Source organism: Peromyscus maniculatus, chromosome 18 (assembly GCF_049852395.1).
Source record: "Peromyscus maniculatus bairdii isolate BWxNUB_F1_BW_parent chromosome 18, HU_Pman_BW_mat_3.1, whole genome shotgun sequence".
Lineage (NCBI taxonomy): Eukaryota > Metazoa > Chordata > Mammalia > Rodentia > Cricetidae > Peromyscus > Peromyscus maniculatus.
Window position 1 is genome coordinate 54,539,264 of NC_134869.1, and position 72,089 is coordinate 54,611,352.

A 72,089-nucleotide genomic window follows, 5' to 3' on the forward strand; every position below is an offset into this window, starting at 1 on the left:
CCACGTGGAATTGTTGTTGTGGGGCCCCATCTTCTTCCTGGAGACATCAGTTGATGTTAGGACTGGCCGTGATTTCCTGCAAAAAACTGATAAGAGACTTGAACACAAAGACATATATATATGCAGCTAATTGAAGCCTTTTTTCTTTTTAGTATTAGTTAGTACTCTATATGACCATTCATATCTTAACAAAGTTTAAAATGTATATATATATATATTAATCTTGTAAATTTTGATATAAAATTCATACTTTAAGAAAAGTTTAAAGAATCATAATAGAATCAAAGAGTTGAGATTAGTAATAGAATAGTCCCTTAATTTGGCTTTTCTCCTGTCCCATAACAGAAGATGGCTCTTTTCTTCTGGAATGATACAGGGAGTTTGCATTTTCCTTTTAACAACATGCTTGAGTTTAAAGAAGGAGAGAGCCATTCTCCAACTCCAAAGTCAGATTTAAATTTTAATTGAACTGGGACTATTAGAAGACCAATAGTGTTAAATCTTTAAAGAAAAACAGAAACAAACATTTAGGAAGACATGAAATTTTTAGATGATATACCATACGCCATTTCACTCTGTTTCTTGGGATAGATGATTTGTCCCTTTTTTTCAGTTGTCTCATTTGTCCAGTGTTCTTCAAATTCCTTAACCTTCATTCTCCTAAAAGACCAAAACAAAAACCTTTCCTCAAGGTTTTTTGGGGATGTTCCTTTTTGGCAAGTTATTATCTGATTAAATGAAAAGGCATGTGTTACTGGTATAAGTTAGTTTAAATTGGATGTTCATGTTAGTTGATGAACTATCACCTCCTCTAATTAAGAGGTTTCTCTTGTTCAAATCGAACCTTTATCAATTTTGATGGTACCCACTGCTGTGGGATGTTAATGTATGTCCTGTGGGAGCCCTTCTTGGGTTCCTTGTGGCATTACCCAGCAGGTTTGCATAGAGGATGATTAGGACCATGGGCCTGAGTGCAGGTGTCTGAGATGGTCTGCACTTGGCTGTACTGGGGGATGGTCTGTATGTCAAGTTGCTCTGATTGGTCAATAAATAAAACCTGATTGGTCGTGGCTAGGCAGGAAGTATAGGCGGGACTAACAGAGGAGAAATAAAAGAACAGGAAGGCAGAAGGAGGCTGCCAGCCACTGCCAGGACAAGCAGCATGTGAAGATGCTAGTAAGCCACGAGCCACATGGCAAGGTATAGATTTGTAGAAATGCGTTACTTTAAGATATAAGAACAGTTAACAAGAAGCCTGCCACGGCCATACAGTTTGTAAGCAATATAAGTCTCTGTGTTTACTTGGTTGGGTCTGAGCGGCTGTGGGACTGGCGGGTGACAGAGATTTGTCCTGACTGTGGGCAAGGCTGGAAAACTCTAGCTACAACCCACAGCTTATCTTCTCCTGTAGAAACGAAAGCAAAACCTAGTCCCCAATGTAACATATATCCTGGTTTCCATTCTGAGGTTAGCACATTCTTAAAGTAAATAGGCTGATTTAATTCTGTAGTCTTTTCTATTATCCAGTGTCTCTCTGCAGCTGTTGTTCCTTTCTCATTGGCACTGAGAAAATTCAAAGTTAATAGAGCATTATGTAGTCTATTTCTGGGGGGTTTTGTTACCCCTTTCTGTTTATTTAGCACATCCTTTAGAGTTCTGTTTGATCTTTCTATAACTTCTTAACCTGTAGGATTATGTGGTATACCTGTAATATGATTTATATTATATTAAGCAAAGAAAAACTGTTTCATTTTAACAGAGACATATGATGGAGCATTGTCAGTTTTAATTTGTGCAGATATACCCATGATGGCCATAACTTCTAGCAAATGAGTGATTACGGAATCAGCTTTTTCAGAACTCAAAGCAATTGCCCATTGAAATCCTGAATAAGTATCAATGGTGTGGTGTACATATTTCAGTTTTCCAAATTATGCAAAGTGAAACACGTCTATCTGCCATATTTCATTCCTCTGAGTACCCTTTGGGTTACATCCTGCTGGTAATGGTGTTTGTTTGTAGAAGGAACAAGTAGGACATTTCTTTACTATTTCTTTGGCTTGTTGCCAGGTTATGGAAAACTCCTTTTTTAAACCTTTACTATTGACATGATGTTTTTTATGAAATTCTGAGGCCTCCAGCACATTTCCTATCAATAATTTATCAATCTCATCATTGCCTTGTGCTAGAGGGCCTGGCAGACCAGTATGGGATCGAATGTGAGTTATATATAAAGGATGACTCCTTTTCCTGATTGTATCTTGTAATTGAATAAATAATGAAGTTAATTCTGAAGCATCAGGGATAAATTCTGCAAGTCTCAATATGTAGTACTACTCTTTCAGCATACTGAGAGTCAGTTACTATGTTGAGAGGTTCTGAAAAATCCATTAATACCAACAGAATAGCATACAATTCTGATTTTTGAACTGAATTATAAGGACTTTGAACCACTTTACTTAAATTTTCTGATTTGTAACCTGCCTTCCCTTGTTTGTTGGCATCTGTATAAAAAGTTTGAACTCCAGATATGGTTTTTTTCCTGAACAATTCGAGGCAAGATCCAATCAGCTCTCTTTATAAGATCAATTCTATCGCTTTTGGGATATTTGCTGTTAATTTCTCCCAAAAAATTACTGCAAGCTCTTTGCCAAGGTTCACTTTCTGTCCATAATTTTTCAATGTCCTCCTTAGTTAAAGGTACGGCAATTTCTGCTGGGTCTATTCCTGCTAATTGACGAAGTCTCAATTTTCCTTTCCAAATCAAGTCAGAGATTTTTTCCACATATGTTTTTAATTTTTTATTTGGTTTATTTGGTAAAAATATCCATTCCAATATAATATCTTCCCTCTGCATTAATATTCCAGTAGGAGGACGCCTAGAAGGTAAAATAACCAAAATGCAATCCAGCTTTGGATCAATACGATCCATGTGTCCTTCATGCACTTTCTTTTCTACCAAGGCCAATTCTTTCTCAGCTTCAGGTGATAATTCTCTTGGACTATTTAAGTCCTTGTCACCTTCCAAGGTTTTGAACAAATTATTCAGTTCACCATCTTTTACCCCAACAATAGTTCTTAGATGAGAAATGTTTCCAAATAATCTTTGAAAGTCATTAAGAGTCTGTAGTCGATCTCTCCCTTTGGGGTCTAATTTTTTGTAGCTCTATTTTATATCCTAAATAATTAATAGAATCTCCTCTTTGTATCTTTTCAGGAGCAATTTATAATCCCCAGCAAGGCAAAATTTTCTTTACTTCTTCAAACATTATTTCTAAAGTATCTGCATTTGAGTCAGCTAATAAAATATCATCCATATAATGATAAATTATAGATTTGGGAAATTTTTTACGTACCACTTCCAATGGCTGTTGTACAAAATATTGGCACAGAGTTGGGCTATTCAACATTCCCTGTGGGAGGACCCTCTATTGAAATCTTTTAACCGGTTGAGAATTATTATAAGTAGGCACTGTGAAAGCAAATCTTTGTCTTTTTCTTGTAAGGGTATTGAAAAGAAACAGTCTTTTAAATCAATAATTATGAGAGGCCATCCCTTTGGTAACAGAGTAGGCAAAGGAATTCCAGATTGTAGAGAGCCCATTGGCTGAATTACTTTGTTAATTGCTCTAAGGTCTGTTACCATTCTCCATTTACCACATTTCTTTTTAATAACAAATACAGGAGAATTCCAAGGGCTGGTTGATTCTTCAATATACTGAGCATTTAACTGTTCTTCTACCAGCTCTTATAAAGCCTGGAGTTAAAGGCCATTGCTGAACCCATACAGGCTTGTCTGTTCTGTGAGGCAGATACATATCACACACAGCAACCACATGTCCAAATCTGATTATATGAACTGTGGAGAAATCAAACTGAAGGACACTCTGCAATGCCACACCACATTCTTCAAAAACGTCAATGTCGATGTCATGAAAAGTGGAAAAAGATAAAAGAACAATTCTGGACTTAAAAAGACAAGAGTAATGAAAACTGCATGTAATACACGATCCTGAATATAATTAGGAAAGTAAAATTTTTGTGCATGTGGGTGTGGTATATTCATATGAACGATGTTTGTGGGATAGTGCTTGCCCGTGTGTGTGTGTGGATAGGACTTAATGTTGAGATGCCTACCTCAGTTGCTTCTCTGACTTCTTTTCTTTTCTTTTCTTTTCTCTGGTGAGAGCTTGCCATCTGGATTACGATGACTATGGTGTTAAGTCTGAAGATCTGCCTGTCTCCACCCTCAACCAGCAGGACTGCAGGCATGAAGTGTCCCACGCAATTTTACTAGGGGGCTGGAGATCTAAACTCCAGTCTGCATGCTTGTCCAGCAAACACTTTTTTAGTCATTGAACCATGTTCCTAGCCTAGAAAGTAAAAGTTAATTAAGTCTGCAAGTTAGAATTAGATGGCAATATGGCATTATTTTGAAAATTCCTGATTTTTCTTAATTACAGTTCAGCTATGAAATAGCTATGAAAGCCACTATCCTTGTTTTAAGCTGAATGGTAAAGGGACATAATATCTACAGTCCATTCTCAAAAAGTTCAGCAAAAAAGTTTGATGAAGCAAGGTATTAATAATCATAATTACAATGGCAGGCATAGAGCTACAACCTCCATAAGTCTGAAATGCTTTCAAAATAACTGGATATTTCTACCAAATTCAGATCCTGAGGCAAGGCAGTGAGTTCCCTACATCTAGCCTGGCATCATGTAATCTCAGGGTTGATTCCTTCCCACTGGCAGTGAATTAGTGGTAATTTCCCCCAAATCTATGCAGCATTTTCTGTCTTAGAATGTGCTCTCCCTTAGCAGTCTTTTGTCTAGGCAGTCTTTTTGTGCTGCCTCGCCTTTGAAATCCTGTTCAACCTTGAGGATCCTTAATTAAATATGAGCAATTTAAGAAAAAAAATCCCTTTATTTGTTCACTTCGCTGCAAATATGTCCCCTCCAGTTATTCAAATCAGATAAACACACTTGTCCACACACTGCAGGAAAGGTTCTGCTCTGGTTTAAGCCAACCTGGGAAGACCTATGTAATTGTGCTCTTGGAAATGGGGGACGGCTGCCACCTGCTGGTCTACAACAGTACATCAGTCTGACCATTTCTGGACTCAAATTTGTAGAAGGGAAAAATCTGATAAAAAAAATTTTTTTCATTTAGTTCATCTGTTGAACACAATAACCGTTTAAGAGATTGTTTTAATGAGAGTTAATGAAAGTCATTTTCAAGTAGTAGTCACAGTTGATATTACTATTATAAGCAGATGAAGAAATGAAATCTGGAGGGAAAGCAGAATGAGGCATGAAGAGCTGGCTCTTGTTCCTCACCCCTTCTCTGAACACACATCAGAAGAAACAAGTGTGAGCTACAGGAAATTAGAGTATGTAGGTGTAGAAGGCTTTAAGGTGTTTAGATCACACACACATACCCATCCTTTCATGACTTTGCTCTTCAAAGACCCCCAGGGCAAGGTGCAGGGGCCAGAGGCTGGACATGTGTTTGGGCAGGACAAGTGCATAAGGAGGGGAAGTCACTTTTTTTTAAACCACTTATGCGGCTTTATAATTCAGTTTCACTTTCTCCCGCTGATGAGTCACTTCCTTCAAGGTTCTGTCCCTGCCCCTGAGGCCATCTCTCTTCTTTCTGTGCTCTCTTTCTCAAAGCCTGACAAAGAGAGCCAGGTCTCCTGCCTTGACCCCTGTAAGGAGCTCCTGCAGACATCTTCTGATCAGAAATCAGCTGTTGTCTCATTTCCTCTGAGGAACTGGTGCAGAAGATGGCATTCTATTACACTCCTCTCTTTCCTTACATTTTTTTCTGTCCCCTCATCCACTGTGTTCTGCCATCCTTGGAGGGGTAATGCAGATGTCCTGTTTCTGGCTGGGCATTCAACGGTTACTTATTCTTATCACTTTGACAGTTGTGAGTTTCTGCATTAACTGCTGCCCATTGAAGAAGGAAACTGCTCTAATCAGAATATTTTGAAATCTTAATCTCCAAGGTGATGGTATTAAAAGACAAGACATTTAGGAAATGATTAGTTCATGAGGATAGAATCTTTTTGAATAAAATTAATACCCTTGTAAAACAAACTCCAGAGAGCTAGCTCTCTCTGGCTACCACATGAAGACAGAATAGACAGCTGCACATGAACCAGGCAGCATCCCCTCACGCAGAATGTACCCTCAGTTTGAGCATGGATATCCAGCCTTCACAACTGATGAGAAATAAATTCCTTTTGCTTATAAACCACCCACCTTATTTTTGTTATAACAGTCTGTAGTATGACACTATTTCTAGTGAGACATGAACAAACACTTGCTCATCTCAGATAGGGAACCGAGGACAGACCAGAGTAAGGGCACCATCAAAGTTCAACATGGTGAGCCAGTGAGTTTTCTTGGGGTTACTTTCATGAATATTGGTAAGGGATTACTTAGGGAAACGGAAATGACTCAAAGATGGCTACATCCACCAAGACCTGACCCCAGAGTGGGAGAAGCTCATGGAAGTTGGAAACCTGGAGCACACTGCACAGCCTGCAAGCAGCTAGACAGATCTGAATGTTGTTTTCCAGGCGGCTTTCCTGGTCTTGCCTCTTCCAGGCAGCTAGGTTAGTCTCAGGGTGTCTCTCAACAGGCCTTACTGGTTAATAAATTTGGGGATAAAGGGGACTGGTGAATCCAGTCAGTTCCAGGGACTTCTTGAAGCCTTTGAATGGTTTACTTCCTGAGTTTTAATGAGCTTCCCTCCAGGAAGGAATGTTTCACTGGGCTCTAGAACATTCCAGTCTTAAGAAGCTTCCCTCCAAGAACAAAGATTTTATCTCAGAGTAAATTGCCACACAATATAGCCCAAATTGATAAGGAAAGATTCAACTCTAAAGCTTCATGCTAGTTACTCTTTGACCTCAGAATGGCCTGTTTTTCTTTCTCCCTCACCTCCTTTACTATGAGTGGTTACTTTGTACCATGTATGTGGTAAGAAAGCAACCCTTCTAGAAGCCTTTTTCTTCTAGGTAAAGAGATCAAATTTGAAACTATTCAAGTCCATGGATTTCTCCAAATAGAGATTTTTTTTTTTTATAAACTTTCAGGGTAACTAGCTCCCATTGTATTCAATCCCGAAATGGTCTTTCTCTACTGCACTTCCACTTTCATCTCATCCTAGGGCCTTGGGCTTGATATCAAACACCATTTGAATTCACTTGGGAGGCCGGGCGGTGGTAGCGCACGCTTTTCATCCCAGCACTTGAGAGGCAGAGGCAGGCAGATCTCTTTGAGTTCAAGGCCAGCCTGGTCTACAGAGTGAGATCCAGGACAGGCACCAAAACTGCACAGAGAAAACTTGTCTCGAAAAACCAAAAAAAAAAAAAAAAGATTCACTTGGAATCTCCATAAGCCCCAATGCTTCTGAGCTAAAGGGACTTGGACAGAAGAGGATGGTCCACGAGCCATCAGCCAATCAAACAGTGCATGTGAGTACTGCCAAAGACACAAATGCCAGCATGTAATCCAGAGAAGACAGAAGCAGGGGACAGCTTTCCCAAACTAACACCCTCAATCATACCTCAAAAACAAACAAACAAAAACAAAACAAAACAAAAAGACAAAGCAAGGTTGGTGAGGTGACTGGATGAGTACAGCACTGTGCACAGGCTCGAACACCTGAGTTTGACTCCCAGATCCTACAAGGTGGCAGGAGAGAACCTAAGAATTATTTTCTGACACATACCCTGAGGCATACACACACACACATACAGAGAGAGAGAGAGAGAGAGAGAGAGAGAGAGAGAGAGAGAGAGAGAGAGAGAGAGAGAACAAGAAATAAACACAGGCAGTCATTCAGAAAAATAGAATGCTCCATCTATCTTGAACATACACATTTCAAATCTGTTTATGAAAATCTCCAAGAAGTTAAGCTTTAAAGAAAAAAATCTTGACCTTTTAAAATCTTGTATTTCCCCAATTTATCTGATCATAGTATAGTATAATATTTAAGAGATAATGCTTCTCTTTCAGATGCTTGTGCCCATGGATGTGTGCTTACACATATACATAGGCACTTGGAAGGTAGCCAGTATCACAGCATTAGTGGACTTACCATCCAGATTTCTGAAAGAATATCTTGTGACTGATTGCTCTTCAGCTGGACTTGGATTCATCTAGACAGAGGAAAAAAACTTCCCTGCACTGAGAGAAGGGATTCAGAAGGGACAGCTAGAAGACTGAAAGAGTCCCACTTCTCAAGATCTTTCACTCCCAGAACACAGAGGTAAAGGAAGCAGTGCTTTGAAAGACACATTTCTCATTACAAGAAACCCCTGATGAGCTGCCACTGTTTCCTCCTTGCTACCCACAGTGCTACAGCCCAGGCTGGCCTAGGAGTCACTGTGCAGTGCTTGGCAATCCTTGTGTTTCTGCCTCTGAAGTGCTAAGATTAGAATCAGGAACCCCATATCTGGCTGTCCTCCTACTTTGATCCTTTGATACTGTAGGACCAAATCATTAAACATCTCACATGAGCAGTTTAAAGAAAAAGATTCTTACACAAAGTAGCTTTTTTCATATTATAGGAGCCCAGCTCTGAATGGAGCAGATGTCATGCATCTGGGCCTGAGCAGAGGGCCCCAGCTGCTAAGGCAGAGCAGGGTTCTGTGCAGCAGTTTCTGTATCATGGGGCAGCCTCTCTGGGCAGCTGTCCTGGCTGTGTCCCAGGTCTGGGCAACCTTCCAAATGAGCCTTAGCTCTTTAGCTTTAGACTTGTGCCTAGCCCCACCCATCTGTCTGATGGGCACACCAGAGCTCAGAAATGATTTGAACATTGCAAGTCTACAGATAGTATTCAAAAGTGATGTATATTTGGCTTAAATGGACAAGAGTCTTTAATACATTTTTGTCACATTTGTAATATTTTTACCAAATATCTTAATAGCTTCATTCTTCATAACAAACCACATGTTAGGTATTAAACAATGAAAAAAATAATTGGTGTAGATGCTATAGATTTTAAAGCCAAGAGAATCTTAGTGGATTATATCTTTTTGTTAGAAGAAAGCACTGACAACCAATAAAATCAAGAAATTGGCATGTACTCATATTGAAATCAGATGGCTCTTAATTCTATAAAGAATAAAGAAAGCCACTTTGGAACGACAAATTAGCCATAACACATGGCATCAAACCCTTGAAGAACACACACAAGTGATACATACTTTATTGTTTCAGTTAGCATAAGAAAAAATAAATAAAAATATTTTTAAAACGCTGATATCTTAAATGGCATCAATTTCATAAATGTCAAGTGGCTACATTTTCATGAACTGTGTGAAAAACATTATCAGTGAATGTGGTGTTAAATATAATCAGAGGATAAAGGCAGGGCAGATGAAAGATGGGGGCTGGATATTAGAGAAAGCAGAGGCCTAATGAGCCAGAAGACAAACACAGAGAAACACTGTAAAAAGCACAGTCTTCATCTTCGTGTTTTAGCAATTGCTTGTAGAAGGAGAAAACATTTTTTCTTTAAAAAAAAAAAGTTCAAGTAGTCATTTTCTTTTTTATTAATCAATATCTCTAGAAATTGTTTGTGAAAAGGCTTTTTTAATGGGATACAGTTGAATAAATTGAAAACATTTTATTTTAGAAATATTAAGAATAGCTGCAATAACTGAGCATATTCTTTGAGATGGACACAACTGAACATTCTAGATGGCTCTATCCCTCTACCTGGAAACCACTGCTTCAGGATCATCATCCACACTGTGCAGCCAGGAATACTGAGGCCTGCATATGTAACATGTCTATAGACCTGCCTGACCGAGCCACTAAGAGCTGGATTGTCACTCCAAAGGCTGATCTTCTAATAATGAAGTTATACCATCAGTGTTCACAAAATGTTGGCACTTTGGCCAGGACAATTATTTCTTATTCTGAATAATCCCATGCTTTCAATGACACCTTTGCCTTTTAGACACTAAATGCCAATATCAGTATCTTAACTCTGAGAAAGTTAAAATTTCCTCATATGGTTTTAGATTTCTAGTTGACATGGCTAGCTTCATATCCAAAACATAAAAAAAGAAAAACAGATAAGAAAATAATGAGCTGGGTGGTGGTGGCACACACCTTTAATCCCAGCACTCGGGAGGCAGAGGCAAGTAGATCTCTGTAAATTTGAGGCCAGCCTGGGCTACAGAGCGAGTTCCAAGACTGCCTCCATAGCTATGGAAAATCCTGTATTGAAAAACGAACAAAAAAAAATCTATAACTTAAAGTTTAAATTGAATTGAAGAATTTCTCAATTTTTACAGATAATTTGTAGATTAAAAAAATTGTTTATGATGAATAGGGAGTGCTGGGCTTATAATAGGTTTAATATTTACTTTTTGTGTATAGTTAACATCTATCTTGTATTGGGAAATTTGTTTGACATTTTTATCCTTGGCTATAAAAGAATGTGATAAGGTGGAGATGTAAAGAGGTAAGAGACAGAAAATACAATTATCACTTTCTTATAGCATATTTAAGAAAATAATCTGTAGGAGAGCCAGTGAGGTGGTTCAGTAAAAGAGGTGCTTGGGGCCAGGCATAATGCCCTGAGTTTGGTCCCTGGAACTCACATGCTGGAAGGAGAAAACTGACTCCTATAAATTGTCTTCTGATCTTCACACGTGAACTGTGGCATATGTGTATGCGCGCGCACACACACACACACACACACACACACACACACACACCAATCAATCAATAAATAAATGTAAAAATATTAAAATTTTACTTCCATATGACTTATTGTTCAGCAGGGCCCCAAAGGTACCCCAAACAATACAGGAATTGCCATTGTTTTTATTTACCAACTGCAACAATATGATAAGGCCCTATTCCTGAAGACACCATATACTTTAGTTGCAAGACCAGAAAACTCAATCAAATGGACCCAGAATCTCCCTGATGGCTGGCTTTCATAATTCTAGAAGGTTCTATGAAGGCTGATGGGGAAAAAAAAGCATTAATGGTCTTATCCAGCATGGACCCTGCATTATATAATATTGACCTGCCAGGCAGATGTATCCATTGGTAGAACAGTGATAAGACCATTTATGGGATTAATCAGCTGTTCTCTTGACTGGATCTGGAGTCTTCACAGAAGGAAATTCATGCATGATACTGTAAACATGGTCAAAACTCATGGCCTAGGTAAGTCATAGGCCTTATGGGAGAATTATTGATGATGCTGTTTGTCTAAATGACTAAGTTATCAAATGCTTTCTAAATATTTATAGATTGATGCTGCTCCCAACTTTGGTCAGAGAGCTTCTGAATTGGTAGTAGTTAATGCAGAGATACATTACTGTTCATAGTGCCAAGAATAATGGATTGTGAGTGCTCAGCTGTAAATGGGACAACCTCTATTCCGAAGCTCAGGGAACTTCATTAAAAGAGAAAGAATGTAAGAACCAGAGGATGGAGGGTGGTGATATGAAATACCGTCCCCTGGACTGTTACACATATGAACCCAGTACAGCAGTGATTACCCATGCAAGGTCCATAGACAAAACCAAGCCAGTTAAAAATTCCAGTATGGAGAGGGCAAGGACTCCCAGGGCCCAGCCCCTGCTGAAGAGCTACTTAGCAATTGATGACTGGTGAAGGAGAGAGGGTCACTTTTCTTCAGGAGTGTAACACTACATGGACTTAGTGATCTAAAAATAAATGATAAAAGGAGAATATTAGGTTGGAAGGTCGATGTTTTGGCATGGCCCTGTAAGGATTTGTAGGATGGGAAATGAGGGGTGGATGTGAAGGTGTGGATTTTCAAAGACTAAGGAAATAAAAGATGAAAAGAAAATCATGTTCCTAGAACTTAATTTTTTGATCAAAGACTTTAATTGGACTTTTCTCCACTGTGTTACAACTGTGGTTAAATTGTATAGATCTATTCAAGGGGGTTCTCTTATGGAGGCTTGAAATGGAATTTGGGGCCATAGTAAAAAAGAAACCCAACTCTCTACAATCCTAGTGCTTTGGAAAATTAGTGTTCTGATAAGTATTTAAAGTAAGTATAATGCTTAATTTCAATTGTCAATTTGATGAGACTTGGACTCACCTAGGAAATGAACCTCTGGGCATGCCTGTAGGGGATGATCTTGATAGGTTTTTGAGGTTGGAAGACCTGCCCACTGTGTATGGCACCATTCCCTGGACTGGGATCCTGGGCTGTACAAAAAGAAGAAAGGGAGCTGAGCACAGGCATCTGTGGCTCTCTCTCTCTTGACTGCAGATACACTGTCACCAGCTGCATCAAGCACTTCCTGTGACTTTTCCGCCATGATGGACTGATGAGTCAAAATCAGTCCTTCTTTCCTTAATTTGCTTTGATCAGTCTTTTATCATAGTGACTGGAAAGGTAACTGAGATGTTAATTAATTCCAAAAAGAAAGACTAAAATCAGAAGATGTAGGAGATATCCAGACAATGGAGAACCATCAAAGACACAAAGAAAAAGCTCAATAGGAGAGGCTGGATAGTGGTGCTACTGGGGATGAAAGTGAAAGGTAAACTATTCTAGAGTTTAGTAAGGCTCCCTGAAACGGAGAGACAGCAAACTGAAGACAGCTTCAGGGTGATAGACTTTAAAAGTACAACTCTTAAAAAAAATTTAGTCATTTCCTAGGATAAGGGAAACTGAAGTGGGTTTAAACATGATAAGCAAAGTATTAAGAAATAAACACAGGCCGGGCCTGTGATCCCAGCACTTGGGAGGAAGAGGCAGGCAGATCTCTGTGAGTTCAAGGCCAGCCTGGTCTACAGAGAGATCCAGGACAGGCACCAAAACTACACAGAGAAGCCCTGTTTCGAAAAACAAAACAAAACAAAACAAAACAAAACAAAACAAAACAAAACAAAACAAAACAAAAGAAAGAAAGAAAAAGAAAAGGAAGGAAAGAAACAAACAAACAAACAAATAAACACAGGGCCAGTGAGTAAAGGTACCTACTAAGCCTGATGACCTGACTTCAAACCCCAGGATCTATGCGGTGGAAGGAGAAGACTGACTCCTTCAAACTGTCCTCTAACCACTACATGCACGCTGTGACATGGGTATGTACAACACACACACACACACACACACACACACACACACACACACACACACTCACACACAATGCATGTATACATACACAAACACAAATAAATGCAATAAAAATTGAAAAAGAAGTTAAGACATAAACAAAAAAATTGCTTTCACTGACAGTATTTAAGAAAAAGCTTCTGGGTAATTTACCTGAATGTGAAAGTTATGAAAACCCAGTTAGGGAGAAGTCCTCCTGATTTTATGGAGAGGCAAGTCTCATTTTTAAGTTCCATTTGGCTGCAGGAGTGGATTCTAGCTACTTCTAACTGCACTGGAGGGGGCTCTCCCAGATTCCCATCCTCCCTAGGTGTGGTAAACATGACAGCAGCCCTCTCAGAGGATGAGCTCTCTGCCTGTAAGCATATGAGTAAGAGATGCTTTGTTCTCCAGTCTCCTAAGCTAGAGCAGAGGATGTGGCTGGCCAGGAGGCGGAGACAGAGCAGATGCATGTGTAGGTGTGTGTGTGTGTGAGTGTGTGTGTGTGTGTTTTCTCACATCCGCTTCCCCTTTTGAGCTGACAGTTGAATGAGAACAGAGAGAAAGTCAGTCTTCGATATGAGACTATCTCGCCATCCTCGCCTTTGCCACGACTTCTGAGAAGGGCTTAGGCCTGTTTGGAGAACCTTCTTACTTCTGGTAAGTGTTTCAGGGTGGGACTGATATACTTTTATAGATAGTAATAGAGAGAAGGGACATGGGTGAGGGGGGAAAACTTGATTCTAAGGAAAGAGATGTGTCAAGAGACAACCTTACCTTCCTGACTTTGACTCTACAGCCTCATCATTGGACCTACTGGACAAAAATACCTCACTTTTCCCTCCTGATTACCAGATGGCATTGTTCTAGGGTCATAAATCATGGTCTCATTTGATGAACTGAATTACTATTTACAAAATTTCATTTTTCTCATGAGAGTTCTTAGCATCTTGCCGAACTCACACGTGTGATCATTTCATTCTATTTCCAACTATGAAAAGTTCTGAAGGAGAAAAGTTTCCTGGTTTGATGACAGGTCCTGTTCTAGAGCCCAAATCTCTGAATTTGGGAATTCATAAATCTGTCCTGACCTTGTTCTCTGTGAACAGGATCTTTTTCTCTAGAATCTTCCGGGGAAAATGTGGAGATAAAGTGTAGTGATGTATGTGAAAGTTCCTATGTAGGACAATTTACACCATTGGACAATGGCAGGCCAGATATACTAGAGGCCCATGGTTCATATATCATGAAGACTAAATTTTTGCCCTATATCTCATCTAGATATGTTCACTTCTCAGTGATCTACATAATACTGGGTCTAGAGTCTCCAACACCCTTTGCTTCAAGGTAACCACCCATCTGTATCCTGGGGAGGGAGGAGGCATGGAAATATTATTCACACTGGGCTTTTCCCACAACCTCATGCACTGCCAAGTTCATCAGTGGATGAAAGAGTTGAAGTGGGAACTTAGGGCAGAGCCCTATCTTGATAAAAGTGTGTTGTAGAAGTGGTTTTTAAGATAATAAGCATTTGGAATCAATACTAAAGGAAATAGTTGTGACTTTGTATATCACAAATATCCTTTTTTTCTTTTTAATTAAAAAGTTTTTATTGTTATGTGGTTGGAGAGATGGCTCTGTATGGTTAAGAGTGTTTACAGCTATTGCAGAGAACCCGAGTTCAACTGCCAGCATCCCTGTTGGGCAGCTCCCAACTATGGTAACTCCAGTTCCAGGAGAATCTGATGCCCCTGACTTCTGCAGTACCCGCACTCATGTGCATGTACACAGACAGATAGACACACATCCACAATTAAAAACAATAAATCTTAACTTTCTATTACATCCATTCATTTATTCCGTGAGTCGCAAATATCCTTAATGGAAGATTCTATGCAGTTTGGGGGGAATTAGAGGTGGGAGGCTTGCAAATGGTGTGCACAAGCTTCTGATTCAGCAGATGTTCAGCTTGAGTGGTGAGAGCCACAGATCTGTATTCTCCTATGTCATGAACCATTGATGAAAAGAGGAGAGGCCAGGTTTATTGGTTGTCTGCTGCTGAGAATGTTATCATTGATAGCAAAATGAAGCTATAATAGGGGGGATAGAAACAGAGTCAACATGTGATTTCTTATTAACAAGCACCTAGGCCGTTTAGAGGCTATTTATAACCATACTAATAATGTTCTCTTAGCTCCTTTGGCCCTCTGAAAGTTAAGGTGTTTTCCTGGGATGAAACATTATATAGTGACTGTGGAGAGCCAATACAGTCCTTCTAGGTTCAAGGTCCAGGATTCAGATTCTAATAGATGATGAAGAGAAAGTTTGGTTCTTGGCCCATGTCGTGTCTCAGTGTGACTTCACTCTTAGTGGCAGCAAGGGAAAAGACACATTTCTTTCTACTTGCAGACTAATAACTATCCTGATTTCCACTTAGGGGTCAATGAAAGTGATAAACCCCCAAAACACAGCATTGTGGCCAGATCATACCCAGGCCCAGTGAGAACGGCTAAAGCACAGATTTAGGCTAAAAAGAGAATTCTGTCAAATAACTGAAGGATGAGAATAATTTGTGTATCTACTGTGCAATAAAAAAGGGGGAAGATGAGAACAGGAGTGAAATAACTTCATGACCATGAAAACAAGATATTGAATTAATGGTATCAATGCAGAGGGGTCGCTCAGTGGTCAAGAAGTCTCTTCCCTCATCCTAAACATGTCTGGATAAATCCATGTGTAATTAGCCAGAGTGAGCTGCTGTTTCTTATTCCTGATATGTTTGTAGCTTACCCAGATATTTTTTTAATGGCATCTCTCACACACCAACAGTACAGGATGACTTGCTCCAAATATATGACTTTAATATTTTCCATGGTCATTTATAAACACAAAACTTACTCACATCTGAATGTTGAAGGAAGAAGAAAAAAATGAGAGGAAAAGAACTTAGATAGTTTGCTTCCAGTATTCAGCTAAACTAGTTTGTGGAAAGAAAGGTGTGAAAAAGGAAAGGCAAAGGAGTTACATTGAGTAGCTGACATTTTCTCCTTTCATTATTTTATAAATAACACCCTATTTTTCTACTCCCTGAACAGAGATTGAAGTCCTCCCTTAGGCCATAAATGTTTCAGAATGCTCCAACACCCTAAGGGCAGATTTTGATCTGATGATCTTCCTAGTAGCACAGTGAAGAGTATAAACCAGGAAGACAGTTATCATTGATCTAGGAAGGAATATGACAGTCTGTTGCAGGTTTGGGGCATGTAGGGTTGAGGAGGATCAGCTTGGATTGAGATTAAGTTTGTCCTGTCCATAGAGAAATGCTGCCTGCTCTGGGATTTCCCCCAGCCTTCTAAATCAATAAGACTATGCCTGGCTGTGGATGCAGAAGTTCTGTTGGGCCACATCATGGAAACTCTATTTCCTTTTTCTCTTTTCTTATGCTTGATCTCACTCTCACTCCAAATTCACAGGTACTGCTTAGGGCATAAGTAACATACAAACAGAGAAGAGAAACCTTTATGGTCTGTGTCTGTGGAAGGAGGCCCAGAGCACTGAAGACTCATCCAGAACCAAGAGCGGCAGGAAGAAAGCTGTGTGAAAAAAAGAGAAGAAAGAACACATTTGGAATACAAACTTGTGAGTCCTATTTTCTATTCTTCCTTCCCTCACTCCCACCATCCCTCCATCACCTCTCCTTACCCCTCCTTATCTCTGTCTAGTTTTTTTCTACTCTAAAATGAGTGACTAAATTAGGTTTCTCTCTGATCCCTCTGAGAATTATATAAGGATAGGTACTGTTGAGCTAGAGAGACAGTTTAAAGGGTAAACGTTATGAGGATCTGAATTCAGATCCCCAGTATTCATGTAAAAAGCTAGAGGTGGTGCTGCACATCTGTTATTAATGCTGAAGTAGTAGGGACAAAAGAATCCCAAGGGCTCACTGTTGAACCAGCCTAGCAAATCAGTGTATCCCAAATTTAGTGAGAGACTATTTCAAAGAATAATAGAGGAAAAAAACAAATATGGCCCTTTGGCCTCGGTGGGTGCACATATGTGTACATGCACCTGTAAATATAACACACACACACACACACACACACACACACACACACACACACACATACACACACAATTACTAAAGGCTGAGAGATTATTTTTTCTCATGGTTCATCTCTGCCTAATGTGAGCATCGCTATTTAACATCCTGATGCTGTACATTCTAGTGTGTTCTGATGACCACTCTCTTTTCTCAATTCTGATTCTTAAAACTATTCTACTTTTAGAGACTGGCAAATAGTAAGAGAAAATTAATAACAACCTTGAATATTATTTATTACATAATACATAATTTTAGTATCAAATAACCCAAAATGTGTGGAAATTTTCTGTTTGTATATTCAAAACACTTAGATACAAAGAGGTTTAATAATTTTATCTAAGACTCAAGTGTAAGTGGACAGGTTATTATTTTAAACAGGAACACTCTGATTCTAAGGCCCAAGCTCTGCCTACATTTCCCTTTGAGTTTCTAAATAACATTCTGAAGAAAAATAAACATTGCCCATTGTTACTGGGCCTTTAAAAACATCCCCAAGTTAAGCCACATATAAGCAGAGCTGATATTTGTCAACTTCATGGTGATAGGCCCATTTGTTATATTTAAATATTAAGCTGGGTGGGGAGGAACAGGGAGGAGTAGAGGGAGGGGAAACTGTAACCAGGATATATTATATGAAAAAGATATATTTTCAATATACAAAAGAGAACAAAAGAAGGAGGAGGAGATAGAGAAGGAGAAAAGGAAAGTGAAGGAGAAGCAGCAGCAGCACATTTGGCACATAGTTAATATAACCCATCATAGGGAAATGCATCAACCACAATTTCCAGTTTTAAATAAAAATCAAACCTCCCACTTGGGGGAAAAAGTTATGTTCCCAGCAAATTGTGGTAGATACTCATTGCTCCAGACCTTCTGAAAGCAACAAAATCCATCCCAGGTGTTCCTGCTCTTTCCACAAGGTTTCCCAGACTGTTCCAAAAAATCCAGATGCTCAATAACTAGGCCTGTGCTGAACAGGGCTCTGACTATTATAAACTCTGTTAGTTCAGGCAGTGCCCTTCTACAGCTGCTGCCAAATGTTCTAATTCTACAATATCAAAGCAATGAAGAGTTTTCTCATGTAATCCTGATTTGGACCTTGTTGGAAAACTGCCTTGCAAGCCTGAGGGAGGTTTGTATGCTTCAAGATGGAATCAAGAGGGAAACCATGCAGGTAGCACAAACAGCAATACTTCTTTTGCTGCAATTATCACACAGCTGAATACAAAATGCATTGAGTTTATGCCTTTTCTCTTGTACTAGATTATAAATAGAGAGCTGAACAGCATGTAAAGTGGAGAATTTACTAAAACCATCCCTACTTTCCTTCATCCCAGATTGTATTACCTGCTGACACTTAGATGACAATAGGCTGTTTTATTATTCCACTATTCATGCAAAGACTGTACCACATAGAATTAGACCACTGTGATCTTAAATCTAAGCCCTTTAAGGTCCTAAATACCCATCAGTGAACAAGACATTCTCTCTGAGCTTCAGGTGTTAATGATTAGCTCTAAGGTGTTGGTCAGAATTCAGTAAAGTATTATATAGGACATATTTATGGATATATATATATATATATATTAGATGCTATACATAAATCAGTTATTACTAGTCCCTGCTTTGTTGATTCACCATATCAGTGCATTGTAAAACTCCAGCTGCATCTTCTAGAAAATGGACTGGCAATGTAATAGAACTGGCAAGAAATAGGCAATGTCCTCAGTTTAGCAATAATGACACTTTATCAACAGCTTTTCACTACTGCTGCAGTTATTGCATTTGATGATATTTTATTGGATGACAGACATTCACAGATCTTAAACAATCCTGTGTTAAGCCACAGATGTGATTTCATCCCCATTTCTATAAATTTTGCTTTTTCTATACCCTTCACAGAACAAAGAACATCTTCTCCTACTCTGGTTGTAGTTAGAGTTTAGACTTCGGGATAGGGTATGGAAAATAATCAAAGAAAACGATCCTGGAGAAATGTCTAGAGAAGTGGAAAGGACAATGGGCAAAGCTGGAGGGAGAAGCCTTTGGGAAAATTCAGGCAAGAAGTAATAGACCCTGTATGGCACTTTTCTTGAGTTAGTGGTAAAAATGGGAGAAAAGAGATATATAGGTGTAGCTAGCGTTCGCCTGCCTTGCCCACAGTCAGGACAAATCTTTGTCACCCACCAGTCCCACAGCTGCTCAGACCCAGCCAAGTAAACACAGAGTCTTATATTGCTTACAAACTGTATGGCCGTGGCAGGCTTCTTGCTAACTGTTCTTATAGCTTAAATTAATCCATTTCCATAAATCTATACCTTGCTACGTGGCTCATGGCTTCCTGGCGTCTTCACATGCTGCTTGTCATGGTGGTAGCTGGCAGTCTCCTTCCGCCTTCCTGTTCCCTTAATTCTTCTCTCTGTTAGTCCTGCCTATACTTCCTGCCTAGCCATTGGCCAATCGGTGTTTTATTTATTGACCAATCAGAGCAATTTGAAATACAGACCATCCCACAGCATATAGGCTGCCACCTTCTGTCTCCACATTGAACATAGTACAGTCAATGTTATAACAGAATCAGTATCAAGGAAGAGGGTAGAGCCCAGAGAAGCTTTTTGAGTAGGAAATGAAAACCTAAAGATAGGATAATTTCTTAGTTTAAGCTTTAAAATTTAATCAAATTTGAGTTTCCCTTATGCTGTATTAACTAAATCATGGAAAGATTTTTGCCTCATAGCTTCTCTTCACTACAAGGTAGTAAACATATACACAGAGGATCTGAGGCCATAGAGAAAGGCAGTTAGGTCTGTACCTCTTCTATGACATATACTAATTGAGGACAATTTCCCAGCACAAGTATGAATCTTGCTCTTCAGGAGGTACAGTGTTTGCTGAGTTATCTCCATTGAAGAGCACTACACCATGCCCTGTTGTGGGACTCAAGAGAGATCTCACAAAGGATGGTCCAATCAACACAGACACATCACATACTCTCTTCTTGAATATGACACACACACACATGCTGGTTGCTAGAGATTGATTGGAGAAATGGTGTGAATGCAAATGACAACTTATTTTTTAAGATTTTACTGATTATTATTATCATTATTATTGTGTGTATGTGTATGTTGCATGTATGGGGAGGTCAGAGAGAAACTTTCAAGGGTCAGTTTTTTCCTTCCACCTTAGATTCCAGGGATTGAACTCATGTCAAGCTTGTATAGCAGGCATTCTGATCTTATCCCTGGCCAGTGCTCTCTTCTCTGCTCCATGTTCCTTCATATTATGGGAATGCATTTTGTTTGATGACTCTTGTTGTTACTGGAATGTTATGAATAAACATTTCCATCCCCATCTCTATATTAGACAGACTCCCTCCAAAAACCTCCAAAGCTGCATCTTGCCATCTCTGTACCCATCTGTCATTTCTTTGTAGCCTGCTCACTGCTGGTGTGTTTATCTGATATCATTTGCCACTTCCTCCAAATTTCCAGAAAGAATACTTAGTTTCTTATTTTCTACCAGTACATTTTCATCTGATTACCATGAACCAAACCCTTCTATTTATTTCTGTTTCCCAGTATTGCTACTCATTCTTTTTTTTTTTTTTTTTGAGGAGCTACAAAGCCAGCTTTATTTTTTGAAGTTGAGAGGACAGAAGGACACAGCACAGGGACATGGGATGTCTAGTAGAAGCTGGTCTTTCACAACAGACCAGATTTGTTTGTTTTGTTTTTCTCAGATGATTCCAAAATAAAACTGAAAGGTTCCAGAATCTTTTCTATGGAAATTGAATCTTTCAATCAACTGACTAGGAACAGAGAAGACTGTTTTTGTTAAACCATTTCTTTGGGCAATTTCTTGATCCTTGCTTTTTTCCTGCTGTCTTGCAAAGCTCTGGAATTCACAGAGTTGAGCAGAGCACACATCTTCACCGCTGTGACACAGCTAGGCAGAGGGACCATTCACTTCAACCAGATCCACTTGTCACCCACTCGGCCTTGTACCCAGGTTTGTACTTCCGGCCTGGCAGTGCTCTGAAGCTGTTTTGGATTCGGGTACCCTGGTGAGCTCCAATCGTGATTTCTAGGAGATCGATAGGAACGGTAGTGAAATCCAGCACTTCTATCTCATCCTGAACCCGCAAGCACAGGCAGTGAAAGGAAATGTCACTCTGTTTAAGCCAAGGCCCTTTGTTGTACTTAAGGTATTCAATGTCCTCTACCACCTTGATTGAGCTTTCAGATTCCCAGGTACTGTACACCAAAACTTCACAGTGCTCACTCATCTCTGGAAGGAAGATGTGCTTGTCGGCATTCTCAATGTCCTGGAGATAGGCAGAGATGATCATCATTTCATGTGCATCTCCTTTCTTCTGGATCCGGCTCTGTGTGCCTGGCACAGGCACATCGACACAGATGACTACGTGGGGTGGCCTTCTGGATCCGGCTCTGTATGCCTGGCACAGGCACATCGACACAGATGACTACGTGGGGTGGCAGGTGCTGGGGGAGAGCGAGCCGCTTCACTTCCTTGTGGTGGTCCACACACTCCTTTCGGATGAAGCTCTGGTTGTACATTGCCTCCAGGAAAGCAAAGTCACTGAAGATGGAACGCTCCAAGACCACACCTTGTCCTGTGCTCAACAGGTGCTCCAGGGCGTCTGCGTACCCCAGGAGGCGGCTGGCGTACAGCCAGGACTGCAGGCAGTAGCTGTTGCCGTCGTTGCTTTTCGGGTCATCATAAAATTTCTCTAAGCTACAGCTGCCACTGAATTCCATGTTCAGGGGCCTTCTGTTACCTGTGGTGCTGCTCGAGTACTGTATCCCTGCTTCCGGAAAGTGCTTCATGCCTAGGCTCTCTGCGATCTCTTTTGCGAGCTTGCTTTTCCCAGAGCTTGCTTTTCCCATAGGTTCCTGTCTACCCTTATTTCTCGGCTGTAGTCATTCATTCTTTTGGATGCCTTATCAACAAGAACGTAGGCCAAATGCCCATACTTCAGCTGGCACTGCACACTGGTGTGAATCTGTTCCCTGCGCTGGGCTCTGGCCGTGAGGCTGCACGCAGACGCCGACGCTGGGACAAGTCTCAGCAGCCTCAAGGCCATAGCTCTGCCGACCCGTCCAGCTCAAGGACCTTGCTACCCATTCTTATAGTAGTTTCATTTATTACTTTGTGAACAGTTCATTATAACCCATACATGACAAAGATTAGGGAAAATTAATTTCTACTTTAAGTCCCACATCAATGAGCCACATTGGGGAAGGTTAGTTCCTTTGTATCTTCTCTCTTGAGGTGGTGTGTGTGTGTGTGTGTGTGTGTGTGTGTGTGTGTGTGTGTGTGTACATGCGCACGCGTATGTGGAAACCGGAAGTCAAGGTCAGGTATTCTCCTCCGTCAGTCTCCATCTTAAATCTTGACTGACTCTGGAATTTGCTAGACTGGCTGGCCAGCAAGAACCAGGAATCACCCTGTGCTCACTCTCAGTGTTGGCATTACAGGCATGTGGTACAGCTCTCAGCTTTTTCTTATAGGCTCAAGGATCTAACTTGGGTCCTTGTGCTTGCATGGCAAGTACTTTAGGTGTTAAGCCATCTTTCCAGCTCCTTCCATAGTTGTCTTTTAAAGCGAGTAAATGATTCCACTCCCATCCAAACTGCCAGAAAATGACTATTCTTTGCAGTGGGTGATAGAGCTCTTAGCTCCTGTCTTTCTGCTGCCTGTAATTACAGTCAGTTTTGTGAGCCTTCCTTTGGACCTCTTTAAGCATTAAGCATTCTGTTTCCATGTACACTTTCCTTTAGGTATTTGCAGTAAGTAAAAATTCTGTGTAAGGATGTACAGATGAGGGAAAAGCATTTTCGGACACATGTAAATGCTGTTCTCAATTGCAGGAACTCTCAGAGCAGAAACAGGTCTTAGAACTATCATGTCTTTGTTTCCCAACTTTCTGTCCCAAGCACATTGCTAAATCTTATTGGAAGCCTTGGAACTGAGCTCTGAGTATGTCTGTGGTGACTTGTAGGGCGCTGAGCTCCCAAGAGGCATAATCACCTAGGAAGCACTCGTTCATTTAGAGTATATGTTTAGCCAACAACATGTTTGATTCTGTTTTAGACTTTGGAAATACAGCAATGGACAATCCAGACAAGCACCTCTGACCCTGGATCTTATGTTCTAATTAGAAGAGTAATAAAACAGGAGAGAAATTAATAAAAGTATAATGTGCTTTGGTGATAATAACCAGAAAGAACAGTCAAGGGACAGGGTTAAATTAAGGCCAACTGCAGAAGCCACATCTGGCTTCCTGGAGGAAATGGGTGGAGAATGGATTGGGGGCTTTGTGGGTTGAGTGCAGCAAATACTTAGGGTGAAAAAGGAGAGGAAAAAGTATAATAAAAACCAGGGCTAAAAGAGGTAGAGAGGAACTTAGCTTATTTGAATGAGAGCTTCAAAAATGTGAGGAACATACCAGAGACATATCAAAGAAGATGCTGATACCCTTTCCCTGTCATCCCAGGTAGGCAGTCTGCTCTGAAAAGGTGCTTGAAGTGGTTCTTGGCGCTGATAGTAAGGTGCAGTGGGGCAGCCCTGTATCTCTTCCTCACTGTGTCCCTCCTCTCCTTCTGTCCTTTCTTCTTCCCCTCTTTCCTCCTCCCTCTTCCTCCCTCTCTCCTTTCCTCACTCTCTTCCATTTCCTCTCTCTCTCTCCCAACTCCCTGGACCTCCATCTTTACTTCTCCCTCCTTCTGCCCCCCCATTCTCCCCTTCCCTCATGCTTCCCTTCCCTTGCTGTCTCCTTTTAAGTTTTCCTAACCACCAAAAATGTCCTTGTGCATCAAGGATACCCTGAGATTTATGTGAGGGAATTAAAGAAATAGGCAAGTCAGTCTTTGGCATTTTCTTTTCTGGGTTGACTGGAAACAGCCGATTAAATATTTTGGAAGGCAGGACTAGGAAAACACACTTTGATTCAGGATTTGTGGAGACTTCCTTAATTTTTTTTAATTTTTCATTTTTTTATTTAAAAGTTTTTTCATTTTACATACTAACCACAGTTCTCCCTCCCTCCCCTCCTCCTTTCCCCCACCTCACCCCCAATCCACTCTTCAGAGAGGGTAAGGTCTCCCATGGGGAGTCAACAAAGTCTGGCATATCAAATTGAGACAAGACCAAGCCTCCCCCCATCCCCCGTGTCAGGGCTGAGCAAGGTGTCCCATCACAGGAATGGGCTCCAAAAAACCAGTTCTTGTACCTGGGATAAGCCCTGGTCCCTACAAACAGATCTAGCCACACAACTGTCACCCACATTCAGAGGGCCTAGTTCAATCCCATGCAGGTTCCCCAGCTGTCAGTCCAGAGTCAGTGAGCTCCCACTAGCTCGGGTCAACTGTCTCTGTGTGTTTCCCCATGATGATCTTGACCCTATGATCCCTTCTCCCTCTCTTTGATTAGACTCTGGGAGCTTGACTCAGTACTTAGCTGTGGATCTTTGTGTCTGCTTCCATCAGTCACTGGATGAAGGTTCTATGATGACAATTAGGGAAGTCATCAATCTGATTACAGAGGAAGGCCAGTTCAGGCACCCTCTCCACTATTGCTTAGAGTCTTAGCTGGGGTCATGCTTGGAGTCTTAGCTGGGGTCATCCTTGTAGGTACCTGGGAATTTCCCTAGCACCAGGTTTCTCCATAACCCCATAGTGGCTCTCTCTATCAAGATATCTCTTTCCTTGCTCTCCCTGTCTGTCTCTCCCCCAACTCGACCACCCCATTCCCTCATGCCCCCCTCCTCTCCCCACTGCACTCCCAATTTACTCAGGAGATCTTATCTACTTCCCCTTCCCTTCTTTCTGGAGGCAACTTCATCCTCTATCACCTAATGCCAGCAAGTCTCCTCTGCTGACCCTCTTTGTAGCTTTCCTTTGACCTGAGCTTAGTTAAGTGGTTGAATATTCTCTAAAAGGCAAAAAGGAGTAGAGTGCATAACAGTCTCACAATGCTAACAGCTGCCTTCCCTGGAAGACAAAACCTGGACTGGGCCTGAAGGGAAGGGCCCAAGATTAGACAGCAACAATATACATTGTCTTATATGTAGCAAGACAAAGCAACTAAAACAATTTTATTGCACTAGCAGAACATTTTATGTTTGGGATGTTCTTTTAAAACATAGCTGTTTCAGAACCCACGTCTTTGAATGTCTCAATAATGACTTTGTTTTTGAGTCTTAAAAGAAGGCTCTTGAAATTCCTGTATTTTTCTTTTTTATTTTTCCTGACTTCAGCAATTCAAAGTATAATTTTGAAGATGAAGCAATGAGTGAAGCTCCAGGGAGTGGAAGAATAAGACCTGAAAGTCTTGCTGCAAATCTACTAACTCATGGTGGAGGGCTGTGGCTGTGGCTGAGTGCACATTAGTGCTTGCCTTTCAAGCTCTGTCTGGACAGCTGAATGATTCTTCCCTTACTCTTCTCAGATTCTATGCCTAGAGGCATCATTATATATTTGGGGGGAGAAATGTCAAATGAGTTGTCACTATATGGAGTGACAATTGCTTTGACAAGCTGAGTAAGTAACTCATAGTTAACATGGAGATACAAATCCACAAAGTAGAAAGTGACCATCTGGAAGGCACGGTCGTCTATTGCGTAAGACAGTAAGTTCAGTGTCTCCTTGTTTTTATTATAGTTCTTCCTTTTTCTGGGAAAAGAATATACCAAACTGAAAACCAAACAAATCCAGAAACAAAAATAAAATGTAAATTTTAAGATTTTGTGTGAGCATGCATACATCTCTCTCTCTCTCTCTCTCTCTCTCTCTCTCTCTCTCTCTCTGTGTGTGTGTGTGTGTGTGTGTGTGTGTGTGTGTGTGTGTGTGTGTGTGTGTGTGTGTGTGTGTGTGTGAAGATCATAGGCCAATAGCAATGTCTTCTTGAATCTCTCTTCACCTTATTTTTTGAGATAGGGTTTTTCATTGAACCTGAAGTCAACTGATTTGACTAGGTTGTCTAGCTAATGAGAAAACTTCAGGGAATAACCCTTCCAGCTCTGTGCCCACAGCTAGGATTAGAGACCTACCCTTGTATTTGGCTTATATGTGGGTGCTGGAGATCTAAATTCAGGTCCTTATGCTTGTGTATCAAGCACATAACTGAATAAGGCATCTCCTCAGTCCCTCAAATATTTTAGTTGCAATGGTAGATTCTGAAAGGCAAAATTAATAAAGAGAGTAAAGAAGACAGTTCTTTTAAACAGAGTCACTCTTGAACTATAGATTGGTCTTCCTTAGCCTTCTGAGTACTAAAACTACAAGTATGAGCTAACAAGCTTGCTTTAAGGAAAATGTTTCATAATAGAGCACTGCAGCTACTATGGGAAATAGAGATACTTTAAGCCAAAAAAGTTTCCTCAGTGGCCCTTAACTCCTGCAATGTTTGAAGCTTTTAGACTCACTGACTTGAAAGACTTGATCTGGTACTTAGGTTTTTCAGAGCATTCCCTTTTTTGGTGGTAGTGGTGGATGGGTTGAAGCAGCAAATGGCTATGAATCATTTCTTTCCTGATTAGGCAGAGAGAACAGGCTCTTTGCACAGACAGAAAATGAGAGAGTCACTTTGAGAGGAGTGGATTCTGAAGAGAGGGTGAAAGACTTTCCTCATGTTTCAACTTTCAGGAAGGCATCAGTGTGGTAGAAAGGCCTGAAAGTGGTTCAGGACCATGGAAGCATCAGTGCTGAGCCCTACATCCTGGGAAAAACGAAGGGCCTGGCTACGACAGAGCCGTAACTGGCAAACCCAGGTCCTGGAAGAGGAGGCTGCAGCTGCCCTTCAGGATGCACTGGATCCGGAGCCTTCCAGCCTGGATGATGTTTTCCAGGAAGGTAAGAAGCTGCTGGGTATCACACAAATACTCACTGTGTCTTGCACAGGTCTGCAAAGGATGGAAAGTGGCCTCTGTTTAGAGTAGGACTTCACAGAGGCTCATTATGACTCCTTTCAGTGAGTGTAAGGAAGAGGTACAATATAATATGATATGTGAATTGTGTGAGGAGGAGGCAGGCATATGATTAGGAAACAGAAGTGGACACCTTTGCACCATCCTGAGAAACTTCTGTAAGAGTCGAAGGAAGAGGGTTTGTCTGTGAATTAAGTTTGTTTGTGTAACAAGACTACATACAGTCTATGCCCAGATCCAGGCTGCAACTCTGACAACTGTGTGACCTTTGAGAAGTCTCTTTGAAGATTTTCTTGCTCAATGAAGCAGTTGTACCTTTCTCACATACCTTATTATCTGATGTTCAAAGAGAAAGACCAGAGATGTAGTCAGAAACAAAAACTTTTGGACCAATAAACCCACCCTTGTTTATTTGTTAGGAAATAAAAGCATAGGGCCATCCCTCTTCTGATATTTTCTCCCTCCCTCCCCCCTCCCTCCCTTCCTTCCTTTCTTTCTTTTTTCTTTTTCTTTTTTTTATTTTTGAGAAAGGAATAATCCCTATTCCCAAACTTTGGGAAAAGAAAGCAGAAAGTGTGGTAGCCTGGACACTGGGAACTTTCCATTTTCTGAAGTAGATAGAAGAGAGGGGAGACATACCTGTCATCTTTATGCATGAGTACATCCCTTTCATATCCTCCCCTTCATGGGTAGAAAGAGTCTTGCTGTGGCTTGTGTGAGGACAACTTGCAGAGTGCCCTGAGTTATTTGAGGAGGTGTGGTTCCTTCAGTTCCCACAATCACCCAGTGTCTGCTTTTTCTAGGGAATCCAATCAATAAGATTGAGGACTGGCTGCAGGGCTGTGGGTAAGTGTTCAAAGGCAAAGATGTGGCTGGTGGATGGCTGTGATGGTCCCTGTGAACTCAGAGACAGGAAAAGAGTGAGAATCAGTTTGGTGTTCAGGCATGATGAGGAGACTCGGGTCTTGGGTCAGATGGTGATCCAGGCTATGGGTCAAATGTAACTCAGGGCTGACATGAAGTTCAGCTTGGAAGGTTGAAAATCCAGGACAGATCTGGGCTAGAGCTAAGAGTAGATGGAAATCTGAATCTTCCTAGAATCCTAGGCATGAGTGGTGGGCCCCTCCCATTGGCTTTCCCCATTCTAATTGCAGTTTTACATGGTGTGACAAAAACGGAAGAGTTAGAGGGGAACCATTCCTCCTCAGTAGCAGAACACAGGGGCTGCAAAACCATGAAGAATTCAGACTTTAAACTACATTACCTCTTTTCTTGAAAATACTTTATTAAATACCACAAAGAAGCCCACAAACATGCTTACCCTTGTTCTTGAAGGGAAATTGTTATGCTTTGAAAACATTTCCAAATTTCTCTGTTTTTTTTTTATTCTCCCTTGTATCTTTGCATTATAGTCATACACAGAGAACAACCTGAGAACTACAGGATGAGAGTCTTATATCTAGGTACTTGGCACAGACATATCTGAATGGAATGGCAAAAGTCATAAAGCTAGTGCAACTGCTTGACAAAGCAAAGCTGAGCCACATGATGGCTGCCATGCCACCTTTGGTTTTCATCTCCACCTATTGCATACTTGAGGGATTTTCAATATTTGTACAATTTGAGGATATTGGATTGATGGAAAAATTTCTTATAAATCATTTATGCCTTCTCCCAGGAATGCCGCTTCTAAGCTTCCTCAGGACAGTCCTAAACATAGTATTCCCCCTGCTTTTAGGGAGATATCCTTATCTACTTGAACCTTATGCCTTGGAGGTTGTGACAAATAAAGAAGCCAGAAGTCCCTTCATGAGGCTATGAGACATTCTTGAAACATCTGTCCCTGTACTTACACAGGAACAAGATATTCAATACAAAGTAAATTTTAAAAGGTGAAAAAGATTTGGTGGGCTAGAGGAGTTGGCCACAGTTCAGATTACAAGCCTCTTCCCATTATACACTCAGACAATTATGTGGCACATACCTCTGCCCTAGGCCGAGACATATTGATGAGCAGAGTATGGAGTGGAAAGGTGATAAAAGAATAAGATGTCAGGACCTCCCTCTCTTAGAAATATAAGCACATGCAGAATCATTATGGTGATGTATGACCAAGGAACAATAGAATGCTAGGAATAGACATATAGATAAATTCTATAAAGACATAAAATATAAATATTGCATTATGTCAGAATTTGAATAACTGCAGCACCTTTGGCCTGAGGATTTTTCTTGGACATTCTGACTACTAAGAGTTAATAATACGCTGCTTGGGATGTGGCAAAATGCCCAGTGTGGCTTGAAGATTTTGTTTTGGTCTAGTGTCCTTTAAGCAACCAAAGCTACCAGCCTGAGAACAGGCTGTCATATGCCTCCAGATTCTTAAAAAATTGGGTTATGGGGTTAATGAGTAAGAGTGATAACTCTGTTTATTAATGATGTCAAAACTTGAGGAGAGAAATGAAAATGATAACTCTGTTCTGTCACAGTTTATTAATGATGACTAAAAAATGAGCAAAAGGAAGTGAAACACATGTCCAAAACCAAAAATTATTTGATCTATGCTTTGGAACATCATAGATGTATCCCTGCTTTCTAATGCTGGGTCACAGTTGAAATGCAGGCACTTTGTATAAAATATTATGTAAAGTTACTGTCATGTTAACATATGTGTGTATACATATATAAATATGAAAGATTGATAAATTTCATATTTAGACTTTTAGATATGAGAGAGAACATGTGATGCTTGGCTTTTGTGGTTTGGGTTACCTCACTCAATATCTTTTTCAGTTCCATCCATTTGCCTGCAATTTTCATGGTGCAATTTTGTTTACAATTAAATAGTATGCCTTTGAGTTATAGTTCAAGAAAGCCATTGTGTTCATCCACAGAAGTTGGTAAGCAGCCACAAGGTGGAAGAATCTGGCATGTTGAAAATGAGTTAGGATGCTCAGAGTGTCAGAGAGGTCGTTCTTAGGCTTTTGGATGGTGTCTGAGAAGGACAGAGGAAGAAAGAATAGGAAAAGTTATAATCTTTTGTTATAACTTAGAAAAACATGTAGGCTTAGCAATGCTGCATGGCAGAAACTCTGTAAGAGAGTGCATTGTGGGTGGGATTATGGAAGTGTGAGTGCATTGCTTCATTATTCCTCCTATCCTTTAGCATGCCCTCAGGTGAATTGGAGGGGTTTTCTGGCCAAGTAATTAACAGGCTCAGATAACTAACTCTTAAGAAAGGAAACAATAGTATGCAATGTTCTAATCTTTGGGACAGATCAGAATGTCCTATCTCCACTCAAGAATAGAGGCAGAATTGAGGTTCCATTATTTTGACCAGGAAGAATTAACTTTCCTTTAATGGGCCTCAAATAAGCCTTGATGACTCTGTCTTTTGATATAGTATTTTAGATCCTAAGAAGGGGCAGTTATGTCATTTCCCTTTCTAGGGAAACAAGAGGTGGAGTTCTAAAACTGATTATGAGGAAAGGGATTATCCTTTACAGCCTCCAAAGGTAGTAATGCTTGAAATAGTACTTCAAAATAAGGTGATGAGGTAGGACAGGATGTAGGCAAAAGGGCCCAAGAATCATGAAAAAAGTTATAATGTTATCTTTTTTTCTAGTTTCAACTCCATCCTAGCATTTTTGGTTTTCATGGTGGACATGTGCCTTCAACTTTTTGTGTGTTGAAGTAGCAAGAACCAATTTTGCGTTCTGAAAGGCTCCAAACTGCGCTATTTCTTCTAGGCATGATTGTTAACTCTAGGCATCCCCCCGACCCCGATCGACTAGTGTAATTGGAATTAGACTTGACAAGTCACTGAATGCATTTGTTGTGTTTTTTATTTTAAAAGCTGTATTATTAATTAGAAAAGGTGATTTAAAAAAAAAAAAGCATGTTCTGGGGTGAGGGGTTTAGAACCTGAAAATTTTCTCATTTTTCTTCTTTTAAAAGCTATATCCAATAATTATATTATTGTGTTATTTAATATGTAAATTATGAGAAGCCAAAAGTGATTCCCAAGTGCTCTGATCCCATCTCAAAGCTCTTTCACAGATTACTTTGCTTACCTATTTCAGATGAAGGGAATTTATTTTGTTTGTCAAACTGCTGCTGCTTCTTGCTATCTGTTATGCTGATTTCCATTTGTTCTTCTGGTCAAGATAGTGAATGGGTGATAAGGCATCATTACAAAACCTAAAACTATCTAACAGGATGCAATTTCTTCTGTTTCCTGAAAGATGTGATAATCAAGCAAGAGTGTGGATGCTACAAAAGTGAAGGGATGTGGATAGATATGGTAAACTTACAAGAGCCTGAAAAAATGACATTTATACATGTTATATGAAAATTATGACATCAGAAATTGTCAAACTCTAGCTATTAGATCACTAGGGAGTGATAGAAATTATGGCATCAAAAACCTCTGTCCTCTTAACAAATTTCTCCTGTTTTGCTTCTGTATTTTTTCTTATTTTGATAAAGACTGATGAACCATTGCAAAACCAACTTCAGGCTACATAGCCATAACAACAGTAGCACATTTAGAAATACAACACATTCCAATCTCAGGCCCTCATCACTACTGCTATGAACCTGACAGTCAAGTAACCATAGCCTAATTGTCTTCAATATGAAAGCAAATTCAATAGTGCTGATTCTCACTGGAAAAATTATATGAACATCTGGAAGATATTTGAAGAAAGACATGAAAATATGATTTTTTTTTTCTTTTGGCTTTAGAGACACTGAGGAGGGACTTTCTGAAGAAGCAGGGCAATCCAACTACAATGGTGAGCTGTTCTATTTTCTTCTTGGATTCTGTGTAGCTGTGTGTGTGTGTGTGTGTGTGTGTGTGTGTGTGTGTGTGTGTGTGTGTGTGTGTGTGTGTGTGTGTTTATACACACCCACATTTATGTGTATGCTTGAGATTATGAGTATTTTTAGTTTCTTAAAAATACCATTTATTTGTTATAGATTAGTCTAGAAAGTACAAAATAAGTGCTACCTCAAAACAAATGTTCTCTAATATTAATGGATTACTTGTTAGTGGTTGCTAACAACTACTATTGGAGAAGAACCTGGTGAACTGTGTGAATTTATATTTGTGTGTCCCTGAATGTGGTCACACACCCTCATGTATTAACTACTTGGCAGGGTATTATGTACATGATTATGTATGACAAAGTACACAGATAAGTTACACAAAAATGTGTATAATTCTTAATCAAAACATGACTGTCATTGATGACATAAAGCTGAGGGAGCATATGGATATCTAGCATGTTGGTGTAAGTTATGTAAGTCCAAGGACATGTTTAGATGTTCAAGTGTGCAGTTGTGTGTGTGTGTGTGTGTGTGTGTGTGTGTGTGTGTGTGTTTATATTATGTCCTGATTTTAATTTCTGCAACTTTTCTGTGATATTTTGGTAGGGTACTCTAGCCATGGGACCAGCTTTGAAGATGACTTGAGTCTTGGAGCAGATGGTGAGTGGCACAGCTGTATGATGTTGGGATCAGTGCAAAGGATCACATGGTATGATTTAAGGGTAGAGTGGAAAGGAAACCAAATAAAGAATCAGGGTCTTCCTAGGGTTCTACCTGGAGAGAAAGAATTGTTTGGTTTTCTTGTTTTGTTTGTTTTGATATAAGATAAACACAGAAAGTATCCCAGATTTAGAAATACTTCTTCACCTGCCTATTATGATTTCTGACAGTCTTTTTATGGTGCTTGAGGAGACAGTATCAAAGCACCATAAAATCGGCTGTATATTCACTCATCTTCATGACTTCTTTTCTCTATTAGAAGCCTAAAGAACCGGAAAAGTTTGAGAGCTTCTTCCTTGTCTTCTACTTCATCTTTATATTGGGCATCAGACCCAGTGCTCCATCCAGCTAGAAAATGCTCTATCACTGAGCTATATGCTTATCCTTGAGAAGTGGTTTTAAGGGATAGATTTTGCTGCAGAGGACAAGGGTTTAAATAAAAGAAGCACTGCCTCTTACCTGATGAGATAAAAGGGTAGACTTTTAAATCTACTTTTAAAAAGGAACTACTTGTTTTAAATACTTTACATTGGATTGAATTTTTGTATATTGCATACAAATTTTGTATTGGACTCACCAAAATAGGATAAATAATGAATTTTTTTTCTGAATTTGTCAAATGTTAGTGGACTGGACATTGTCAATGTAATTCTTGACTGTATATATTGTATATAATTATTGTACTTATTGTATATAGTTTGTCTTACATTAGTTATAACCTTCTTTTACTATTTTATACAAAAAGGTAAATGTGGTTGATATATTGTGCACCCCAATAAAACTTATTTTTTGAACAGAACAGCCACTAGATTAGACTAGATTAGAGGCCAGACAGTGGTGGTACACACCTTTAATCCTATCACTTGAGAGGCAGGGATCTGTCTGGATCTCTGTGAGTTCAAGGCCACACTGGGAATAGAGCCAGACATGGTGGCACATGCCTTTAATCCCAGCACTTGAGATCTCATGTCTTTGCTTGGGAAGGACACATGCCTTTAATCCCAGGAAGTTATGACAGGAAGCAGAAAGGTATATAAGGCATAAGGACCAGGAACTAGAGGCTTTGGGACAGTTCAGCTGAGATTGCCTTCCAGGTGAAGATTCAGAGGCTTTCAGTCTGAGGATTCATGGAAACAGCTGAGGAGTTGGCAAGATGAGGTTGGCTGTGGCTTGTTCTGTTTCTCTGATCTCTCAGTATCTACCCTAATATCTGGCTCCAAGTTTTCTATTAATAAGACCTTTTAAGATTGTGTTACACTTACAAGTATCTCCAGAGATTTGTAAGAGACCAACATGATGTGCAGGAACAAGATCCTAAAGATCTCAGTGACCTCCCATGCTCAGGTCAGGCAGGCCCTTGACTAGACCTCAATTATAGATCATAAGTTCAGAATCCAGGCTAGGTGTTTGCTTGACATGTCTGGGGCACTTCTTAGTCTGTGTTAGATGATATTGAGATCCCAAACTCTATACCATTGAGCTGGCCTGCAGTAATAATAGAGGGAAAGAGTGGAGCTATTTTATGGCCTGAGAAACAACACAAGTGCTTTTCGTTTTCCAGTCTAACTTTTTACCTTTCTGTTTCTATTCAGCCACACTACTGGCCACTAATGGAAACCTCTTCTCCAGGTAAGTATGAAATTCAGACAGTTTGAATGGTGTCCTCCAGGTCACAATAAACTGGCGGAGGTACAGAATCAGAAATTTAAAGAAAAAGGCTAAAGATACATAGCAAGAGTAAGGCTTTCTAGCTAGCAAAGGAAGGCATAGTCTGTTTCTTCAACACAGAAAAATTATACTCAGTAATGGGAACTTGAGGCTAGGTACAGATTAGAAACTGGAGTTGAATGGCATCAATTTGATCTCTGCAGGAATTTTCTCCAGACACCCAGGCCTTGCCAATTACTTGATCTTGGCTGTAGTTTGGCTTCCAGCAGCATGACTGGTGGGACCAACAAAACTAGTTCAAGGTAAGTAGTAAATTTTGGAGGGTTAGGTTCATTGAGGGATGAGAAGCAGTGAAGAATGAGCTGTGGATCTGCATGATGGAGCTTTTATTCATTTTCTATGTACAATCAAAAAATATGATGATGTTTGTACCAAGAAGAGGGAGGAGTATAGAGGAATCTTCATCTCAGAGATGGGTACTGTGTAATAAACACAGGAACCTTTTTCTACTGAACCTATACTCCAGGAGGTGTAGTAACAATACAATCACAGCACCTAGATGTATAATAGGTATTCAATAAACTGTGTGTATTTGTGATCAACTTATTTGTTGATAGAAATAATACAAAGTTTTGTTCAATCCAGGCATTGACTGTATGGAACTTGCAAAGCTGAAGCAGGGTTTGTCTTAAGGGTCTCATGTATTCCAAAGAATGGACAAGATATGCATGCAAATAAATCTAAACAAGATAGAAAGTAATAAGAATTAGTGGTATACAGTAAGAGTATCAGAAATTTATGGACACAGATTTAATTTGAGACATGATACTGAGACTTAACATTTTACTTCCATGTGACTAACCCTACCTTCATGGAACTTAATTAAATGAGAATGTATAGATGTAGGATTCAGGTGTTATATTAGTCAGGGTTTTCTGGAGTAACAGAACTTAAAGAATTAATCTCTCCCTACATATAGAAAGTGTGTTTATTAGAATGACTTACAGGCTGTAGTCCAGCAATCCAATAATGGCTGTCTATGAATGAAAAGTCTAAGAACCAATTAGTTGCTCAGTCCAGGAGGCTGGATGTCTCAGCTGGTCTCTAGTATATTCTGGAGTCCCAAAGAAGTAGGCTTTAATAGCAGTGAAGGAATGAACTTGCTAGGGAGGCAAGAGCAAGCAGGCAAAGAACAAAATCTTCCTTTTTCCATATTCTTACATAGGCTTCTAGCAGAAAGCATGGCCTGGATTAGAGGTGGGTTTTCCCAGCTCAAAAAATCTGGATTAAAGGTGTGTCTTTCTACCTTAAAGAACCAGATTAGAAGTAGATAGCCCCACTTCAAATTAAGCAAAAAAAAAAAAAAATCACTCTTTCACAAGTATGCCCGTCTGTATTTGGACTTTAATTAATTCCAGATGAAATAAAGTTGAAAGCCAAGAATAGCCATCACAGGTGCCTGTATTTTTTTTAATGATTTCTTTTATTTATTTTGTTTGGTTTTGTTGTTGTTTTGTTTTGTTTTTTGAGACAGGGTTTCCCTGTGTAGTCCTGGCTGTCCTGGAACTTGCTTTGTAGACCAAGCTGGCCTTGAACTCACAGAGGCCTGCCTCTGCCTCCCAAGTTCTGGAATTAAAGGTGTGTGCCACCACCACCTGGCTATTTTTGAGATTATAATGTAATGAAATCATTTTCCTCTACCCTTTGCTTTCTACAAAGTATCCCCCCCCCCCAGATACTCTTTCTTGCTCTCTTTCAAATTCATGGCATCTTTTTTATAAATTGCTGGTGTGTGTGTGTGTGTGTGTGTGTGTGTGTGTGTGTGTGTGTGTGTGTGTTCCTAAATGCAAATGAAATCTGCTCAGTCTATATAATGTTACTTCTATGTATGTTTTCAGGGCTGACCATTTGGTATTGGTTAACCAATTAGTGTGCTCATCCCTGTGGAAGACTATTTCTCCTGTTCTCAGCATTCATTAGTTGCCTGTAATTCTTTGTGTAGGACTGAGGCCTCATGGGCTTCCCTCCATCCACTTTGGCATGTTTATTGTGATTGTTCTTGTTCAGCTTATGTTTAGCCAGTCATATTGGTGGGACTTTACGTGTGTAACTTCTGAAATTCTTGAGGACAGAGTCTCACAGAAAATTCCATGCTTCTCTGGCTCTTAAAAATTTTGTGCTCCACTCTGAACCTTTTGGGACTGGGCTCCAAAACTCTGCATTTTGATTGGTTGTGCCTGTTTCCATCTGTTGCAAAGAAAAGTTTCCTGATGAGGCATGAGGACTGCACTTATTTGTGGGTATAAAGATAAATATTTAGAATTCAGTTAGAGATTATGATGGTTTAGCAAGGTGATTCTAACACTCAGCCATGGTTGTGAGCAAAGACCAAGCAAATCCATGTCAGCAGCTCACAGATAAGGAAACCCAAAATAGTGGAGATAAAAGGAACACAGGACTGGCAACACAAGGATAGGTTCAGGGACTTCACAGTCCAGCTGCTAATTAACAAAACGGCCCCAACTGTGACTAAAAAAAAATTCTAGCATCCTTTCTGAAAAGAATGATAGTGATAGCCTGAGCCTCAAATAATCCACAAACCTTGTCTCCATTGTTGAAACAAGTTATTGAAGACAGGTGTCTAGTAGATTCAGTGTGGTGCTACAATGAGCATGTGCATGATAAGGAGAGAGGAAGTACTTAGCCTTCTGTGAAATAGCACTTCTCCAGATGAACAGGAGCCAGAAAAGGGGACGCCTTTCTAAATCAAGTATTGAATGTACCTAAGTTCAGAATGAGACTACTGTAAGATCTATGGTCTTTACACACTAACTGTTTAGTTGTCTCACACAACTTCAAAGGCAAGTGCAGTGACAGATAAACTGCAAAGCACCTAGCAAAAGCCAGATCTATGGCAGCATGCAATTAGGAACTGACAAGTTAGCAATGAAGGCAAATTTCTCTGACTCTGTATTGTTCTTCATTTTCAAGGCACTTCCATATTTATTTAAATTTGTTTTCAGCTGTATAAACAGTTCAAAGCCCTATGCTAATAGTTTTTATAAACAGATCTAGAATATATTCCCAATGCCCCAGACACAGAAATTAAGTTCAAATAGTAAAACCTAATTTCAAAGCCATAATAGATTATATAGAAATGTCCAGGAAAAAAATATTAGTCTTGATTAAATATTATTAAATATTGTCATTGTCACTGTTTTATTACAAGGAAACTCTTGTAAAAGAAAACATTTAATTGGGGGCTTGCTTACAGTTTAAGAAGTTTAGTCCATTATCATGGTGGAGAGTATGGTAACATGCATGGTGCTAGAACAATAGACAAGAGCTATATCCTGATCCACAGGCTGAGAAAAAGAGCCCAGTCCTGGCCTGGGCTTTTGAAACCTCAGTGAAATGCTTCCTCCAACAAGGCATACCTCCTGAGCCTTCTAATCCTTTCATATAGTAATACTTTCTGGTGACTGATTATTCAAATATATGAGCCTATTCATTCTTACTCAAACCAACACAGATATTATGAATTCACATATATCGCCAAGTTGTCCTGTGTACCAAAACCCCCTCTCTTTAGCATCTCAGAGATTTTGGACCAGGTACAAGAAGATGCAGAAGATGTCCTCTTCAGCCTGGGCTTTGGCCACGAGGACCACAAAGATACATCTCGTATCCCTGCAAGATTTTTCACCAACCCCTCTCAGGCCAAGGGCATTGATTTCCAGCTCTTCCTGAAATCTCAGATGCAGAGGATTGAGATGGAGGATCCCTGCCTGATGCTGGCCAGTGAGTGTTACTTCAGCTCCATTCATGCTCTTCTCCCTTACCTTCCTCTCATCTGCAACAGTGGCTCCATACCCTGCTTTTTTCTTAGTTAACTTTGTCCTTTGCTTGTTCCATTCTCATTTATATTTTTCCAAAAATGAAGCACTTTGGTGTCTGCTTTTTTTCTCTTGAAGAAACTATCTTCAGGAAACCTAGGGCCATTAATGTTTTTGCTTAGACCTTTTGTCCATCAGCAGATTCAAATCAGCACAAAATTCTTATATCTTATTTCAGATTAAAATCTCATTGTTGAGTTACTTACTGATGATAGGGAGTCTGCAAACCAAGAGAGGGGTCTCTGGGTGCCTGAAATCTAAACTGGAGGATCAACTGGTACCTCTCTCTGAAATTAGAGCTTTGGGGGGGATTTTGAATGGACATATTGAAAAATGTAATTTGCTGATGAGCTCCCAGAGTCACCATCTTCATTCCTTGTGTTCAGGCCGGTTTAAGCAGGTGCAAACGCTGGCTGTCACTGCTGATGCTTTCTTCTGTCTCTACTCCTATGTGTCTAAGACACCCGTCCAAAAGTTCACGCCGTCCAACATGTTCTGGAATTGTGACCCAACTGATGTGCCATCCATCAGGATTCTGGCTCCAGAGCCTGAACCCCACTCACCCAGAGAACGTCTACGGAAAGCAATCTCTAAAATGTGCCTGTATACAGGTTCCCGAGATCGGCTGTTACCATCTCACACTAACCCCAAAAGGAACAGTTTGGACCAAGTTGTGTGGGAAGTGATGGACAGAGTAAAAGGAGAGAAGCTAGGTCTCCAGCAAGGCTCAGGGCATGGGCAAGCACCTCAGGAAGAGTCTGTGCCCCCAGGACAAAATACAAAGCTGTTCACCTCTTCTATTCCATGTGCTTTCTGCCCTAAAGAAGAAACCCAGGGAGACATGTGCTGTGCTCATGCTCTAGCCAGGGCAGGTCCACAGTGCGACACAGACTCTGCACAGATAAGGAGAGAGCTGTGGGGTCTACAGGCCATCAAGGAGAAGCCCCATTCAGCTGAGAAGGAGAGTCCATGGGAAAGAAAGGGCAAAGCAAGAAAGAGCCTATTTCAAAGTCCTCCCTTGGACAAGAATATTAAATCACTGGATTTGTCGATCATACAGAAGAAACGAAAACAGAGCCAAGCCAGACATGAGCTACACCAATCTCTAACCCAGCAGCTTCAGGGTGCTTCTGACTTCGAGCAGGTGAGTGTCCTGGAGGTGAGAGAAAGGCAGGACATGAAAAGCTCTGTATCTTGCCCAGAAGATAAAGGAAAACAAATCCATTGTCTTGTTCTCACTGGACAAAATAAAGCACAACTTGAGAACATTCATAAACTTTTGTTAAGTATGCTAATATGGATATAGAAAAAGAAAGAGCCATAGTTTCTTAAGAGAGTTCAGTTTCTCATGAATCGTACATGCACTGATGTTTTTTAATGTTTTTCATATAAGTGAAATTGAATGTTAGCTATATACAAAGCTACACATTATTTAATGATATGTCTTTTATACACATAGGTAACCATTAAGATCTAGAAGTTCTGCTTCCAAATCTAAGAGTTTTATCCATTTAACTGTGGGTGGAGCTTTTTCCTAGCCTCACACTTGGTTCCTTTTTCTTTCTACATATACATATACATATACATATACATATACATATACATATACATATACATATACATATACATATACATATATATATAATTTGGAAACATAAAGGATTTTTCACATGCTTTTGTGAATACTGCAAACTATGTAGCTAGCACAACCCTTTCCTATACAATCAGCCATCCATTGGTAATGACATGGACCTATGGATACAAACTGATGTGGAGAGGTTCTTGCAAGAACAGACATCAAGCAAAACCAATGCAGGTCTTTGCAAACAACTTAGGGTCATTTGACAAGCAGATTTTGTGATTCTAGGTAAACAGAGTTTTCAAGAAGGGATTGTTCAGGCTTCAGGTACTGCGCCATCTATTTCTGCCTATTCTTCCCTCACCCCCCGACCATCTAAAACTTTGCATTCCTTTGATTTTGATGTACAGATGGCACTGCCATCAAGTGTCAGGATCATTTGGAAAAGCCTTCAAATCTGTGTCACACAGAAAATCTGTGATCATTTACAATAAAATCACATGCATGTTCCCACTCGTTGACTGTAGTTACATAAGTCATACCTGACTACCAGATGTCTGACACAACAAAAGAAGGATACCTCTGTAATGCACTCAGTCCTCATTCTTTTTAACTCCTTTCTATCCTGTGCCTTTCCTCGCTCCTATTGCCCATTTGTTCTGCCTCAGTTATGATGGGATCTTGTTCACAGGTACAAAACAACAGTGAAGAGGAGAACGGTCACTCACCTGGCAGAGCCAGGCACCCCTACTTCTACCATACTTGCCTTGGAGACGATTCAAGAAGTAAGTGGGCTTGTGTGTCGGGCAGTGTTTCAATATGTGGACACATCCTCTCCCTGGTGAGAATGTATGAATATCCACAGTGAAAGTTCCCACTTAGTACAATTATTTTACAAGTGTGGCACAGAATCAATGGGTGATTATTTTTTTAAATTCTGCAGATGGAACTAGAAAATACTTCTCTAGATGAGTGGTGCTCAGACTTAACATATATCACAACATTCAGAAAGGCTTGTTCAATTGCAAATAATAGGTCTTAGAACAACCTCTCTACTAGGATAACAAAGAAAATAGCATTAGGGTACACATTTTAGTTAGAGATCCTTTCACTTTGTACAGGTATGTACTCTCCAATACACCTTCTAGACCAATGTTTCTTGGTTAGCAATCTAAAATTTCAATGTTATTTTCCTAGAAACAACATTTAATGCAGTTCTCGATAGTTTTGGAATGCTCACCACTATTCTTTCTCTTTCACCTGTACTTCTAGGTTTGTATATTTGTATATATGCAATTATTTATTGAGACCTATATACAGGAGGCAAGGAGACAGCATATGTAGTTTAATTTTTAAGTTATTGATCCAGGCCTAATTAATCCCAGCACTAGGGTCCTGCGGAAGAAAGATAGCAAATTTGAGACTTACCTGAGCTAAGGTTCTGTTCCACACAGCCTGGGATGTATATTGAAGCTTTGTATCAAAAGAGAGGAGAAAGGGATTAATGATGTGTCTGATACCTTTGTCTTGAATATCTGATGGATTCTCTCTCTCTCTCTCTCTCTCTCTCTCTCTCTCTCTCTCTCTCTTTCTCTCTGTGTGTGTGTGGGGGGATTGTTTCATCTTCCAGTATCCAGCCTGACTTTATTACATGGAAATTTAACAAAAAGCTGCAATAATTTCAGGAAGTTGCATAGGATTCCCTCACATTGTTATATATAACAAACCAACCTATATTCAAAAGGATGGAAAGCAGACTCCACACTTAATGGTGTGACGAAACCATGCAGTATACAAAGACATGTGGGGTGGGAAGGTTTGAGCCATCTTTTTAAACAACCCATTACAGACAGTAAAGGGGGTGGAGGGCTGGAGAGATGGCTCAGTGGTTAAGAGCATTGGCTACTCTTCCAGAGGTCCTGAGTTCAATTCCCAGCAACTACATGGTGGCTTACAACCATCTGTAATGAGATCTGGAGCCATCTCCTGGCCTACAGGCATACATGCAGGCAGAACACTGTGTGTGTAATAAATAAATATTTTTTGTTTGTTTGTTTTTTTGTTTTTCGAGACAGGGTTTCTCTGCGTAGTTTTGCGCCTTTCCTGGAGCTCACTTGGTAGCCCAGGCTGGCCTCGAACTCACAGCGATCCGCCTGCCTCTGCCTCCCGAGTGCTGGGATTAAAGGCGTGCGCCACCACCGCCCGGCTAATAAATAAATATTTTAAAAACAACAACAACACCAGCTTTATCAAAATTCTTTATTCCTCATGTCTTAAAGATTCACCAAGAGTAAATTCTCATTCAAAGGTTATTCAAACCCAGGCATATCATACAGAATTTTGAAAGGAAGTTAAATCCTAGACTCACTGAATTAAAATAGAAAACATGTGAAGGACACTGCAGAGCCTGGTTGCCTTGCCAAACATCTACTCTAGATTACAAAGCTTTGCTCCTATGCTGTTTGTCCACCAGATGTCAGCCTCACACAAGAAAATGTCAAGATGTCCATGAATGCCAGTTCCCCTCACAAACCTGAAGCTACTCAATAAATTTCAGAATCCAAAAATATCAGAATTGTCTAGCAAAGAGATATATTTTAACTAAATGAATAGATCTTATTTCTGTCAATTTAACAAGGTTTCATTTTAGCAGGATGGTTAGGAATTCTGTATATTTTGCATCCTACATGTGTATTTTACTGTAACACATCTACAATTAGGATGCATCTTATAATTTATATCATTAGTCAAATTTTTCTTTTAATTAATGTGTGCTCACATGAAATGTCAAATAATTTTCAATCTTATTAGACACAACCAATACAATGATATGCAGTAATTTTAGAAAAAAATGTACTTAGACTCTCAAGAAAATGAAACCACAATATTTTAAATATTTCTTTCCTACAATTACCTGGGAGAATCAGAAATCTCTTCTCAGACAGTCTTTGTTTCAGTGTTGGAGTCTTTGGGTTTCTAAAGTCTTTCCCATGTCTTTTTTTTTTTTAAATAGTTTTGTTTTCATTCAACATATCTTGATTATGGTTTCTTTTCCCTCTGCTCCTTCCAGTTCCTCATCACCTCTTTTCCCATCTGGATCCACTCCCTTACTTCTTTTATTAGAAAAAAACAGGTACCTAAGAGATAATAATAACATAAAATAAAATAAAAACACATCAGAATAGGACAAAACAAATGAACAGGAGAAAAAAAGACCAAGAAAAGTCATAAGAAACAGATATAGATACAGAGACATGGTTGTTTACATGCTCAGGCATCCCATAAAAATGTAAAACCAGAAGCCATAAGATGTACACAAAGGAACTGTGGTGGGGGAGAATTTCAGAAAGAAAGATAAAATTTAAAAAAAGAAAAATTCCCAACATAACATTATGAGACAAGGAATCTCCAAACGTGCCATTGAATTTATTTTGTGTTGGCCGTCTACTGCTGCAAATGTGGTGTTCCCTTATGAGTAGTTTGTTTCCCCAGTGAGATGTTTTCAAAAGAGACATAAATTACCACTCTCGATTTGTGTCTCTCATTCTTTAAGAGATCACAAGGTGATTCAGAAACTGCTCAGTGCTGCCAAGATTGATACCTATGTGATAAGTGTGAAGGGAAAATAGGCTGAGGTATATTGAACAAACCTCACTCCTACCTCTTTAAGGGCATACGGATGGGTAGGGTGTGCTAGCAATATTCAACTGGCCACTCTATTCAGCTGAAAAATCTTCATTGTCCAGAGATGCCCAGACTTCTACAGTAACAATGCTCAGAATCTACTCCTTCCCACCAATTTACCACACAAAAACTCTAGGGACTAGAGAGAAGTGAAGGTGGGGATCTATTATCCAGCCCATAACAAGTTATATAAGATGACTAAGGGCTGGGCATGAAACATTGAATCTGTATTTAGCAATAATATACAATTAAATTTTAGATTTTTTGTTAAGTTTGTGTGTGCATATGTGCATGCATATGTGTGTGTACAAGTATGTGCATGTGTATGTGTGTGGGTGCACATGTGTCTTTACATGTGTGTGAAGACCAGAGGTAGACATTAGATATCTTCTTCCTCAATCTTTCTTTATCTGTTTTTTTAAAAGTTTTCCTATTATAATTGTGTGTGTATGTGTGTGTGAAAAGCAGAGGATAGTTTGCAAGAATCAGTTCTTCCTTTTTACCTTATGTGTTCAGGGTATTAAACTCAACTGTTAGGGGTCTGTTTGCCCACTAATATCCAACCATTATTTTTTGAAACAGGGTCTGTTCCTTAATACAGGACTTAGTTATTTGGCAAGACTGACTGAAAAACTCCCAGAATCCAACTGTATTTTCCTCTGCTCCAGCTCTGGGATTATAGATGCACACTGCCACACCTAGCTTTACACATGGGTGTCAGGGATTATAGACGCACACTGCCACACCTGGCTTTACACGTGGGTGTCATGTCCTCATGCTGGCACAGCAAGTGTTTTACTGATTGCACCATCTTATCAGCCCTGTTAAATGTTTTTATCACAGTTTTACACACACACACACACACAAATCTATCATCTATCATCTATCTATCTATATCTATCTATCTATCATCTATCTATCTATCTTATATGTATGGATTATAAATGCTTGAGAAGGGCATTCAGAGGTTGTAAAGTGGCAAAAGATGATTTAGTCAAAAAAATTTGTATATATTTCAAAGACACGGAGAAAGAACTTAGAAGCTTTCTAAAGAAAGATGTTTCAGGAAAGCAGGTGAAAGGTGTCTTTCCAGTTGTGCATCAGGGAATGTAAGATGGAATCTCAAAGTACTTTTGTTTGCATTTCCCTGATGGCTAAGGACATTGAACATTTCTTTAAGTGTGATAAACTTTTCTTAGAGAAGCATTCATTGGTAGTTGAGTACATGAATGATTAGATTCAGCCCATAGTGCAGAATTAAGGGTAGTTTTATGAATTTCTTGATTAGTGTTCAGTAATGTACAGAGGGAAATATAAATGCAGAGTATCAGAACTTTAAAAAGCATACTGTCAAGTCTTTTAAACATTAAAGAATAGGTGGTTAACTCTTCTTGAGATCTTCCCTTTTGTGAAAATAACTTTAAATCACATGACTCTATTGTAGTTGCTGCTGTTATAGCTGATAATTTTAAATATTACATATGACAGTGATAAGTCCACAGGAGAAATATAAATAGTCCTGCCAACCTTCAGTTGCTAAACTTATCTCAAAATAGATACATGTTACATTTCTTTTGAATTACCATCACAGGCTTTCTTGACCATCAACATAGCACAATCTGACAACATGGCTTCACAAAAGAGCCAAACCTCCATCTCATCCTGCAGTTAAGTTGCACCATCCTCAGCAACCAGCTCCTGCTCTTTGCCTCTCCAAGCCTTTTACATCATAGGAGTGCAGCAGCATTGGACACTGGGATGAAGACCAGACAGAGAGAACTGGACAGTGCATCCTAATGATGGTGTAATTGTATGCAGAGAGATAGACTTCCATGTAACTTCATTTCTACAAAAGCTACTTTCTCTCCTTGGTGGATGCTGCTCACATGATATGGATATGGGCAAACTGAACAAAGACTTGATTCTTTCCAAAACTTTGACACTGACAAAGACATAATCCAAATGAATAGTCATCTTCTGGGGGCAGAGATTATTCTTTAATTCTGTTAAAAGGTCAAAGCTGCAAGAAGAAGGAGAAATTCTAACTTCATGCTCAAAGACTTGGTGTGCTTTCCTGTGGGACTCTACTCATCCCTAAGTATTAGCTAAATTTCTGCTGATCTTCCACAAAATCAGAGTTTTATTTTCTTCTTGATGTTTCACCTAAAGATATATACTTGGAACATTTCCCTTAAACACACTTCCTCTCTTTCCAAATTTTTGTGCCCTCCTAGAAAAAAATAGATGACTTGGCCTCAGGGTCTTTTCTCTTGGCTTATGTGAAAAACAAACACACACCTACAAAGAAAAACAGACAAAAGCAAAATTTTCTGCTGGCAGAGAACAATACAAATAAAAATAATTTCCAAATTGTAGCAGTTTTGTTGTTGGTAGTTGTTGAGTTTTATGTTTTTAAGACAGGGCTGAATTCAAGATTTGTTTCATCTTCCCAAGTGCTGGGAATATAGACATTTGCCATGACACTAGGTTTGTGAAGTGTTTGGGGAGGTAATTAATAACTGTGCATATCGTTGTAGAGAAAATACCTTGTCAGGAAGCACCATGTACAAGCACAGTGTTCTGCTAAGTGGTCTATAGCACCCTAGGCCCTTTCCTCCAAAAAGCTTTGTCCAATAATAAAACACATACATTCCCATCAATAGACTACTTCATTGTCTAATAAATTGGAAAAGAATGCAGAAAAAGCAAAAGGGGTGATTTTTAGACGTTTTGAAGGAAATCATAATCTTGAGGGTTAGAGAAAAGAAATTATATCAAATAATGACAGAAATAAGCCAACCAAAAGGGGCAGACACAGAATAAGTGTAGCTATCTAGTGGCAGAGAAAATTTCTTTTGTGTCCCAAACTGAATCATAAATGGGGGAACAGAAAAAGGTAGAGAGAAAAGAGTTAATTAATTAGCCTCTATGGGATTAAACCAATTTGAATAAAGATTCCATGTTTTTTTTAGTACCCAAATCCTTACTTTAAAAAAATCTTTACTCCCAGGTAATCACACCCTGGGCACTGTAGTATCTTAATTATCCAGCAAACACAGATACAACACTCATCTCCCACTGTGGACTGTTAACTACCTCAAATTTTGTCCTGTTTTGTGTTACACATCTTGCTCAGCTATAATCACTTCAGGTCAATGTCAGTAATATATGATTTTTCCTTCCCGTAGATGTACTTGGCCCTAAATTAAGCAGATACGTTTCCAACTGCTGTGTTGTATTGCTGCTGGAAGTTTCAGAACACATCTGGTCTTCTTATAGATTATATCTAAAATGGCATAAACAAAACAAAACAACCCTTTCTTTGAGGGATCCTTCAGTCTTCAAATTTTTGTTTCAACACTAGGTAGCCAGAGATGGCACCAAATGGCTGAGAGCTTTTAAGTGTTGAATTGCTTGAGAAAAATGTTCTTGAGACATGTATATCACACACCTTGTTTACAAATATCAGGGATAATCTCAGAAGAAGTGTTGAAAAGAGTGGGAGAGCCAGAGATAGTTGATACCTACAAAACAGTGTGTTCCAGAGACAGTAGGACAGTTACACAAAGCCATCTCTTGATTTTGCAAAATGCTTAACATGAGTTCTTTATGGTGATATTTTATTTGTACTGAAATGTGATTTTATTTGTATGTTAATAAATAAAGGTGCCTGGGGGTCAGAGCTAATAGCAAGCCATCACAGAAGCTGGGCAGTGGTGGTGCACGCCTTTAATCCCAGCTCTTGAGAGGCAGAGCTAGGTGGATCTCTGTGTGTTCAAGGTTACAGCCAGCACGGAGACACATGCCTTTAATCTCAATACCAACCATAGAAGACCTGGAGGTCTGTACAGACAGGCAGTGATGAGGCAGTCATGTGATTTGGTTTACAACCAATGAGAAGACAGAACAGAAAGTCTCTATAAAGACAAACACACAGGAAGTAGGTCTCTTTTTCGGAGAGGTAGAGCAACAGCGACAGTGAAGGGTAAGGTTTTTAGCTCTTAGCTATTGCTCTGACCTCTTAGCTTTCGTCTCTGTGTTTCTTATTTAATAAGATGGTTGGTTACATCTACATTTCTTATTTATGGGATAGTATAAAAATTTCAGTCTTATCTATTATATTGTGTTAGAGCAAATGAAATAACATTGAAATGATTTTAAGTTAGACATGTACATTCTTGGCAGTGTTCATATAAAACAGAGATCCTTGATGCCCAGCATCTATGTGTTAGTAAAAATAATGCTATAATCAAGTTCTTCACTAGCTGTGTGACTAGAGGCAAGTTACCATATTGCCCTTTGCCCCAGATTCTTTGTCAGTAAAAATAGAAATAATGTCAGAGTAAAATATTTTTATTTATTTATTGGGAAAAGTTAAATGAGAAAGAAGTGATGTTCTGGAAAGGTGGCTCACCAGTCAAGAGCACTTACTGTTCTTGCAGAGGACCCAGGTTCTGTTTTCTGCACCCACATCAGGTAGCTCACAACTACTTGTCATTACAAATTCATGGAATCTGATGTCCTTTTCTGGCCTCCGTGGTCACCTTCACAAACATGGTACACAAAAACTCACACAGGCACACATGTACATTTTAATAAATAAGTAAATAAATCTTAGAAAAAAATATTTTTATGAGAAAGAAGTGATTAACTTTCAAGAGATAGATTTCAGGTTTTTGAGGAAGATGTTCTTGAGACATCTATATCACACACTTTCTTTCCAAGATCAAGGACCATCAGAAGAGGTGGGAAGAGCATAAGAGTCAGAGATAGTAGTTGACTACAAAAAAAATGGTGTTTTCCAGACACAGTAGGGCAGGTGCACAAATGAACTCATAGTGCTTGTGACAACATTCATAAGACCTGTTTAAGCTCAATCCAGACAAAATTCCAAAAGGAAAAGGAAAGGTGGACACTAAGCCTAATTCTTAGGTGAGAAGCTATTGCCATTAATCACTGCTGGGAGAGGGAGGATCTGTTTTACTTCCCTTTGTACTCCTGAGAGGGGAACCATGAGCCAGTGGATGGCTACACATTCAAGGATATACTGGCATCACACATTGTACTGGAATGGTTTACTTAAAAAATAAAAAGTGGATACAAATTCAGGTGCATGGTAGATAGAGTGTGGATCTGTGAGGAGCTTGGGGAAGGGTGAATATAGTCAAAACACATCATACAAAATTCTCAAAAGAAATTAAATAAATGAGAAAACATGATATAGCAAAATCCTGAGTAGTTGTAACTTTAGTTTTCAAAAAGTTATTTAATATACTTATTTCCACAATAAATGTTCATACTCACCAACAGACCAAGAATTTGTTTTTCTCTACACCCTCACAACTGTTTCTTACTTCCTGCCTTATTATAGTTGTATTGACACAGTTGTAATAAAATCTCAGCACAATTTCCATTTAAACTCATTTGCAGATAAGTGTGTGAAATGCTTATTCACATATTTACTTGCCATTTTTACTTCTTTTGAGAACTATCTTTATACTCACTGATTTACTCAAGTGGACCTAATGAACTCTAATTTTGTCCTTTGTTTTTGGGTAAATTATTTTATAGACTATATGTTGGAAGTCTGTTATAAGCACATATAAATGCCAATAGATATGATTGGGCTTTGAATTTTATTCCAGTAAGAAAGAAAAATAGCATATATTTTACACCTTTAGTCTACATAAAGCTTATATGGAATTTTTCTCTAATGGCAAATCTCTATCTGGCTAGGTAAGGAATGTTTCTCCTTCATAGGCATCAATGGTCTGTGCAGGTTTTCAGTTATGAGCAAGAAGCATGCATTGTGTCATAACTACTTATTTATATTATTGTTCTTCAATCATAGACAAATGATAATGGATGGATATGATTTTACTCTATTAAATTTTCTTAAAAGTTCAAATCATGGTCCAAAATTCTGGGATGCCTCAGTTTCTGAACATTCATTAGCATTGACTGATTGACTTTCTCAAAGATTCCAATATCTTTTAATTTATTTTTTATTTTGTTTACATTGGTGTTTGCCTGCATATATGTCTGTGTGATGGTGTTAGATCCTGGAGTTACAGACAGTTGTGAGCTGCCATGTGGGTGCTAGGAATTGAACTTTGGTCCTCTGGAGAGTAGTCAGTGCTCTTAACCACTATGCCATCTCTCCAGCTCTCCAATATCTTTTAAAACTTTTTTCTTTTAGTTTTCAAGATTATAATTGCATTATTTCCTTTTTCTCTTTCTTCCTTTCAGTTCCTTCTACATACTCTTTCCATATTCTCAATCTTTGTTCAAATTCATGCCCTCTTTTTTCATTAATTGCTATTATTACATTTATGTATATATTTCTAAATACATAAACACAATCTGATCAGTCTGTATGATTTTACTTTTAAGTAACTCCTGGCTCTACCCTTTCTCTTCCCAGCATTCTTAGTTTGGTAACCCCATCTATACTTCCTGCCTGCCTACTGGCCAATCAGTATTTTATTAAACCATTTTGAGTGGCAAATCTTTACAGTGTGCAAGAGAATTATTCCACAGCAGAGTATAAAAAGATGTAATGGAGTAGGAAGCAGGGATGAATAGAGACAGCCCATGTAAAAATGTAGGTTTACTACTTTTTGCTATTTAATATACTAATTTTACTCTTTTGAATTTTCACTTTTTAAATGTGTGTGTATGTATGTATGTATGTATGTATATATTTATGTATGACTCAGGCTGCTAAGGCAGGTTTTTTGTAAATGGTTTCAGAACTTACCACTCTGCACTAGACAACCATGAAGGGGGCTCTTCTCTGGGAAAGTTAAATTCTCTTTCTCCCAACAGTCATTAGTTGCCTGTAGTTCTTGGTTTAGAGGTGGACCCCATGGAATTTTCTCTTTCCATGTTAACATGTTCATTGATCTTGCCATTGCCTGGTCTTGTTTATGCATCCAATTCTAGGAGATACTCTTTCCCACTAGACTTCCTAGTATTCTGGCTCTTACCACATTTTTGCTTCCCTCTTCTTGCAATATTCCTTGAGCCACAGATATAGGAACTGTCTAAGTGGACATAAAGTCCACTCAAAAAGTGGGAAATTATACCTGAAATTGGAAATCTAGCCAGTTTCCTGAAAACTAGTGAAGTCATGAACCTTAGGAAAATACCACACTGCCTCTTTGTTTGACCAGCATAATTCCTAACTACATTCTAAATCTTATTCTTATACCAACAGATAAGTACAGCTACCACCTCATTATAAAAAAAAAAAAAAAAAAACTTTTTTTACAGCAAGTGGAGATCATAAGAGAAAGTAGGACTGCCCACAATGAAGGAATCTCACATAGAGCCCAGCCTCAACACATACGCCATGCAATTTAGTTTCTTTTCTTTTTTGAGACACGATTTCATGTAATCCAGGCTGGCTTTAACCTCTCTATGTAGCACAGGGTGGTCTTGAACAGCTGATCCCCCTGCTTTTGTTTCCCCAGTGATGATATTACAGGAACAAGTCACCACATCTAGCTGCAATGCATGCCTGACAATACCTCATCATCCCAAATAAGACCTTTTGAGTCAAATAATGAGATCTCATTTATACCACTAATGACTGAGCAGAGTATTATCTCAACTCCATATGAGAATCAGATCCAGATAGGGTCATTGTTGAAAGTGGTCAGCTAACTGCACCTGCTGAGAGGTAGAGGCAAGTTCTATTTCTAAAGAAAATCACTCAGTCCTTTCTTATCATGTATTGACTTTTGCTCCTTATATATTTATGACTGCATTGTAGCCTCAGTATAATATCTTTGGGGGGCCATCCCTCACCCCCACATATCCCCAGAGTACTCTTGAGTAGAAACATCAGGAAATATTAGTTAGAAGGATAGAGGGGAGAGAAAAGATAGAAAATACAGGATAACCTTGAGAGGGCCTGGATCCTAATCCATCGGGCCTTGATTGTCTCTGCCCTAGGATATTTAAAGGAATGCCAAGAGGTGGAGCAAAAGGTCTCCCCCCAGTACAGCCAAGTGCAGATCATCTTAGACACCTGTACTCAGGCCTGTGGTCCAATCAGCCTCTTTATGCAGACCTGCTGGGTAAAGCCTAAGTGGGCTCCAAGAAATGGACATGTTATCAGTGTGTTAAGTTGTATCTCATAAATGGCAAGAATAATAGACAAATAAGTTCAGAACACCAAAATTGTTTATCTTGTAATATAATGACAGAAATATCAAAGTTTATGTCTCCCAATGAATATATGACATAGAATGACACTTAGGATATTTTTTATATTTAGAAAGTTCTAAATGGCATGTGTAAATAATTATTAGCATTAGTGCAATAGGCAGACTTAATAATCATATTATTTGAGCAGTAACATTTGAAAACTTTTAATTTTTATTTAAAAATATTTACTTATGTATACTTTATTTATGGTTATTTTAACATGAATTCAGATTTATCAGGTAGGAAATATTATTTTCAAATATTAAACTAGATTTTCTTTTGTATATATTAAAATTGACCAAAGATTTTTACAAAATATAATTCTAACTGTATATTTTCACCTTACATCCTATTAGAATACATGCATCTCCTAAGCAACATGACCATTCCTATTAGTTATAATTAATCTAAGAGTTTGGCATAGTTGTTGAGGAGAACAGGAACACTGGTTTTCTTATCATTTTCTTACAAACCTAATTATTTGGAAGCAGGACTTCTCAGGGTATTATACACTTCTGTCTTTCCAAATAGTAATGTTTGCACCTTATGAAGATCCTACTCTGTTTGCAGTTCATTTTTAGCAATCCAGTTAAACCTTAAGGTTGTGCTATGCAATTGAACATCCATTCAGATGGCCTGCTACATAGCTGTTTCCTCTAAGATGAAGCATTCTCTCCTGGAGAGAAGGAGGCTCTTCTGACCAAAAACATAAAAAACTTACTAGTCCAAAAGTTGCAACAGTCACAGGCATCTCTACAAGGTTAAATAAGTAGTAACATTGCTGGAGAGAGAATAGCTGGACTAGCTTCCTTCCAAATGGAGCAGAGAGTTGAAAGGATGCTAGCATCATGAACCATCATGAATAGTATATGGATGTTTCTGTAAGTGGCTCCTGTGACTCACTGCTCACTTACGTTATTGTAAGTAATGCCAATATAGCCACTGGCTCAAGAAATAATGCTTAGATGGGATTGTTTCTCTGATCTGTCATCAGTGCCCTAGCTTGGGTGAAAAGACATATTTATTTATGTCTTCCAATGTACATACAACATAGAATGGCCCTTAGTGCTGTGAGATGTTCTGTAAGTTAAATGTGTTGCTCTGATTGGTTAATAAATAAAACACTGATTGACCATGGGCCAGGCAGGACCAGAAAAAACTCTAGGTACAACTGGCGCCCGACCTGGGGCAAGAGTTTCCACTTAAAACCTTAAGAAAAAAGATTCTAAAACAGAGCTAAAAACAGCTTCCTAGTTGTCTCTTTCAATTTAACAGCAGCCTTTGGTTTGAGCTACTATGGAGAGTTCCTGGTGTGCACGCTTGACCTACAGTATGGTGGGAATGAGGCAATACAAACAACACATTATGATGCTGTGTGGTAGATTTAGCCTTTGCTAGTAAAAAAAAAAAAAAAAAAAGAGGTTTCTGGGCTATGCGCTACTCTGATAGAACTGCTTCTAATAGTTTATGGTACACATAGCTCCAGACCCAGAGCTGGTGGTAAACTGTACCACTGCCATGTTGAGAAGCTGACAGGTGTAGAGCCATCAGCCACAGCACCATTTAAGTCTTAGAATGCTGCAGTTTAAAACAATAGATTCACAATAAGACAGATTCAGATAAAACAAGACTTTAAATGATTTACAATGTGTGTAAAAATGTAAGTAGGCTTAAAAATACATAGTTATATAAAAAAACAGGTTTAAAAAAATAAAGTCTTTAAAAAGTCAATAAAGATACTATAAAAAATAAGCCATATAAAGATGGATATTACACAGAAAACCTGGATTGTGTTGTCTTTGGGATTTTTAACTACAAAAAACATTTAATTGTAAAAGCTGTTGAGTTAAGCCAATATGTATATTTTAAAAGTACCTTGACTTCAAAATTTGGATGTAAGGATATGTTGCTTTAAAAAGGAGGCTCTGCTTTGGTTTCCACAGAAAGTCAGAGGTTATGGATTTGTTCCAAATTAAAATACATCAGGTTTGACCAGCCAAGACCCCCTAAAAAGGTCTCCAATGACACCATGGCCCAGATAATCCAACATCCAGAACAGTTTCAAGGCAACTGGCTCAGACAATACACCCTCATGGACTGCTCTTTGTGTCCCCATAAGATACAGTGCCCCATCCAACAAAAAGTAGAAAAAAAAAAAAAAAAAAAACTACGCCCAAACAAATTCCCAAATATACCAAGCTGGCTTTAGAGATGGAATTGGCTCACTCCTCTAAACTCAAACATCATATTGCTTAAAAAAAAAGTTAAAAAAATTCTTGTGGACTTCCTGAGACTTAGAGATCAGCCCCCAGTGCCCTTCCTGCCCCGGACCTCCCATCTGGACAAGAGGTAAGTGTTGGGTTCAGACCCAGAGAGGCCTACCCATAGATCCCATCCCTGGGCACCAGCCATTCAGGGGAAGACCTCCCAAACTTTGGCCCAGGTTCTGGCCATCAGTCAGGATCTTCTCCACCCCCACCCCCACTGGGAATGTTCCTCTTCTCTAAGACCCCCGGCAGACCCTGCAATCTCCATGCCCTGCCCCCACACCCATCCTCTGAGACCCCAGTCACTTCCTGACTTAGAGACCAGCCCTCAACTGCCTTCCTGCCCTGGACCTCCCATCTGGACAAGAGGTGAGTGTCTGGGCTCAGACCCAGAGAGGCCTGCCCCTAGATTCCATCCCTGGGCACCAGCCATTCTGGGGAAGACCTGCCCAACTTGGTCCCAGGTTCTGGCCATCAGGCAGGATCTTCTCCACCCCCACCAGGAAGGCTCCCCTTCTCCAAGACTCCAGGCAGACTGCAATCTCCATGCCTTGCCCCTATGCCCATCCGCCCAAGACCCCAGCCACTTCCTGAGACTTAGAGATCAGCCACCAGCTCCCATTCTGCCCCGGACCTCCCATCTGGACAAGAGCTCCCATCCTGCCCCAGACCTCCCAATTGGACAAGAGCTCCCATCTGGACAAGAGAGAGAGGCTTCCTGAATCTGTCAGCTCTGTCTGGACCAAGAGCGCTGATAAGACCAAGAATGAATCCACAAGGAGATGAGCAGACATCAAGGCAGAAGTACATAGAACAAAATGAAGAGCAATACAGCATCACCAGAACCTAGCCCTCCTCCAACAGATAGACCTGAACATCACAGAATGGAAGAAGCAGAAGAAAGCAACCTTATGAATAACATCATGAAGAGGGTAGAGGCTTATAGAGAAGAAATCACAAATGAAATTGAAGAAAAAACAAAAAATGGGAAGAATGCTATAAAAAACGAGAGGAAAGAACAAATAAAGCACAAGAAAACAATAAATCCCTGAAAGAAAATCATGAAAAAGCAATGAAACAGATGAAGGAAACAGTCCAAGACCTGAAAAGGGAAATAGAAAAATGAAGAAGACACAAACAGAGGGAATGCTGGAAATAGAAAATCTGAGTAAACAAATGGGAACTTCAGATGCAAGTATAACCAACAGAATGCAAGAGATGGAAGAGAGGATCTCTGGCATTGAAGATTCGGTAGAAGAAACAGATTCATCAGTCAAAGAAAACACTAAAGCCAACAAAGTCATGACCCAAAATGTCCAAGAAATATGGGACACCATAAAAAGACCAAACCTATGAATAATAGGGATAGAGGAAGGAGAAGAATACCAACTCAAAGGCACAAAAAATACATTCAACAAGATCATAGAAGAAAACTTTCCCAACTTAAAAAAGGAAATGCCTATGAAGATACAAGAAGCCTATAGAACACCAAACAGACTAGACCCCCCAAAAAAACTCCCCTCACCACAAAGTAAACAACTAAATGTACAGAATAAAGAAAGAATATTAAGAGCATCAAAGGAAAAAGGCCAAGTGACTTATAAAGGCAAACCCATTAGAATAACACCCGATTTCTCAAAGGAGACTTTGAAAGCCAGAAGGACCTGGAAAGATATAATACAGACACTAAGAGACCATGGATGCCAGCCTAGACTAATATACACAGCAAAACTTTCAATCATCATAGACGGGGTAAACAAGACATTCCAAGACAAAGCCAGATTTAAACAATACTTATCCACAAACCCAGCCCTACAGAAAGCACTAGAAGGAAAATTCCAACCTAATGAAGTCAGATACACCCTCAAAAACACAGGCAATAGATAATGCCACAGCAGTAAACCCCAATGAAGAGAAGTACACACATACTACCACCAAAAAATAACAGGAATGAACAATCACTGGTCATTAATATCCCTTAATATCAATGGACTTAATTCACCTATAAAAAGACACAGGCTTACAGAATGGATACAAAAGCAGGACCCATCTTTCTGCTGCATACAAGAAACACACCTCAAATTCAAAGATAGACACTACCTAAGAATAAAAGGCTGGGAAAAGACTTTCCAATCAAATGGTCTTAAGAAGCAAGTGGGTATAGCCATCCTAATATCCAGCAAAATAGACTTCAAACTAAAATCAATCAAAAGAGATCAAGAAGGGCATTACATACTCATCACAGGAAAGATTCACCAAGTTGAAGCTTCAATTTTGAACATTTATGCCCCAAACACAAGGGCATCCACATATGTAAAAGAAATATTACTAAAGCTTAAACCACATATAAAACCCCACACATTAATAGTGGGAGACTTCAACACCCCACTTTCACCACTGGACAGATCTCCCAAAACAAAACTTAACAGAGAAATAAAGGACTTAACTGATGTTATGACTCAAATGGACTTAACCAATATCTACAGAACATTCAATCCCAACAAAAAGAATATACCTTCTTCTGAGCACCCCATTGAACCTTCTCTAAAATTGACCACATACTTGGCCACAAAGCAAATCTCAACAGATACAAAACAATTGGAATAACCTCCTGCGTTATATCAGACCACCATAGTTTAAAGTTAAATTTCAACAACAACAAAACTACAGAAAACCTACAATCTCATGGAAACTGAATAATGCTCAACTGAATCACCAATGGGTTAAGGAAGAGATAGAGAAAGAAATTAAAGACTTCCTAGAGATCAACAAAAATGAAGACACCACATACCCAAACTTATGGGACACTAAGAGGGAAATTCATAGCACTAAATGCCCATATAAAGAAGTTGGAGAAATCTCACACTATTGACTTAACAGCACACCTGAAAGCTCTAGAACAAGAAGAAGCAAAGTCTCCAAGGAAGAATAGATGCCAGGAAATTATCAAAGTGAGAGCTGAAATCAATAAAATAGAAACAAAGAGAACAATACAAAAAATTAATGAAACAAAGAGTTGGTTCTTTGAGAAAATCAACAAAATAGACAAGCCCTTATCCAAACTAACCAAAAGACAGAGAAAGAGAGCATCCAAATTAACAAAATCAGAAATGAAAAGGGGGACATAACAACACACAATGAGGAAATCCAGAGAATCACCAGGTCATATTTCAAAAACCTGTATTCCACAAAACTAGAAAATCTAAAAGAAATGGATAATTTTCTGAATAGGTACCATGTACATAAGTTAAATCAAGACCAGATAAACTATTTAAATAGTCCAATAACCCCTAAGAAAATAGAATCAGTCATGAAAAGTCTCCCAACCAAAAAAGCCCAGGACCAGATGGTTTCAGCTCAGAATTCTACCAGGTCTTCAAAGAAGAGTTAATACCAATACTCTTTAAATTGTTCCACACAATAGAAACAGAAGGAACATCACCAAACTTCTTCTATGAGGCTACAATTACCCTGATTCCTAAACCAAACAAGGATACAACAAAGAAAGAGAACTACAGACCGATTTCACTTATGAACATTGATGCAAAAATACTCAATAAAATACTGTCAGACTCCAAGAACATATTAAAACAATTATCCACCATAATCAAGTAGGCTTCATCCCAGGGATTCAAGGGTGGTTCAACATATGAAAGTCTGTCAATGTAATACACCATATAAACAAACTCAAAAAAAAAAAAAAACACATACACATGATCATCTCACTAGATGCAGAAAAGGCATTTGACAAAATCCAACACCCCTTCATGATAAAAGGTCTTGGAGTGATCAGAAATACAGGGAACATGCCTAAACATAATAAAGGCAATTTACAACAAGCCAACAGCCAACAATAAATTAAATGGAGAGAAACTCAAAGCGATTCCACTAAAATCAGGAACGAGGCAAGGCTGTCCACTCTCCCCATACTTATTCAATATAGTACTTGAAGTTCTAGCCAGAGCAATAAGACAACATAAGGAGATTAAGGGGGTACAAATTGGAAAGGAAGAAATCAACCTTTCCCTATTTGCAGATGACATGATAGTATACTTGAGTGACCCCAAAGATTCAACCAAGGAACTGATACAGCTTATAAACACATTCAACAACATAGCAGGATACAAGATCAACTCAAAAAAATCAGTAGCCCTCCTATATACAATTGACAAACAGGCTGAGAAGGATATCAGAGATACATCACCCTTTACAATAGCCACAAATGATATAAAATACCTTGGGGTAACACTAACCAAGCAAGTGAAGGACCTATATGACAATAACTTTAAGTCCCTGAAAAAAGAAATTGAAGAAGATCTCAGAAAATGGAAAGATCTCCCATGCTCATGGATAGGCAAGATTAACAGTAAAAATGCAATCTTACCAAAAGCAATCTACAGATTCAATGCAATCCCCATCAAAATATCAAAACAATTCTTCACAGACCTGGAAAATATAATACTCAACTTCATATGGAAAAAAAAATAACCCAGGATAGCCAAAAGAATCCTGTACAATAAAACAACCTCTGGAGGCATCACGATCCCTGACCTCAAGCTTTACTATAGAGCTACAGTGATAAAAACAGCTTGGTACTGTCATAAAAACTGACATGTGGACCAATGGAATCAAATTGAAGACCCTGACAGTAGTCCGCACACCTATGAACATTTAATTTTTGACAAAGAAGCCAAAACTGTACAATGGATAAAAGAAAGCATCTTCAACAAATGGTGCTGGCATAACTGGATATCAACATGTAGAAGGCTGCAAATAGATCCATATCTGTCACTGTGCACAAAACTTAAGCCCAAGTGGATCAAAGATCTCAACATAAATCCAGCTACTTTGAACCTGATAGAAGAGAGAGTAGGAAGTAGTCTTGAATGCATTGGCATTCAAGGAGATCACTTCTTAAATATAACACCAGTAGCACAGACACTGAGAGAAACAATCAATCAATGGGGCCTCTTGAAACTGAGAAGCTTTTGTAGATCAAAGGATACGGTCAACAAGGCAAAGCGACAGCCTACAGAATGGGAAAAGGTCTTCACCAACCCCACATCTGACAGAGGACTGATATCCAGAATATATAAAGAACTCAGGAAATTAGACATCAAAATGCCCAACAGTCCAATTAAGAAATGGGCTATAGAACTAAACAGAGAATTCTCAACAGAGGAAACTCAAATGGCTGAAAGACATTTAAGGAATTGCTCAACATCCCTAATCATCAGGGAAATGCAAATCAAAACATCTCTGAGATACCACCTTACACCTGTCAGAATGGCTAAGATCAAAAACACTGAGGACAGCTTATGTTGGAGAGGATGGGAGCAAGGGGAACTCTTTTCCACTGCTGGTGGGAATGCAAGCTTGTACAGACACTTTGGTAATCAATATGGTGCTTTCTTAGAAAATTGAGAATCAATCTCCCCCAAGATCCAGCTATACCACTCTTGGGCATATACTCAAGGAATGCTCAATCATACCACAAGGGCACTTGCTCAGCTATGTTCATAGCAGCATTGTTTGTAATAGCCAAAACATGTAAACAACCTAGATGCCCGTCAACTAAAGAATGGATAAATGAAATGTGGTACATATACACAATGGAATACTACTCAGCAGAGAAAACAATGACATCATGAGTTTTGCAGGAAATGGATGGGTCTAGAAAAAATCATTCTGAGTGAGGTAACCCAGACTCAGAAAGACAAACATGGTATGTACTCACTCATAGGAGAATACTAGAGGTAAAACAAAGATGACTAGACTGCTATCCCAACTCCAGGAAGGCTACCTAGAAAACAGGACCCTAAGAAAGACACAGGTATTGCCCAATGACAGAAAAATTGGATGAGATCTACATGAACAACCTGGATGTGAGTGGGGGTAATAAAGGGCAAGGGTCAAGGGAAAGAGAGCTTGGGGGAGTGGGAGATCCCAGCTGGATCAAAAACAGAGGGGGAGAACAAGGAATAAGAGACCATGATAAATGAAGACCACATGTGAATAGGATGAAGCAAAGTGCTAGAGAGGTCCCCAGAAATCCACAAAGATATTTCTACAATAGACTACTGGCAATGGTTGAGAGAAAGCACGAACTGACCTACTCTGGTGATAGGATGGCCAAACACCCTAATTGTCGTGCTACAAATCTCATCCAATGACTGAGGGAAGAGGATGCAGTGATTCAAGGCCAGACCCCAGGTGGAGCTCCAGGAGTCCAATTGGTGAGAAAGAGGAGGGTTTGTATGAGCGATAATTGTTGAGACCAAGATTGGAAAAAGCACAGGGACAAATAGCCAAACTAATGGAAACACATGAACTATGAATGAATAGCTGAGGAGCTCCCAACTGGATCAGGCCCTCTGGATAAGTGAGACAGTTGATTAGCTTGATCTGTTTGTGAGGCATCCAGGCAGTGGGACGGGGACCTGTCCTCAGTGCATGAGCTGGCTGTTTGGAACCTGGGTCTTATACAGGGATACTTGGCTCAGCCTGGGAGGAGGGGACTGAAACTCCCTGGACTGAATCTACCAAGTTGAACTCAATCCTCAGGGGAGTCTTTGCCATGGAGGAGATGGGAATGAGAGGTGGGCTGCGGGGGAGGCGGGGGTGGGGGATGGGAGGGGGGATAACAAGGGAATCTGTGGCTAATATGTAAAATTAAATTAAATTATAAAATTTAAAAAAATTCTTGTGTCCCATATCAAAAAAGCCCTCTAGTGTGGGACAAAAAAAAAACAATATTTTTTATTCATAACAGGTTGATTATAAATACAATCTCTTTCTTTTTTATTTTATAATTTAATTTAATTTTACATATCAGCCTCCTCTGTCCTCTGTCCCCCCAATTTTCTAAGAAAGCACCATATTGATTTCCAAAGTGGCTGTATAAGTTTGCATTCCCACCAACAATGGAGGAGTGTTCTTTCTCCTCATCCTGTCCAACATAAGCTGTCATCAGTGTTTTGATCTTAGCCATTCTGCATTTCCCTGATGACTAAGGATGTTGAGCAGTTCCTTAAATGTCTCCTAGCCATTTGAGATTCTTCTGTTGAGAATTCTCTGTTTAGCTCTGTAGCCCATTTTTTAATTGGATTGTCCAGCATTTTGATGTCTAGTTTATTGAATTCTTTATATATTTTGGAGATTAGTCCTCAGTCAGATGTGGGGTTGGTGAAGATCTTTTCCCATTCTGTAGGCTGTCATTTTGTCTTATTGACTGTGTCCTTTGCCCTACAAAAGCTTCTCAGTTTAAGGAGGTCCCATTTATTAATTGTTGATCTCAGTGTCTGTGCTACTGGTGTTATATTTACTTGTCTTATATTTGGTTCACTTTTCAAATAGAACTCTCATCCCAGTGTTGGAATTCCTGGCCACTCCCCCACCTACATGACCACACATACGCCGCTCCATAGCCTGTCAAGATATTTAGTCATTCCAGAGCTTTACATTCTATGTGACTGTGCACTGCGTGATCACATAATTTGCATTCAGTGTGCTCACGTAATATCTGTGCTTGCACAGCATAGCTACATAAGCCCATAAGCACATGTGTGGGGGAATCAATAAAAAGTGGGCCACAGACTCCTCCCCCTTCTTCTCCCCCCCCACACACAACCATTTCCATAGGCCTAAGCACTCCCCTCTTAATAAACTCTTATAGTGGGTTTTGTCATACCTCGTGGCTTTTCTCACATGGTAAACAGTGCCGCTTAATGAATAACATCATGTCTCATAATAACTAACACCCAGAAACTGAGATCAACCAGTATGTTGCCTAGGCATGTTGAGTTCATTGAATGGAAAGAAATTGGGATGTCCCCTACACCAAAAGTCCCTGTTTTCCTCTGTCTCCCTTTTCACCATTGCCACAGTCAATACAAAAAGAATTCTTCCTTAAAGTCCACCAAAGAAATCAGAGCCTCTGTCTCCCAAAGCCTGCCATAAAACCTAGAAATAGTACACTTACTGTGTCTTTACTATTTATCTGTGCAACAGCTAATAAGAAAATTGTCTGAGCTATCATCTCAGATAGAATAACAAAGTCTCTTCTTCCAGTAGCAAGCCATAGTCAAGAGAAAGTGCTACAGAGGAATACCAGGAATAATCAGAGCTTGCAATCATAGCTGTTTCCTTGGAGCCTAAGGCATGCCCTTCATTGTTCACATCTAATTCCACACATTATCCAGCTGTTTTAAACCTTAGCACAAAAGTGGATGATTATTCCCAGGTTCTTTGTCTCTTGATTTATACTGGTTTTGCTGTTACATAAATTTTTATTAAATAAGTCTATTTTGCTTTTCTACTGTCAACCTACCTTTGGCTATAAAAGTGTCATTGGTGACCCTTGTGATGAAGAAGAGAGGTTATATATTTTGTTTTTTACCCTTTATGTTTTTATCTTAAAATTTGGAGTATCTATGTTCATCTCTGAGTTTGATATGATGTATGATCTATTTCTTCAGGCTTCATTTTTTGCTTTCTATTATACCTATAAATTATTAGTTTTTGAAAGTTAAATATGATGTATCTGTAATGAATACTGAAGTATCAGGGATTTAATAGTGAAGTTTTAGGCTACTTTGTCTAAGACTTGTACTGTTAATATTTTCTATAGTTTAGCTGGTAAATGGTACAGTTTCATGATTTTTCCTTCTTTTATTTTGTGGGTTTCCCAAAGAACTTCCAGAATGACCCCAGTTTGCTGAAGATTTCTGTTGTAGCCATTATTTGGAGCTCTGTTAAAGTCCTGGGGAGGAGAAATTTGTATATGCCCAAGATTAAATATTGGTTTTCTTATTGGGCATATGTTCCATGTGGTATTTAAGTGTTTCTTACCTAATTTTCTCCACTAAGCATTGCTAGGAGGAGGCAGAAGCTAACTAACAATACTTTTTCTAGGTCAGATAAAGTTCCTGGAGGGAACATCTTTCGGTGACAAGCCCTTGTTATTGAGAACACCTTGTGACATTCTCAAGTTGCTTCTTTCTTGATTTTTCTGCTGAAGCACAAAGGTTTTTATCTCCCCTCTCTTCTGAAAGAACCTGTTAAGTTCTAGTAAAATGTATGCAGTTTAAAGACTTTATATAAGAGCAGCAGCAATGTGTTGAGATAACCGACACTGAGCCTCCAGCAATTGGTCATTCCTGCTTTAATTTAGATGTTCCTGCCAGCTATGGCCCCTGTGCTTCTGCTGCTACTAGCTGGATCTCAGTGTCGATGTTGCATTTGCTCATCTTTCAGCTGTCTGGCTGGTAGATTTTTCCTATGAACTCAGTTATCTGGTGAAAGTGAGAAAGGATGATGGACACAGTTGAATATTTTTGTTTGTTTGTTGTTTTAATAGGAAGTCAATAGCAATACATTCCATTTTTAAAATATTTAAAGTAGAAATTATATTGCCAAAGAGTATTACACAGGATATAATTTTTCTTGGTATAGAATTCAAACAATAGGATAAAATCTTGGTTGATCACCTTTCTTTGAAATTTCATTTTGTTCAGTTTGTTTACCCACAAAATCTTTACTCAATTAGATGCATGAGATCTTACATTTATGCATTTTCTGCAAAGTTTAACTTATATACATTCATAATAAATAAACTTTTGAATTATTTTTCATGCCTTTTTCTTTTCATTATTACTTACTACAATTTTGATTAATTCCCTCTGGAAATATATCTGTAGAAGACCTTAATATATACTTGTTTATACTCATTGATTGCAACTTACTAAGCAAATAGTCTTGTGCACTGTGGTATAATTAACCTGAATTTATAAATTTCTATATTTTTAAGTAAAACAACTCTGTTTTTAAGCACTATTATTCATAAAGCTGAAGATAATATTTGTCATTTTTAGTACACTAAAAATGAAGACTATTTTTATATCACTTACCTTCACATATTCTACTAAAGGCACATAATTCATTGTGCTTCAGACATATTGTTTTCATAACTAGCTTCCTACATTTGTTAGATTTTGGAGGATGCTAATCAATTTCACACAATGTGCTAAGGTACTTGACCTATTATATAGGATATCTGACAAATAGGTACATTAAATTGAATAAGTCAAACATGGCAGTGTATTTGTAATTCTGGAATGAGTTAGATTATTTTAAAGAGCTGACACCCTTGCTTTAATACTAAACGCAGTGGGTTGCTCTCTGAAAACTGACTGGAGGGTCCCATTTCCCAGGACAACTTTCTCACAGCTCACTGAATGTAGAGAGGTCACACAGGTGCAGGCTTGGAACTTTCACCCCCCATGTTCTAGTCTCCTTGGCACAAGAGCACACTCTACAGCTACAAACAAACAAACAAACAAAAAAAAAACCACTTACAATCTTTCCTGACTATAAGATGTGCTAGAGCATGGTGACACAGAACATGTTAGGAGTACCTAAACAATGTTTTTACTTGACACACACAGCATGACAGGGGAACCATACCTTATAGGACCTGGATAGCCTGGAACCTCACGAAGACTTTAATGACAAACATGCAACCTGCATGGGTCTGCACCAGTTCCTCTGCATATATAGGCTGTTAGCTCCTGCTGCCCTAGGAGGCCAAAGGAATGCATCAGACCTCTTAGATTTGGAAATACAGGTAGTTCTTATCCATTTGATGTGGGGACTAGGAACCAAACTTGGGTACTCCTTACTACTAATGAGCAAACACTCCAGCTCCCAAACATGTCATTATAACTCAGATGAAGATGCTCCACTACTCCATGTGTCTCCTGTCACTTGAAGGTGGTGAAAGTTTCCACTAGACGGCTGTCAAAGAATTCAATGGATTTCTATCTGTGAATAGACTATCTATATTTATTATTATTATTATTATTATTATTATTATTATTATTATTATTATTATTATGGTTTTTTGAGACAGGGTTTCTCTGTGTAGCTTTGCACCTTTCCCGTATCTCACTCTGTAGACCAGGCTGGCCTCAAACTCAGAGATCCGCCTGCCTCTGCCTCCTGAGTGCTGAGATTAAAGGCATGCGCCACCACCCGGCAAGTAGAGCATCAGCCTCCTTGTAGGGAAATCGAACCCCGGTCTCCCACGTGACAGGCAAAGATACTCACCACTATACTAACAAGGAAGACGCTTATTATTTTTATTGTTAACACAGTTCACTTAATGTAAGTAAAGATAACAAAAGGTTTTGTTGAGATCAGTCAGAATCTAGTCAGATTACAGTAGGAAAAATTCCATAATTTGAGATATATTTTCTCTTTTTGGAATTTTTTTGAAACAATGTATCCTACATAGTCATTGCTGTCCTGGAACTCACCAAGCTGGCCTCAAACTCAAAGTGATTGGCCTGCCAGTCTCCCAAGTGTTGGGATTACAGGCATGTAGCTGTAAGCCCAGCTAAGATACGCTTTTAAAATGACCTATCTTGATTCAGAGAATAAAAGAATATGGTGAGAGTTAAAAAGAAATTGTCAGTATTATGATAAACAATAATTCTTGAAATTCTATAATAATAATTTAAACATTATTTCATATGACAAATCATTTCATATGTTCTCAATAATTGGGCTATTTTCTTTGCTTTGTTAATTTCATTCATTTAAAAATGTCTGAACTGTGTTTGTGTGTATACACCTGTGCCACATTTATTTGACAGTGAGAGGACTACTTACAGGTGTCTATTATCTACTTTCCCAATATGAGTTCTAGAAACAAAACACAGGGTGTCAAGTTTGGAATGCAAATGCCCTCAATGGCACTCATTTGGGACTAAAAATTATTTATGTATGTGCTGGTGAGGGAGTGGGAACATGTGACAGTCCAAGTGTAGAAATAACAAAATTGTAGGAGTAATATGAATCTCCCAGAGACTGAATTCACGTCATGAGGCTTAGCAGTAACAAACTTTACTGACTGAGACAATTCTCTGGCATTCATTTGTGGTTCAGAGCAAGTGTTATGAACAAATGTTTAGTTCTTATGATAAGCTAACATATCATCCCCCACAAAGTGTATAGATATATATTATTTTCAGTTGCAAATAGGATTTATTATTCAAATATTCCCATTTTCCTCTATTCTTGAAAGAAAATATATTTACAATCTAAAGAGAAGACAATATTTTACTGAGGTAATGTTTCAACTTATCTTATTTCAGCATCAGTGAGAGCTCAGTGAGAAATGTCTCTGGTGTGCAAGGCTGGTAGCCTCATCTCAATCATTATATCACCAAAGATCACCAAAAATAAACTCAAAAAAGTTGCCTTCTAGTCTCCACAAATGTGTCATGGCCTAAAAAGCCCATAATCACATTACACATAAACACAACAGACATGATTTTTTTTAAAGTAAATCTCACTGTCATTACATTATCTCACATAACTGGTTAATCCCCTTAGAAGGCAGCACTTCAAGATGAAGATCCAAATGAATAACTAATGGGAACATGAAGATGCATGAAACTTCAAATGATATATACATATCTACAACACATCAAGCTATTGTGAAATGGACAGTTGATTGCTAATTATTATACTTTATTACATCATTTCCATATAGATGAAAATGCTGCTTTGGATGCACATGAGGTATTTAATGTTTCTTATATTCTCTTCTAATGAGCACTTTAACATTAACATTGTTAAAATGTATTGACAAAACAGCACACATTGGGGGTTTATATTCTACTCTTGAATTTGTACTCAGGAGGCTGACACATGAGAATCATGAGTTCATATGTATCCCTGACTAATTACTGACATCCAAGCCAGGCTGGAAGGCAAATAGCATTTCAAGGGAATTTGTGAAAATGTAAACAACAAAACCAGGAACAATGACCCATCACCCTTACACAGACAGCCTTACTTGAAAAATATGATCACACATTGCCTGGTGTTTAAATAAACAATGGACCACTTACATGATTGGCATCCCCATCATTGTAACAGAAAAATACCTATCACTAAGTGAAAGCACAACAGAAGATGAACAAAAGCCACAGAAGGAATATGAATATAAGAACCACAACATAAACTTCATTAAATGGATTTGCCACACATATAGCACATTTAAATATCTAAGTCAAATGTTGCAAAATAGAAACCACAATGCAGTGATCACCACCAGCAGCCTTGAGTGTGGTGGTAATCTAATTGTACTGAATTATTATTTTGATTGTATGTTAATAAATAAAGTTGTCTGGGGGTCAGAGCTATTAGAGCCATAGCAAGAGTGTGGCGGTGGTGGCACACGCCTTTAATCCCATAAGATCTCTGTGTGTTCAGGGATACAGCCAGCATTGGAGACATATGCCTTTAAGACCTAGGGGGCTGTACATTCAGACAGTGACGAGGCAGTCATGTGTTTGGGTTTACAACCAATGAGAAGGCAGAACAACATACTATAAAAAAACGAACCGACAGGAAGTAGGTCTCTTTTCGCGAAGCTGGGACAGCAGGAGGAAGGGTGAGATTTTAGCTCTGAGCTCTGACTTCTCGGCCTTCTCTTTTACATTGTTTCTGTGTTTCTTATTTAATAAGACGGTTGGTTACATCTATACTTGAGTGAATGGGCTAAATAATTTACTTCCTTCAAAATTATGACAAAAGAGATGAAACAAGATTTTTTTGTCTTGCAATTAAAGACAACTGTGATGTCTAAAGTCTTTACCAAAATGCTTATATGAATAGGGTTTTTCTCTTGTATGAGGTCTTCCCTGTTTTCTGATATCAAGATGATATAAAAATGCTTTAAAATACTTAACAGGGCTAGAGACATGGTTGAGGAGTTGATAAGTTTATTTGCTGGGCAGTGTGGTGTACATCTTTAATCCCAGCACTCGGGAGGCATAGGCAGGCTGAGGCCAGCCTGGTCTACAGAGCAGAGCAAGTAAAGCTATACAGAGAAACCCTGTCTCAACAAACAAACAAACAAACAAACAAACAAACAAATGAAACAACAACAAAAAAAAAACAAGGAAAAAGATAAGTTTATTCCCAGGACCAAGGTTAGGTTTATGACAACTTTTTATAATTCCGGTTACAAGAAGTTTCAAAAGTCTATCCTTCTCTGGGTCCAGCCTGCACATCCACACAAGGACACACTGATATCACATAACTAAAATTAAAATAGAACTTTAAACAAATTTTCACTCATGAATGTTTTTATCTCTTGTAAGCATTCATTCCTTTAACACAAGTGTTGAGACATTGAAAGGTTTCCTTGTGAAGTTTTTCTTGATCATGAATCGGTGCACAAAACAGAAAGCAAGCATGTAGGCTTGAGGTCAGAGAAATCAATCCTTCTTAGTTGGTGGTATCATTTGGAAAGATTTAGGAAATGCTGCCTTGCTGGAAGAAATATGTCATTGGGGTGGGTCTGAGAGTTTACATCTGCACACCATTTCCAGTTCCAACTCTCTGCTTCATACTGCAGGTTGAGGATGAGTTCCTAGCTTCCTGCTTTAGCTGCCATGTCAGACACTTGTTGCTATTCCACTTTCATGGTTATCCTGTATCACTCTGGAACTACAAGCAAAATTAAAGTCTTTTTTAAGTTGTCTTAGACATTTTGTTTTATCACAGCAACAAAGGGGAACTAATATACATCCATAAAGTTGTTTTTTCTTTTTATTTATTCTTTGTGTCTTTCACATCATGTATCTCAACCCCAGTCATTTCCCTTTCCATTTGTATCCTTTTGTATCTGCCCTCTGCCTTTGCAACTCCCCAAAATAAAGTACAATTTAAGAGAAAAAAGAAAAAGAAAAATCTATCTCATCATGATTTACTTGCAAGTATTCATTGCAAAGAGTAATTGTCCCAGTTTGAGGCTTCTGATTTCTGTGACACTGTAGTTGCCTGTTTTATTCTTTGCTCTTTGGGGGGCCCACTACCCAGTTCCAAAATAAATCACACATGGAGGCTTATTCTTTCTTATAAATGCCTGGCCTTAGTTTGACTTATTTCTAACCAGCTTTTCTTAAATTATCTCATCTACTTTTTGCCTCTGGACTTTTATCTTTTTCTTACTTATTACTTCTGAATATCTTACTTTCACTCTTACTCCATGCCTGGCTGTGTGGCTGGCCCCTGGCATCCTCCTCTTCTTCTTGTTCTTTCTTCTTCTCATTCCTCTATGTTCTTGATTTCTCTCCCCATTTATTCTATTCCTGCCAGCCCCATGTATCCTTTCTCTCTGCCCATCTGTCAGTGGTTCAGCTCTTTATTAGATCAATCAAGTATTTTAGACAGGCACAGAATCACAGCTTCACAGAGTTAAACAAATGAAACATATCTTTACATCATTAAAACAAATGTTCCACTGCATAAACAAATGTAACACACCTTAAAATAATATTACTCAACATTTCCCCCTTTTTGTCTAAAATGAAAGGTTTTAACTTTAACATGGTAAAACTGTGTACAATAAAAGCAGTTATCAAGTAAGAATTACACTTACACTATTCAGCCTATTTGCATTTAGCAAATTCAGAGAAAACATTCCACCATCTATCCCATTTTAGTTACTCCAAAGGTTTATACCTAATTTACTTCCTATCAAAACTAAGGAAAACTACAAGTATAACTATTTAGTCTTTAACTCCTTCAAAGAACCCAGAAGGGTGTAATATTACATAACAACAGAGACATCTGTCTGTACAGTCACCCAAAGTTTCTCTGCAGTGTTTGGGCTTCCATCTTCAGCCTATAGGCCTAGAATATCTGGCAGACTTTTCATTGAAGCAGGAAATTTGAAGGACTGTCCTGCTTTGTATTGGCAAAGTTCATCAGTTGCTTTCCTCTGTGTCCTGCAGAATGTCTGCCAGACTCTTCTATGAAGCAGGAATCTCAAAGGACTGTCCTGCCTTGTTTGGCAAAGGTCAGCAGTCACTCTCCTATGGGTCCAGCATGTCCAGTCTGCACAGCACACAGTCAAGTAGTCAAGGCAAAAGCAGTTTCTTAGCTAATCTTGCTACAATGAAAGCAAATGCCTATGGAGTTTCTTCAATGCCCATCATCCTTTTAATGAAGTAAATTAGTCCTGCCAGGAGCAGATGTGTCTTTGTCATGAAAATCCCTAGTTTAACAAAACATTTTAAATGCCAAATTCTGCAGGTCTTTGAAGTGTTGGAAGACCATTTATCTACCTAAAATGTATCTCTGCATAATCTAGAAAGCATGTCTATCATATCTACAAATTTGATTGTTATAGATGACCAACCACTAACTTATGTTTCTTGATTATCCTAAATAGTTTATAAAGCTTTCAAAAACTAGAATGTTACCTTATATTTTTAAATGAATGGCATAGGTATAATAACTTAAACAAGAGTAGAAACATATATACAATGTAAGTTTAAATTTGTATCAATATACAATATTCCCCTAAATGATAACAAACATTCATAGCCCACCATATAACAAAAAGCTTCCCACATCCCTCTTAGGAATGTGGGTGCCATGTTCTCCAAACTGCTTCCTGCTATCTGTTGGTGAAGGCATCTTTAGGGTTCCTGAGAAAATGGTCAAATTCTGGGAAGACAAGCTATAACCTTTCTTGCTATGTATCACCTGTCAAGATTAAGTTGGTCTTCCCCAATCAAACATAATCCATATTAATCTGGAAGGAATCCACAGCCTCTCATTTCCCATGAAAGCAAAACCTTTACTCCAAGGCATTACATCTTTTAAGTTCCATTTTTCATTTTTTGACTTCCATTTCAAAATTAAGGCATTCCTAAAGTATATAGGCTGGTTTATTTCAACAGTCCCTCTTTCAGTTCCATGTCTCTTAGCAGCTGTCCTTTGCTTATCAGCAATCCCAAAATTCAAAATCAATACAATACTATATAGGATCCAGAATCCCTGTGTATTTCCCATCTCTACATGGTTATTCTTTATTATTATTATTTTTACTGTCTCTTAAAGATTTAAAAAAACTATTTCTTTCTTTCTATAACTGCCTATGCCCATTTTCTTTTCTTTCTTAAGCCTATGCATTGTAAAACACACTGGAACCTGTTTAGAAGTTTTTCTGTCTGAACCTCATTTACTGCATATTTTCTCACTTTGTCTGCATGAGCAAAAAACCTACTGAGCAGAGTGGCTTTGGACTTTGGCCCCAGCTTTGGTGGCTAGCTCCATTCATTTCTCAGGTTGTGAAAACCAAGCCTAAAGATTACAGTCCAGTCTGAGGTTCATGACTCAGTACTGCATTAAACCTTCCTAGCTATAGAATGCCAGTACCATGCACCATGACTGGTGTTTTTACTTAGTTTGCTCAAGGGCTCATTGTCCCATAAAAACCCTTAAAGGAGCCATATCCTCCCCCCCCCTTTTTTTTTATTATTGAGACAGGGTTTCTCTGTGTAGCCCTGTCTGTCTTAAAGACCAGGCTGGCTTCAATCTCACAGAGATCTGCCAGCCTCTGCCTCCCAAGTGCTAGGATTAAAAGGAAGTGCCACCACTGCCTGGCTACCATCTCTCTCTTTTTTTTTCCCAAAGCTTTCTTAGGCCCTATGAAAACATGGCCCATGTAGGTATACCAGAATTTTGTTGTTTATTTTACTCTTTACTCTTTAAGGGACCCAACAACTAGCTACCAAATAAATCACACATGGAGGCTTATTCTTTCTTATAAATGCCTGCCTGGTCTTATTTTGCCTTATTTCTATCAAACTTTTCTTAAGTTCTCCTTTTCTTAAGTTATTACCTTTTGCTTCTGGGATTTAATCTTTCTCTTCTGTATATCTTACTTTCACTCATACTTTATGGCTGTGTGTCTGGCCCCTAGCATCCTCATCTTCTTGTTCTCATTCCTTCTCTTTCTTCTCACTCCTCCATCCTCTTGATTTCTCTTCCCACTTATTCCTTCTGCCTGACAGCCCCACCTATCCTTTCAGTCTGCTCAGCTGTCCACCATTCAGCTCTTTATTAGACCAATAAGGTATTTAGACAGGCAAAGTATCATAGCTTCACAGAGTTAAACAAGTGCAACATAAAAGAATGAAACATGTCTTTGAATCACTAAAACAAGTGTTCCATTACATAAACAAAT

At 39.0% G+C, this 72,089-nt stretch overlaps 1 protein-coding gene and 1 pseudogene across 2 annotated transcripts; one reads left to right on the plus strand and one right to left on the minus strand.

The window, feature by feature from the left end:
* The first annotated feature begins 13,675 nt into the window (after positions 1-13,675).
* Tespa1 (thymocyte expressed, positive selection associated 1) lies at positions 13,676-45,928 on the plus strand. Of its 2 annotated transcripts, XM_076554220.1 has the most exons (12): positions 13,676-13,785; positions 16,599-16,764; positions 26,896-27,102; positions 27,980-28,022; positions 31,923-31,972; positions 32,613-32,666; positions 34,319-34,355; positions 34,598-34,696; positions 37,987-38,195; positions 38,677-39,434; positions 40,561-40,654; positions 45,145-45,928. In XM_076554220.1, exons 3-12 carry the CDS (start codon positions 26,940-26,942, stop codon positions 45,174-45,176), a joined length of 1,539 nt encoding a protein of 512 aa, XP_076410335.1. In that variant the 5' UTR covers positions 13,676-13,785; positions 16,599-16,764; positions 26,896-26,939; the 3' UTR covers positions 45,177-45,928. The 2 variants fall into 2 exon arrangements, with proteins under 2 accessions (XP_076410335.1, XP_076410334.1); XM_076554219.1 differs by lacking the exons at positions 40,561-40,654; positions 45,145-45,928 and having other exon boundaries at positions 38,677-39,826.
* LOC102917228 (NADH dehydrogenase [ubiquinone] 1 alpha subcomplex subunit 10, mitochondrial pseudogene) lies at positions 21,583-22,334 on the minus strand (annotated as a pseudogene).
* Positions 45,929-72,089: the final 26,161 nt, after the last annotated feature.

Excerpts from the sequence above, each read along its gene's own strand:
- Tespa1 (XM_076554219.1), top strand. The coding sequence starts at position 26,940 with ATGGAAGCATCAGTGCTGAGCCCTACATCCTGGGAAAAACGAAGGGCC. Across the intron at positions 32,667-34,318 it reads CTTGAGTCTTGGAGCAGATG|CCACACTACTGGCCACTAAT; the intron begins GTGAGTGGCACA and ends GTTTCTATTCAG. Across the intron at positions 34,356-34,597 it reads AATGGAAACCTCTTCTCCAG|GAATTTTCTCCAGACACCCA; the intron begins GTAAGTATGAAA and ends TGATCTCTGCAG.